The sequence below is a fragment of the Tauraco erythrolophus genome, chromosome Z, assembly GCF_009769465.1.
Source record: "Tauraco erythrolophus isolate bTauEry1 chromosome Z, bTauEry1.pri, whole genome shotgun sequence".
In the NCBI taxonomy this organism is placed as follows: domain Eukaryota; kingdom Metazoa; phylum Chordata; class Aves; order Musophagiformes; family Musophagidae; genus Tauraco; species Tauraco erythrolophus.
In genome coordinates, this window is record NC_141496.1 from 4025980 (window position 1) to 4097542 (window position 71563).

The 71563-nt window shown below is 46.3% G+C and overlaps 1 protein-coding gene across 1 annotated transcript; it reads left to right on the top strand.

Annotated features, from left to right (window-relative positions):
• Positions 1-23283: 23283 nt before the first annotated feature.
• SKOR2 (SKI family transcriptional corepressor 2) lies at positions 23284-50409 on the top strand. Its single transcript, XM_086629686.1, has 7 exons — positions 23284-25506; positions 26168-26228; positions 26563-26637; positions 34988-35053; positions 35437-35535; positions 40646-40713; positions 50347-50409. The coding sequence occupies exons 1-7, from the start codon at positions 23284-23286 to the stop codon at positions 50407-50409; spliced, it is 2655 nt and encodes an 884-aa protein (XP_086485812.1).
• Positions 50410-71563: the final 21154 nt, after the last annotated feature.

The window sequence follows — 71563 nt, forward strand, 5'->3', positions numbered from 1 at the left end:
GCTTTGCCTGTTTATTTTTTTGTGTGTGTGTTTTCCTCAAATCCAGTGTCACTCCCAGTGGGAACTGGAGCAGACATCTGACAGATCAGAGGCATGAATGAAATCACTCATGGAAGGCAAGCAGACAGGCCAACTGGAGCTAAAACAAAATGATCTTTGATTATTAAATGGATACTTATGTAGATGGTTAACCAGATGTGCTTGACAGTGGACGTGAAAAGCATGGGGGCTGTACCTCAGGATTAGAGCAGAAAGTAACACAAGCTTTCTTCTCTGAAACAATTAGTGAAATCACTTTCTGGATGTTAAGAGCCCTGCATGTGCAACGTTATACATTGGGCCTGAACAACCAATTTGGGTCAGTATGATGTTTAAACTCTTAAGTGGTACCACTAATCTCCATTAATCTGACTTCAAAGATGAGACATAATGCTCAGCACAAGAGACTAAGAGTTGTTAATGCATGTTCCTCAGCTGGAGCACTAATACATGACTCCTGCAGAAAGAACAGGATCTTCCAGGCTTGGATGTGAGGGCTAAAAATAAACATCTATTTGGGGATCTTTCCAGAACTGCTCTTTTCTTTGGGTTCTTTCCATCCAGCTGTGCCCTTTGCCACTGCGTGTGCAAGGACGGCTATGAGGATGTCCTCTCATGGACAGTGGGCTTGAGTGCACCCTCAATAAGTCTGCTGATGACACCAAGGTGTGTGGTGTGATGGACACGCTGGAGGGAAGGGATGCCATCCAGAGGGACCTGGACAGGCTGGAGAGGTGTGCCTGTGAGAACCTCATGAAGTTCAACAAGGCCAAGTGCAAGGTCCTGCACACCAATTGGGGCAATTCCAAACACAAGTACAGGCTAGGAGAAGAAAGGATCAAGAGCAGCCCTGAGGAGAAGGACCTGAGGGTGGTGGTTGAGGAGAAGCTCATCATGAGCCAGCAATGTGCACTGACAGCCCAGAAAGCCAACCGTGTCCTGGGCTGCATCAAAGCAGCGTGGGCAGCAGGTCAAGGGAGGGGATTCTGCCCCTCTGCTCTGCTCTCCCGAGACCCCCTGCAGTGCTGTGTTCAGCTCTGGGGTCCCCAACACCAGAAGGATATGGAGCTGTTGGAGCAGGTCCAGAGGAGGCCACGAAGATGATCTGAGGGCTGGAGCTTCCTCTGCTATGGAGACAGGCTGAGAGAGTTGGGGCTGTTCAGCCTGGAGAAGAGAAGGCTCCGGGGTGATCTTATAGCAGCCTTCCAGTACTTAAAGGGGGCCTAAAGGAAAGCTGGAGAGGGACTTTGGACAAGGGCGTGTAGTGATAGGAGCAGAGGCAATGGGTTTAAACTGAAAGAGGGAAGATTTAGATTAGATATGGAAAAGAAATTTTTCACAATGAGAGTGGTGAAGCACTGGACCAGGTTGCCCACAGAAGCTGTGGCTGCCCCATCCCTGGAAGTGTTCAACGTCAGGTTAGATGAGGCTTTGAGCGACCTGGTGTAGTGGAAATCATCCCTGCCCATGGCAGGGGGTTTGGAACTAGATGATCTCTAAGGTCCCTTCCAACTCAAACCATTCTATGATTCTATGATTTTGTAAATACCAAGGATTGTTGCTTCCTTGTGCAACCTACATGATGAACTGCTGATCTCATTTAATAAGGAAGTGTTAGGGCAGTGAGTCATGGATTTGGCCCAAAGCACATGGGATGGGGAAAACAAAGGTTGGCCAACCAATATTTAATCTCAACCGCATGATTATCAATCAGGAACAACCGCTGAAGTTCATGAAAAGATGCTGGTCTAAAAAATCTGAATGATAAGAAAATGTTTGAGGATTGATATCATGCTAAAAACAGAGCTCTGAAATTTCTCCTGTTTTTATTGTTCCAATGCAATATGTATTTTCATGAAAGATCTCAGAAATGAGTGTAAAGAGTGACCACTCTGCCTGAGTGGAATTATTCCTTATGTTCCCGAGGTACCCAGGAAAATGTTTTTCTTGCATTTTTCTAACATTTGTTACTCAAATATTTCCTGAAGCAATTCACTGAAATTTATCAAAATTAGGGATAAAGTCCTTCTGGTTTTATGTTAAGAAAAAATTATTATACCTTTCTCAATTAAAGTCATGTTGATTAAAAACTGATAGTTTCATGTGGTTTACAAAACAGAAGTAGCAGTTATGTTTTTGACCTCAAACTTTCTGCCTGAATAATTTTGAGCAGCTTTACTTGAAGGTATGCCTGGGAGAAAAGGTCCAGTCTAATTGTATTGCCAAATCAAAAGCCTTATTCTGTAAACGCTATGAGTTTTTTTTCAAGAAAGGCATAATGACCTAAGTGCCAATCTGTAAAACTCAAGGGAAAGCTCAATGATATTTAATCTGTGCCTTGATGAAACGAAGTTGTCTAGAAACCAAGAAAAATGTTGAAAAACATCTAACCTATGTTTTCATGTAAAAAATCGCTGATTCCAAACTTCAGCTGGAGTAGTCTTCCCGTGTCATGTATCAGGCATATAACCACAACTAGCTCCCATTCTAAGCCTGGCCACGGTTCTCCTCATATCAGTGACAGCTTTGCCTTTGACTTTTTTCTGGATGGTGTCTCCCATCCTCCTGCCTATTGTGCTCCTCGTCTGAACGTCGGCAGACTGTTAAGTAACATTTCATAAAATTGCTGAAATCCTCCCGTGTCCCCAGGGAGTTCACCACAGGAGACAGTCACGGTGAAAAAGTTCCATGAATAAACAATCTTGTTATTCTCTGCCTTCCTTGGAGATTTCTACGTCTGCTGCCGAAATGGCTTGAGTGCTGCAAACTAATTATAAAATTATTTAGTTAATAAAGGCAGGTAGGAAAGTTTCTAATTATCCCTACAATATAACCCTCCTGCAGCTGTAGGATTTGTCTTACCCTGCAGCAAGGTGGAACCCATCTCATGTCGCTCAGGCTGTGCAGAATCAACCCAGTGGGTGGGATTTGGGTCCAGATGCAGATGTGTGGGGCTCGACTCAGCTGCCTTAATGCAAGTGTCCACTGCATGAGAGGGGACCTTGGCCATCTCGTCTGGCCTTACCTCTTGCTCCCGAATGACACTGCCCCCTCACAATCCTCTCATATGTAATACCCCAGACAGCCCTGGACATCTCATTCTTCCTCATTAGACATCAGGAAGAATTTCTTTACAGAGATGGTTGTGAAGTGTTGGAACAGGCTGCCCAGGGAGGTGGTGGAGTCCCCATCCCTGGAGGTGTTTAAAAACCGTGTAGATTTGGTGTTGAGCAACATGGTTTAGGGACCCTGACAGTGCAGGGTGAATGGTTGGACTCGATGATCTTGAAGGTCTCTTCCAACCAGACGATTCTAGGATTCTAGGATTCTAGGATTCTACGATTTCATGTGGCAGTAGGCACGTATTTTAGCATCCAGATCAATTGCTTGTACTATCTCAATCTTCATCAGCTCTGCTGGGAGTTGGGACCCCAGTGCACATGCAAACGTGTCTCCAGCCACACAAGTAAGACACTTCCCCATCTATGTGCATCATCTAAATTCTGTGTATAGGCAATGAAGATACGTGTCCGTCAACCAGGGCTCGCATGACCTACCTTGGATACACCGCCCCCAAAAAAAGTGCCTCAACACAGATTATCCCAAACTCCTCTGACATGGTTCAGCTGTCAAAAAGGGCTATGTGATGCCAGATAGACACCCCAGGATGGGAAAAGCATCCAGGTGGGGCTGGCAATCTGACAATGGTCAACAGAGTATTTGACAGGCCAAGGAGCACACCCTGAGGGGTGTACCAGACACCTAGCTCCTTGTTGAAGGCAGCTATATGAACTTTAAGTGGTCTAATTAGAGTTGTCCCATCATTAAATCAGCAGCAAAACTTCTATTGGCTTTGGCCCATCCATGACTTCACACTGTAACTAGTTTCTATTCATCATGAAGATAAAGTGGGCACGGGTCTTGCTATTAAGAGTTTCTTCCACTCTTCCCCCTTGTTTACTTTCCCCTTGCTTTTCCTATCAGGAATCTCATTTTTGGATCAACTTTGGGAGAAGACAAAGGTGACATCCCCAGCTGAGGGCAGGCTGCCCGAGCTTGACAAATGCTGTCAAATGACAGTGTGTCAAAGCATTAAAAAAAATATGTTGGATGAAGTTTTATTGGAGTTTTACAAGGTAGTGATGTAGACTGTAAGCTGGTACGTTTAGGCGTCTGGGTGGGGAAACGTATGAAAAATGCATGAGAGGTTTGGGCAACAAATGCAGTTCACTGGTGCTTCATATTCATTATTCTTTTTTCAATGACATTATCCTAAGGAAATTTTTTTTTTTTTTTTTTTTTTTTTTTTTTGAGCTAAAGAGAAAGCACGTGCTCAGTGAGTGCAGCCACAGATTTCAGGATCCTTAAGTACTCATTGACACAAGAGGCGACGACAGCTCTGCAGGAACCTTTATGGGTCTCTCAGGGTTGTTGGTTTTTGAAGCCTGTGTATTATGGATTTCCACAACAGGTGTTAACAGCTCAAGGCATCTTAATGCCTATTGGATTAAATAATGCACATTTTTAAAATTGCATGAAGTTTCTCCCAGTGGGGAAATGCTATCCTTTCCGCCTTCACTTTTTAAACGAAAATAAAGCATGTATTACAAAAATTACCAAAGAAATGGCTAAAATCCACCCCCAAAGCAGCACAGAAGCTGGGCTGGAATTCTGTGTTAACTCACTCTTCCTTTACCCAAGTCCTGAGGCTCCTGAGGCAGAGCAGAGCAGAGAGCAAACGGGTACGATCACGTGCATGGCCAGGAAAGGTCAGGAGGGTTTATAGAGAATGGGATGTTGGGACAAAAGCACGGGTTGAACTGGTTAAAGGGTCTTTCATGCTCTTACACCAATTCAGCCAGCAAACACCAACTGAATCCAGAGCTTTGCTGGAAAGAAAACATGGGCGAATGAGCCCATTATTAGGAGTGGGGAGAAACTGCTATCTCCTGGAGAGTCCATCCAGCCCCGGTGGGGGATAGCCACAGGACACGGTGCATCCCACCTGGGCACAGCTGTCTTCGGGTGATCCTCCTGGGACTATGGAGTTCCCACTCAGATAGATATGTCCACCCTGATGCCCACGTGTGGTTGGGTCAGGCCTAGGGACGCATGACTGGTGCAGCAGAGCAGACGACATGGATCTGGCCATGCTCAATGTGGGCAAGAGCAGAGCCCAGCCCTGAACTGCTCTCCTGGGAGCTAACTCTCTCCTTGGACACCCATTCTGGGGAGCTCTTCTGCAAAAAGCGAGAGGTGCATTGTTAAAAGTTGGGCTGTCATTTGAGCATTAATCATGGGTCTAAAAGCGTTTATTAATGCCCTGATGACAGCTAACAGTGAAGCACTGCTGCACACCCCCCTCCCCTCGCTTCTGCCATATGCAAACAGTGGTGATTAACCACCAGATTAAACATCTTCATGAATATTTAAAAGGCTGTTTTTGAAAGTTTCCTGTCCTTTTACACTAATAGCCCCATTAAAACCTGTTTACAAGCCAGTCATGAGAGTAACTGTGTGCACTTAAAGCAGGAGAGAGATCCCTTTAGAGGAGTGCTTTAACCACGTGAGAATGGCAGCGGATCAATAGGGATCTTAAAGTAAGACTGTCTGCCTAAACCCAATGGAAACAATCCTTACAGTATAGATATAAACAGCTGGCAAATGACCAACTGGTTAATTAGGGAGGCAAAACGGTAATAATAACAACAATGATATTTACTTGAAGGTCCAGCTGTCCTGGTCCTTGGTGTCTGGCTGCCACGAGACTTCTCAGAAGCTGCCTTAAAGATGTTAAGGGCAGCCAGGAAAAGGCCAGGGAAAGTTTTAAATAAACTTAACTGGTGTTTCTTAGATCTTCCCATCTTCTGTGCATCAACCCCTGACTGCACACAGCCAGAGCCTACGACGGAGGTGCAGATACCATACGATTGCTATTAATTGCAGATACCATTGCTATTAATAATTCATGCAATTCACACGTTATGAGGAAGTATGGCAGAATAAACACAACTCTTACATATATAGGGTGTACATCCACAATAGAAGAGGTGGGCATATTCAGCCAGTGCTGTAAGACCAGAATTTAAATCTATGGCACAGAACTCTCTTATGTGGGCATTACTCTTAGCCCACTCTCCATCACTCACCGCACGTTATATAGTGGTCACTTCATTGCCTTGTTCTGAGTTAAGGGTCCATGAAGCAGCGGGGCAGCTTAGTAAAGGTGTTGCTGAGCTCAGTACAGATGGTAGGTGCTTAAATACTGTGAAAAAAAACGGGCCTTTGTGTCTGTTCTGGTGCTACCAAGCACATTGGAAAGAAATCTATCGACATCGGCGGGCTTTGGATTAGGCTCCTGCTGTGTTATTAAGTGAATTATTAATTATTAATAATAACATAACAGAAATCACATGTTGCGTTATTCAACCATTCAATTTTGCCTTATGTGGGGGTATTTGAAAACACGGTCGACGAGTTTAAATACAAGTGTGGATTGATTGTTCAGCCTCCTTACTCATTGCCAAGGAAAGAGTATGCTTACATATGGGTGTCCAGTTTTAAATGAATATTGATTGACTGAAATTCATGCCGTCTGCTTCAGTTTAACTGTTTGGCGAAACTGGAGATGTCAATAAAACTGGATTGAATTTTGAACGGTATTAAAACTTTCTGGAGCCAAGGTAATCATAATGGAAAAAAAGTAATAAACGGCTGGAGACCTTACAAGCGCGGGGCTTTTCCTACTGCTGTGAAGTCCTCTGGGGTTAAGGGTGTTTAGACCCAATGTTAAAAGACCAATAGAGCTGCTAGTGGTCTTTCTGTCCCTTTGGCTGCAGCAAACATAAATAGGCAAAGTAGATGCTGTGACTCATACCTTCCTAAAACTTGGCCAAAACCATGTCCCAATCATGTTTCTTCAGACACTGAGGTTTGGGAAAGCATCACCCCTTCAAGGGAGCAGTGGCTGGCTGCATCTCCAGGAGATCTTCTCTGAGTTTGTCCCCATGGACTGGCACTCGTCTGCCCGGACTCCCCAAGGGGACACATCTGTCTTATCTGCAGAAAAAGTGATGCTTGACAGGGTGGGGAGCAGAGAGCTTGGGGAGAGGGGAGGCAGGTCTTATCATGTAGTATTTTGGGTTTAATTCCTAGGACAGGAGTTTGAAGGGTAAGAGCACAGTGCATTGTCGAGCCATCTGCATCCTCACTGCACCCCAACGCCCCAGCAATTATTATTGCACTTTGCTGGTTATTTATGGTCATTATTATTTACTTACCCATTTGTTAGTGCACTTAGTGTGACTGAAGTGCAGTGGAATTAAGGTACTAATCCATCCAAATCGTTATCTCATTTTTAAATGGTTTCCTTGAGGAATTGTTCTGCGGATGAATCTATATCCCCAAATTTAGCCACGTGAAGGTCAGGTTGCCTAATCCAGACACCAGAGGTGCCTCCTCCTGCCCTACAGTGATGAATTGACAGCACTTAGATTTGCTCTGGGACGAACTTGGGCAAATACAAAGAGAGATAAATCCACTTGCCCAGCTTACACAAGACCATGTGTAACAGCTGGTGGCAAAGCAAGGAGTTGAATCGGATTGCCTTGCAGGTTTGGTGTGTACCCCAACCCTGGCCAAGAGATTCAACCATCCACCTCAGTTTTGAGCTGGAACCATGAAAACAGACAACTCCACAGTAACCCAGCAAGGCCAGGCCCAAAGAACAGTGCCCTGCTGTACAAAAAGCATCAGAGCTGCAGATGGCTTGAAGGCATCTCTTCAAAGACCCCTCTAGCATCTTTTCTGCATCAGCTTTTTCCTGGGAGTTGGACTGTGACTTAATGAAATAACACCAGGAAAGCCAGTCCATACTATCTTTGTGTTTCTACTGCCGCAGAGCTGTCAAAACTAGTGTCCGTGTTTATTACCTAACAATTAATTAACAATCATGAATGAAAGCAGATGGGAAACACTTTAATTTCTGGGCCAAAGTAATCTGTAATGGTACTCCTTTGAAATTAGTTACGTGCTTGCTTGATTTCTAAACATCAGCTCACCAGCGTATGCTAGCATTGCTGTGAAATAGAAGGCCTTGTTTAAGGTACATCATATAGGGACTTACTTGCTTACAAAGATAAGTTAGAGACAAATCCTTGTCATTCTTTTTTTCTGGTACCAAAAGCAGCTGAAGATATTTTTAAGCCCCTTCTCTGCGTTTCTCCATTGTGATGAGGAACGCTTATCTTGTGGAGCTAGAAAATTTTGTTTGCCCTGGAGGATTTCACCATTCGAGGTTGGGAGGTGACCCTGCAGACAGAGAAAAGGGAGGCTAAACTGTGATGGAGGAGCTGGAACAGGAGACAAGAGGTGAGCAAAGGGCAGATGGGAAGTAAAGTGATTCTGCCACTGGTGAAAACTCACTACACTTTGAATTGCTGTAATACCACTGAAGCGGGAACATCAGGCAGAAGAAAGAGCTGTGGGGCTGAGAAAGGTTTGGACCTGGAGGCACATGGGCTATTTCCGGGGTAGTAGTGAGGGACTGAGGGATCGAGGTGGTTCTGAGAAATGGCTGAAGTCCCTGGTTTCCAGGATATGGAATATGAGTTTTTGGAGAAGGAAGATGGGTGCAAGGAGAAAGAGGTTGGATATGACAGGCATCACCACTGTTCATTTGCCCAGGCAATTTTAACCAGGACCATAATTTGGGGGTACTCGAGTTGAGAATCCTTGCAGCGCCTACTCCATCACATACGCTGTTTTGCTTCTTGAAAGACCTCATGTCTAACTGCTGGTTAGAGGGCTATGAGGCAGGGGCTGTCCTGGATCTGTAGCACACGTGTGGGGAGATCTTTGATAATATATCTGAATTGATAGACAGAAGGAGAGGCAACAAAACTTCCTGCTGCCATTTACGTACTTACCTATCAAAAGTCAACCCTGTTGGCTTTTCTCTTTTGGTCTGAAGAGAAGTCATTACTGCTGGTAGGTTGAAAAATGCAGAATCTTTTCATTTGCACTCAGTATTAACACAGGTAAAGTAGATGGTCTCAGCCCTGGGCAGTAGAGAGTGGAGCTTTATTCTCCTTTTTCCCAGCAATCAATATAAAAGGTGGGAACATCACGTTTGAACTATCATGAGCAACTGTCCTTCTCAATTCAGGCTCCTCAAGACTGTCCACTATAAAAAAAAAAAAAAAAATTGAGACTATAGGAAGAGGTAAACATGGGGATCTCACAGTGAAGGGCTCAAAGGTACACACTGGCTCCTGAGAGACCAGAAACAGGATCTGCCTGAGAGTGATATTGGGTGGATGTGGTAGGATAGTACCTCTGCAGGCTGGAGAGTCATGATACTAATAGTAAATGAAACAACAAGAGGAAGTTGGATAGTGAGAGTAATAGCAGTGACACGAAAATGTTGTATGGTAATATCTGGACATGGGAATATCATGACTTCAAATAAATCTTCATTCGTATGAATTTAGTAATTCTGAGCTCTTTGAGAGAACCATTCCCTGTGATACAGAATGCAAATCAGTGGCTGAATGAGCTAAATGAGTGCTGTGTGTCATCCAAAGGGCAGGGCAGATATGTACTTGGGTTACAGTTAATAATGTGGTATTAAAATTATATATGTCAAATTATTCCATATGTAACCAAAACACATTTCATCACTGCCAGGATACTCTGAGCTGTCTGAAGTAAAGGGACAGGCTAGCATAATACAAAATCTCTTTTTAATCAAAAATACAAGACAAGTTGGGTAAATTTTACAACAGGTGTAGGTGCCACAAAATATGCTGCTACCTGCTTTGAAAATCCCCTGTGTCCATCATAAAGATTGATTCCGATGGGTAGATGCTAGGTACCTAAATTTGACAAATTGGTAGCAGAGTTTTGCTTTACACGCTTCCAAATTTATGAAAGGAACGGATCAGAAGGTGGATTGATCTTGCGGCCGCGACCCTGAAATTGGATTGTTCCATGAAGTAAGTGCATAGGATCCACTCCCTTGGCTGAGTTAACGGTAGAGACTGGAGATAGTTATTATTGACTTGCTTTCGGTATCACGGGGGCTTTTGGCTTGGGTTTTAACTAAGCAGATGATTTCATGAAACGGTCTGTGCTCAGCACACTATATGGGTATATGGGACCATGAAGAATCACACTGTTGGACATCGACAGCGTGGACATCTGAAGTGAGGTGAGGCATCCCACTGCAAAGTCAGTTCAGCAAATGCCCTTGCTCCATGACCCAGAAACTCTTGGTTTCCTGCTGGAGACGTGGCCTCCAAACCACCCCCGAAACTACTGCTGAACTGCCCTTGATACTGAGTACAGTGATAATCTCTCCACTGAAGAGAATGGATGGAGGGATGGATGGATGGATGGATGGATGGATGGATGGATGGATGGATGGATGGATGGATGGATGGATGGATGGACGGACAGATGGAATGACTGACACCACTAGGTTCCCGATTCTTTCTTTAATGTAGACTTCTCACAATCATATACATATCTTTAAACCAATCCATAACATTCCCCAGAATTACTTTTAGAACTAAAAAGTCCCATTCATTTCAACAAGTGCTGGACCAAGCTCTGTATTAAGCCAGTAGCTCCCAGTTGGCTCCTGCAGACCACTGGGACCACATCACCATGACAGCCCATGCAAAGCTGTCCAGGGGCTAATAATTAGCACCTCTTTCACAGGATCTTTACAGTGCACACGCAATTAAGTCAGATGACAAGGAGGAAAAACTGGCCGGGGTCCACTGTCCCAGTGAGTCTAGAAATGTCTGAATCAAATCGTGAAGTTACTGCATGGTTTCTAAGTTCTTTGGAATCTTTCATTTTATGTAGCTTTTTAATGTTGCTTTTAGCTACAGCTGATCTTTTTTTGTTTTGATTTCAACTGTACTATGAAGAAATAGGAATGAAAGCTAAGATATAAGAGACCTTTTAACTCAACTACATTTTATAAAATCTCCAAGATGCTGGTAGATGAATGGTACTCCCTAAATACATTCACACACACACATCCTTTCCAGGTGCATAAATTGAGGCTTGAAAAAAAGGTCGTATTTTTCCAACTTAGACATCTCAACTGAGAAATCTCAATCCAGAGTAGATTGATTTTCAGAAATGCCCAGTCTGGACAGATGGGCAGCAAACCAGATTACTCACAGGGCACTCTTATTCGAGAGCTTATCTTTAAAATGTTGGTCTATAAATGCCTCTCTGCAAAGTCACGCACTAATTCGTTGAACTAAAGAGTAAAATTCCGGGATTCTGGGTGTCCTCTGGCATGATCATACCACTGTACCTTACCCCACAAATACGGTTATTTGAGGAGTTATTTCAGTGATTCTGTTATTTCAGATCAAAACGCAGAACTGCAGGCTTGAAAAATCAGCAGATTCCTTCACCAGAACTTGATTCAGTGCTCAAGAGGGTTTCCATTTGCTTGGTCTATTGGCTCCTGGCATGACAGCCTGGGACCCTTAGCACAAACACTTGCTTGGAGCAGACTGATCTGACCTGGGGAATCTGACCTCAGAAGTACCAAAAGCCACTCGTGATATTGATTAAGAAAAGCAATATAGGGATCTTTAACCCTTGAGTCCTATAGCTGCTGATTTCAGAAGGAAAAATAATTTCCTCCGTCGTTAAAACAACTGTTTAAAAAGAGCAAGTGCATCGTGTACTTATCTTGCACGCTGAAATAGAAATTAAACGACTTGAAATGGTTTTTTAAGGAGGAGAGGATTGAAACCTCCCTATGTCTGCTCCAGTCCCTCTCCTTAACTCACTGGTTACCATTAGAAGGAGAGAATCAATATCGCAATAGTATTGCAACACATCTTGAAAATCACACCTCCAACCATTATAAAACCAGTGAAACCTCCTCAGCCAGAAGAAGGGGCTTTGCTCTTTGACAGACAGCCTTGTCTTTGCAAATTTGCCCTAGATTTCTGGGCCCTGAGTGGCCATGAATTTCGGATTTGTCATCCTATTTCAGCTCCGAAGACGCAGTGCTAACCTGCCTCCCAACCAGCTGATCTCGCTGTTTCTTTAGCTCCCCGTTTAACTTCAGTGGGATTCTCGGGTCTACAGAGGAGAGCCTTTAGCAGATTAAAAAAAACAGAGCAAAGACACATGGAGTGTGCATCCATAGCGTGCACATCTGCGAGTGTACATACACACACACACGTGCATTTACACACACAGAGGTACAGAGTGAGATGCAACAGTAAAATATCCAGATAGATGTTTGACAAAGGTTTCCTTTATAAAATTGAGCTTCGTGCAGCAGCACAATGTATGCATCCTTTATTTCTGCGACGTTTCTGTGCCGTGGTCAAAGAGTATTAGAGGATACATTTCTGTTCTAAATTACATCTGGGTAAATCCAGAGGAATTCCCCTGAGCCACGTTTACCTCTAAGATTTTGCCGACGTGGGGACACTCAGGAAAATAACCCAAATTAGCTGAAGGTGAGAATTTAAAAGTGGATTAATTAAACTGCGTGAAACCCCTGTGAAGGTTGTTCTTATTCAGAATTCAGGTGGTCTTCATTCAATTTAATTTAATTCACTTTGGAAATTAATTCAGATTAATTGTCCTAACAGTTTTTTATGTACCTATTCTAGATTAACACTGGAGTAATAAAATGAATTGTAGCCCACTGGCTTCAAGATGATTTTCAGATTTATACCAGGAGGCTCTGGAGAGAGATTGTCCCCTGTGCGTCCAGAAGCCAGTGCTTTGCTAGTCGAGACAAAGGAGTGGGGATTGTTTCTGGAAATAGATAAGCAATAGTCTTTTAGCTTTTGGGGCAATTTTTTAAAGATCTAATAATAAAAAGGAGGTGACAATGACAACACAGCAACAGGTTAAATATCACTGCTTTTGAGCCCTGAGTAGGGATCCCACAGACTTGCCTTCCCTCAGGGCCTGATCCTGCTTTTATGGTAGTCTTTTTTGGGGAGGGGAAAAAAAAAAAAATCCTTTGACATCCAGAGGAACAATATCCAAATCTCCTAATTCCAGACAATCTGATTTTGCAAGCCTGGAGCCAAATGAAAATCAAGACTACAGTGGAGAGGGCCTGCTATTTGAAAAAAAAAAAGAAAAACTGCTTTAAAGAGATAACTGTTCAAAATGTACCCCCCAAAGGAGAATCTTATTAAGGGTTTCTTCTTAAGATGTTTGCCTAAAGGCTTCTCCAGAAGGGATTTAGTCATTTATAACTGGGATCTGGTGTTTGAAGCCCCCTTTTTACTTCATGGTAGCTCGGAGGTCCTGCCTCTCCCTCCTTCCAGCGAGCTGGGGCTAAGCATGGGGCTGTGGGACAGACAGCAGAGGTGACTTGTGCCCCCTTGGCAGCCCTGCCAGGCTGGGGATTCTGCAAGGAACTCAGCTAAACAAGGAGGTAAAAAAAAAATCAGGGCTTCTGAATCTATTTGGGATCAGCCAAACACTACTGTGGTCAAAATAAAAATAAAAATGAAAAATAAATTAAAAAAAAATATTTCTGAAAGGTTTTTGGCAGTTTTGTGTCTTTCTCCAAAGCACCTGGCACTAGCAAAGGGAGATCGGGCTGAAGGGGCTGCTGCCAGCACAATCCTTTTTGCATATTCAGATGTTAAATGCCAAACATACCTTAAAAAAAATAAAAGAAACTTTCAATCGGTGGAGAAGAATAAACGCAACCTCCAGCATGCTGGAGCTGTGATAAAACAGTAGCTACGCTCATAACGTGAATAATAAGAAGTAGCGATGCTAGTAGGACGGAATTTGGGAAAGGGTTGGGGGGTGTCCAGCCCGGACCTCCTCAAATCCATCCCCCAGGAATTGCAGTTTGGGGTGAAAAATCCTTTAACCCTTACCGGGGTAGTCGCTGCAGCGGGAAACCTTAAATCCCTGCTCCGCCACTGTCACCCCGCGGCTCGGGGACAGGTCCGCGGTCGCCACCCGGGACACTGCGGGTGGTCGCTGCTCGGGAGCTCAGGGGCAAAGCGAAGGGAAATTCGCTGCCCCTCACCCCCCCCCCCCCCCCAAACCGTTTTGCCGCGGTGACCCCCGGAGCAGCCGCCAAACGGCAGCGCAAAGGCGCGCAGAGATGCGCACGGTGCAGCGGAGCTGGGCGCGCCCCAGCGCGGCATGGAGAGCTTTGGCACCGGTGTTCTGGGGGGGCATCTCTCGCCGGCACCCCGCACTGCGGGCGCCTCTCATCCCTCCGCTCCCCGGGCACCCCTCCAGCGCCGCGGGGCTGGATCCGGCCCTGCAGACCCCTGGTTTTAAGCGGCCAAACCAAATCTGCTGCTCGGGCAAATTTGACCTCCTTCTTGGCCCAGATATGTTTCGAACGCTTTAGCTGTTAATTTCGTTGTTGTTTGTTTGGGTTTTTTTTTTAAAAAAAAAAAAAGAAGAAGAGACGCGGGGTCTCTGCGGTCCCTAGAGCATCCCTCCCCCTGCCCGTAAATTTATCCGGCTTCACCCTGGAGAAGAGGGTCGGGGCGTCCCGGGTACCCCCAGGACACCTCTTCTCCTCTCCAACTCCTTCGATTTCCCTTCTCCCCATGGAAGCGGGTCTCACAGAGGCCAGGGCAACAGATTAATCCCTTTTGGTGGCCAGGAGCCCCCTTTGAAGAAGAGGGGACTCTCTTCCCGTCCCCAAATACCTTGGGGTATGCGCGCAATGTAACTGCACAGGCTGCGGTTCTCCTCTCCTTGCAGCCAGCTAAAGGCTGTTCTCTTAATGAATTACTAATGAGTTAAAATTGGACAGCCGGCTTAATTAAAGCGTAGAGGCAATGTGTTTACCACATTGTAATTGAACTCATTAGGGCTCCGGCTTTGTGTTTTTTAAGCAGCCGCCTTGTTCCGCACGTCGAGTGATCTGCGGGAACGACTTGCCAGGGACGGGGGGCTCTGCGGGAGAGGGTGGCAGTGCCTCCATCCCCTTCCCTTCCTCAGGCACTTGTGCTGGGTGGGGGGACCCCTCCTGCTGTCCCGCAAAGCTCTCGCACTTGGGGGGGGGGGGGAGGGGGGCGGTGCTCGCCCAGATCCCTTTTTGCGGGGAAAACGAAGCAGTGGCAAAGAAAAAATCGGGGGCGAAGAGGGGAAATTTGGGGTAAGGGGAGTTCGGGGAAGCAGAGCCCGCCCCTGCAACAGGGTCCCTCTCGCCCCCTTCTAGGCAGAGGGGAGGGGTGGGGCACCCCCCCGCTCCCATCCTCCGCAGCCGTCGGGGCGGACCTGCCTCGGGCAAGCGGCGGGGCGGGGGGCGGCCGCCGTTCCCCCTCCGCCGGCGAGAGGAGAGGAGGGGAGGGGAGGGGGCCGAGGAAGGGGGCGGCTTCCCCGCACCGCTTGCAGGGCGCTGCCTGGCTGCTAGAAGGCGTCCGAGTCCCGACCCACCCGCGGCACAGCCGCCGCGGCAGAGGCGGGAGCCAAACTTACGCGCAGCGCAGCGGCCGCGGAGAGCGGCCCGGCACCGGCCGCCCCCCACCCCGCTGCCCCCGCGGGGGGGGCCCATGGAGCTCGGGTGGTCAGGTAAGCCTAGAGGGTCGGGAGGCAAGCTGGGACGGGATGGAGCGGTGTTGAGGGGGAACCTCTTGATTTGGGTGTGTTCCTCCCCCTCCCCGAGTAAATGGCAATGTCGTTCGCTGTCGCGATGGGTCGCAGGATCTCGGTGATCCTCGGGGCTGGGGAGGGGGCGAAGGTGGCTGCCCAGTACCGGGTAGGGCTTGGCTGGGAGAGCCCCCGTGGATGAGAGGAGCCCCCCGTAAGTTTGGGCTGCAGCGGGGGGGGGGAAGGGGCGATGGTTTGTAGCCGCGCTTGGAGGAGCTGCGCGTCTCCTCCTTCCTGTTTCTCTTATGGATACACGTCTTTTTTGTTAATTTTTATTAATTTTCCTTCGAATTAATGAACTTTGGGCCGCATTTGGAGATCGGGCGGGAGGAGCAGGGCTGGCTGGTCCCCGAGGCCAAAGCGAGGACCTCGTAGCCACCCGGGGAACGGGGGTGCGCGGACCTCTCCGCTCAGCACCGCGCCCGCGCAGCGCTCCGCATCCAACCGGCACGGCGCGGGGGACAGCGCTGTCTCCCTCCTCCGGGCAGCTCGGCCTCTCCCATCCGGAGCGACCCAGGCTGATTTTGGGGGAGAAGTGGGATACGAGGCTGTCACCAGCCTGGAGAGAGGTGTCTCCTCCGCTTTGTCCGTGGCTCCGAGGTTTAAAAGCCGGGGAAAACGATAGAATTTCTTTTCAATATGGTTATTATTTCTTCCCGGCTGGACTCCTAGGGCTTTGGGGGTCAGAGAGCTGGAGCCGAAGCGGGGAGCCCTCGGGAAAGCCCTCTCTCCCCAAGCCCTTGCTCGACGGGCTGCCTGCTTGTTGCACAGCTCCTGCCCATCGGCTGCCCCGAGGCAGGAGCTCATCGCGGTCTATATAACCCTTTGGAAATGCCAATATAGAGGTGGCTTTACAGAAAGCGTGCCTATAGCAAATACCCTCCCTGGCCAGTCACTTTTTAACGTAATCCTGAAATCATGGAAAGTGAGGAGGGGGATGTGGTGGTGGAAGAGGAAAGAAGTTGCATTTGGGTGTAGAGAGAGAGAAGGTGACGAGCCAGACCCCTAAGTGGGTAATGCGAACTGTCAAAGAGTGCAGGAGCGTAAAAGCTAAACAATCCCAATCCCCATAGGTTGTTTATTCCTCATAAAATACAACTCTACATAGCAGGAAGTTACTGCAAACATTTATCAATAATGAATGAATCTCCTGTAATAAAATACTCACATAATTAGCTACAGTCAAGTACGTGCATTATGCCAAGGCTTTTGCAACTCTTTGTTGAAAACCCGACTTAGATAAATCCTCTCAAACAGCCTTTTAAGAAGGAAAAAAAAATAATAATAAAAATAAACCCAACCTAGGAGCAAAACCACCATCCAGCATTTCTCCTTTTATGCCGTTTCTGAAACCCAAACCGTAACTACTCCTGAAATATAACGGAAAACTCTTTGGTGAATTCAGAAGAGTCATTAACATTCAGCTTTAAGTGAATGTTAACAGTAAATAAAGAAATCTCTTGATTGTAATAGTTGCAACAAAGCAATAATAAACCAGTGGGTGGTCATCAGTAATGATAAATGTATCGTTATTACTGTGTGTTGGGGAACAGGGTTTGGAAAGTACTTCAGACTTTTTAGTGGCAAGCTTGGTGGCAATTCGTTTCTTAGCCTGGGAGGAAAAAAAAAAAAAAGCCATATAATTTTATACACAATTTAGGTGAAAATAAATTTAAATCTGTATATTATATTTTTAATTTCAAGATAGTAATTAAAGCTGGTTCATTATATCTCCTCTGAAAGTCTCAGTGCTCATCTTAATTGCCTGTTTGTACAATCTGCTTTCTAAGACACCCAAGGTTACTGGGTTCTGAAAGACGCAAAATTGAATTATTTACTGACGTGATGAGTCTTCTCCCGATAGCGTCACGTTTCCCTCGGAAGTTTGAGCTCGCTGGTCCCCATCACAGCCCGGTCAGGGTCTCGCCCCTCTGCCATGGAAGTTTGTTGCTGGTTTAAATACTTCGAAGCAGGCACGTTTCTGATGGAAGGTGTTCGGGACGCTTTAATTCATGCGTTTGAAAGAAAAAAAAATAATAGCTGAGGTGTTTTTCGTTTGGGATTTTTTTTTTGTTTGTTTGTTTTCTTCTACCCCACTCGCCCCATCCCACATTTTCCCCCGGGGGATTAATTCACCTACATCTAAACTTGCAGCTCTTTTCCTCCCTGCCATCCCCAGGCAGGACAGAAATAAACCCACTCGCGGTTTTAAGGGCTAAGGAGCGGGAAATGGAGCACCCAGCTCCTCCTGGGCTGTTTCTCGTACGATAAAAAAGAATGGCAAATAGCAGGTTTTTGGTGCTGTTTCTGTTCGGGAGGATGACGCTGGCGGGGCGGGGGGGGTGGGGTGCGGGTATCCGCATCTCCTGGCTAAGGTCTGCACGTACCTTCCGTGAGGACCACCTCGGTTTTGGGTCGCTCGGAGCGTATTAAATCGAGAAGTTAAGCGGGCTCCCTCAGACAAAAGATGCCGTTCACGGTTCCTACCCTTCAGCCGCCGTGCTGGTTTTCAGCTACCGGAGGGACATCAGACTGTCCAGAAATGCCCCATCCCTAAACTATCCCGGTGCCTTCAGAGAGCTAGGAGAAGATCGCGTTGAATCTTTTCCCCTCTCGTTATTATGATTATAGATGCGTCTCTCCGAGGCGTCCTCTTGCCACTGAAAAACTCCACGCAGATCTCTGCCCTTTTGTTGTGTCTAGCTGGGTTATTCAAGAGCAGAGACAAAAGCCCGAAGTGATGTGATCTAAATGAGCTCCGGGGTTTTCCAGATGGGACCACCTCTATTCCAAATGCCTTCTCTGCTTTCTGCCTAATATAATGAAACGCGATAAATAAATAAATAAATAAATATTTAAATAAATACTTAGAAAGATCAAGCGAAATCTACCCAAAAGTATTTTTAAATCCTCCTTTGCTGCCTAAATTTTGTTAGGAGAAGCGTTTCTATAACGATACCTTGTGTGCCTGCTACTTACACGGCTGCAAGTTTCAATGGGATGTGGAGGGGTGGGAGGAGGGTATGGATTTGTGTTGGGGGTGGTTTTCTTTGTGGTTTTTAAAACGCATCAAGGTTATCTTGCTCCTCGTGGCCTCTCTGCTACAATATTTAAGCGCTGTGGAAGTAAATAAAGGCCGTGAGGGTGGGCTGGGGAGGTTTAAACTTGGCCGCTCTTCTCAGCTGCTCGTTTTAACACGAAGCAACCGGCAGCGAGAGGATCTGCTGCTGTCGCCTCCTGCTCAGCCTCTCCAAGGCAGAATCGCGACAGGGAAGGGAAGAAGGTTGTCCTGGTTTCTGCCTGAAGAGTTTTCCTTTTTAGCAGCTTCAGTAACGCTGTGTTTTGGATTTAGCACGGGATTTGTTATGAGAAGAACGTTGGTAGCACGCTGATGTTCATAGTTGGTGCTGAGACATCGAGGGGTTTTCAGCTTCCCGTGTTCTGCCAGTGTGCAGGTGCACAAACGGCTGGCGGGGTGCAAGGTCAGGACAAAGGGCCCACCACTTCTAATTTAGGATTTGAATTTAGATTTAGGATTGAGGGCCAAATTGGCCAATGGAGAATTCCATATCATGCAACGTCATGCCCAGTATATAGCTGAGGGTTGACTGGGAAGTGGGGTTCTCTCTCTTCTGGGGGGGACTCTCTGGGATTCTTGGACTTCTCTCTCTCGCTCGCTCTTTTCGGGCCTCTCACTCGTCCGGGATTGCAGTGTCGGGACTTACCTGTTTTGGGATTGCTTGCCGGGACGGGACAGGCGTTGGTCACCAGGTGGTGAGCAGTTACATCGTGCATCACTTGTTTGTATGCATTATTATCATTATATATACACACTTATATATTATTATATTATCATTATTACTTTTAAATCATTATCAATTTGTTCTTATCTCCTTCCCTCTTCCCCTTTAATTCTCTTCCTCATTCCGAAGAGGGTGAGGGAGGATAAGTGAGCGGCTGCGTGGCGTTTAGTTGCCGGCCGGGTCAAACCACGGTAAAGGAAAAAGAGCCTGGACTCGTGCTTATCCCTTCCAGGCTTCTGGGAGAAGTTTGTCCACCTTTTCCTCTCCCCTCTTAGGAGGTGACTCTAACCCAGCCGTTGCAAACAGCAACGGCAAATAACGAAAAGAACGGCGGTAACTGGAGGTGTTATCAGGAGAAGAGCTCAGGTCTGCAGCTACCCGGGGCGGAGGGAGTGTAGACACCCCACCTCACGTCGGGGTTCCCCCCCTCTCCGCCCCTTGCCCGGGGTCCCGGCAGGGCTTCAGACGGCCGCGGAGACGGCGATGGCGTCGGCTGCGGCCGGAGCAGCCCCGCGGGCCTCGCCCGCCTGGGGGCCACCTGCGGAAACCGCCTGGCCCCTGGGTGGACCGACCTTTCTCCAGCAAGCTGAGTTCACCCCCTCAATGCCCGTGCTGGGGTCGAGCTACTCCACGAGGTTTCCAACAGGCTTAAGTACGAAAAAAAGCAGAGAACGGTAAATTCTTGCCCCAATTCTCTAAGGTACTGGTGAGGGTCAGTCTCTGTTCCCAGTTGGGAGAGCTCCACCGAGCCAAGGCCCCTCGGTGAAGCTGCGGGCAGTGCCCCTGCGACACGACGAGTCTTGCACCCTCTCCCCTCCATGGGGACCAGTGCACCCGGTCCCCATGGGTTTCGTCTTTTTTTCAGCTTTCCTTATAGAAGAAATTGAGGAAGACGGTCAGTTTTTCCGACGGAATTCAGGGGTCCGTAGCACCGAGGAAGTGAACGAAAAAGTGGAGTTTTGCTTTCCGTTCGGCCACCACAAAACAAAACGCAGGAGTTGAATAGCAACTTCCCCGGACCGAGCCCGCGTTTTCCGCCTCTCTCGGGCGGCAGGGACCGAGCTCGGGGGGCAGCTTCGTTGAAGGCGCTTTGCAAAACCCGCTCATCCCTTTCGTCTCCCGCAACCGCTTTTCCTCCTCTTCCAACGCCCGGAGAGAGGATGTCTCCATCCCCTCCGTGTTCTCCCGGGAACCGGCGGGGAAAAGCCACCGGGTGGCAGGGAAGCAGGAGAGCGGGCTGCCCGGCGGGGATGCAGGCACCGAGCGCCCGCAAAAACAGGCGGCTTCTCCCTAAAAACCGCCCCCCCCCGGCCCCCCGGTGCCGACCAGGGAGCGAAGACAGGAGGGGAGATTTTCTCCGTGGCGTGGTAATAGATCATACAATGTGTGACACGGGTTTAACCAATAAAACAATTTGAATCAATTAGCTGGCGGAGGAGAGTTTTGAAGTGTAAAATTCATGTCAGTCTGGCTAGGAAGCATTGATTAAAATGTCACCAACGTGAGGCTTATAGCTATTGCTCACATGAAAGCAGCAGGCTCCGTGCGAAAGAGGCTCGGGAAAAAGCAGGAGGGAGGGGGGGGGGAAGGGGGGAGCATCCGTGTGAGAGCGGCGGAACGGGGGCGAGCAGGGTTTAATAAGAAGTGACAGAAGTAATAAGGAGAGGTGTGATATATATAATTTTTTCAAAGTTAGCGAGGACCCGAGACATCCGGGAGGCTCCGCCGTTTTGATGCCCGGGGGGAAAAAGGGGAGAGATTCGGTGAGCTTTAGCGTGGACGTCCTGGGAAAGGTCGGCGTCGAGATTTTCGCCTGGATCTGCGATGCCCGGAAGAAGAAGGGGGGAGAACGAAAGAAAAAACATTTAAAAAAGAAAAAAACAAAAAAACAAAAAAACAACAAAACAACCAAACATAACCAAACTCCAAGTTTTCGTAGTGCAGAAAGGTTTGGTAGCGATCATGTGCATGGAGAGGAAAAGAGAGATGAGAGCATTTTTGTTAAAAAAAAATATATATATATAAAAATCAAAGGGGCATTGAGAAACACGCGACGGTGCAGGTGACCTCCTCGTTTTAGCTAGAAAGGAGTTTTTCATTTCTCCGGTTTTTAGCCGGTTCCGCAGTTGTCCTCGCTGGAAAGGACTCGAGTTGAGCAGTTCTGGCCTCCCCGCTCCTTCCTGCCGGGGGAGGGTGGCGGCGGGACCGCCCCGTCCTCACCCCACGCTGCACGGAGCGCCGGTGGTGACCCACGAGGCTCCCCGTGCTTTTGGGGGGTAGATAGTGAAAAATCTACATTTTTGCTGCACTGTATTCACCTGCTTTCGAAGAAAAGGGAGGCAGACGCGGCCACTGTGCTGCAGATTATTGGCCTTTCCCGCCACCCCCATCCCCTCACCCCTCCCTTTATTTTGGGGCATAAAGCAATCAGAAAAAAAAAAAGATCATATTTGCGCCGTGTTGCTTTTTCTGTGAGCTTAAACGGGAACCTGGGTCCGGGTCCTTCTGAAAGTGGTTTTGGTGTTATCACTCCAGTGTAGATATTTGGGAAGGGAAGCGAGAGTCGCAGCAGCTACTCTACTCGTGCCCTTGAGGACACGGTTGTGGCGAGAAATCGACTTTTTTTTTTTTTTTTTTCCTCCCTCCCGCCCCGTTACTTCGGACAGATCAGTTAGAAAATACTGTTTCCGAAAAGACGAGGCTTTTGTAACGAGCGTATTCAGTTTCTTGGAAGTGATCGGGTTCAGACCGCGAAGGAAGGGAGAAAAAAAAAAAAGGGGGGGGGAAAAAAGGCAGTAAAAGCCAAAGCGCATCCCACCTTCAACCGTTCCGAACCCGAGCTCGGTGTCTCCTGGCCGGCAAACCGTGCGCGGAGCCGGGTCGGACCGGGGGAGCGCTCCGGGGAGCGGCGGAGGGAGGCCGGGCCTCGACGGGGCCCCCGCATCCCCTCCCGGTGCGAGGAGAGAGGGAGGGAAGGGGGAGCCGAACCCCCACCCCCACCCCCCTTCACCGCCCCCCCGGCCGCTGACGTCACCGTGCCCACGGGGGGCCGCCGCCCGCCCAGCGAGGCGCGGAGCTTCCGCGCTTGCAGCCGCCGCCGTGCGCGCCGCACCGAGGGCAGGGCTCCGGCTGGCCGCGCTCCTCCGCGGCGGCGGACGCGGGGATGCGCATCGCTCCCTGCGACCGCTGGAGGAGAAGCCGGCGGCGGCAGGGCTAGAGCGCGGCCGCGCAGGTAAAGGGAGCCGGGGCAGGGAGGATGCGCGGGTCCCCGCGTAAACCATCGAAAGTTTTTATTTTTTTCACTCCTTTTCTGCGCTTCCCCGTGGAACGCGGGTGGCGGCTGCTCCGTCTCTCGGGGCGCGGAGGGATGAACCCGTCGGGCTGACCTGGTAGGCGCGGAGCGCGGAGGCGGACGCGGGTCTCCGCTGCGTGTTTTGGGATGAACCGCCCGTGGGTTGGGGCATCTTCCTTAACGGGGGCGGTCTGCTCATTTCCTATCAGCTCAGCACCCGCGGTGGGGTGCTTACGTCGGAGAGCCGGGGTGCGCGGAGGTGGGCGGCCCGCAGCCCCGAGCGCACCCGTCGGCGAGGCCAGGGTGGGCTTGCGGGGGCCGGGGTCGCTGAGCAAACGGCTCCTCGGGTAGCGCGTCCCCACGCCGGGGCACTCGGGGAGGGCCGTGTGTGTGTGTTTGCGGAGGGGACCCCCCCACCCCCGGTGGGTCCCCGTCTGACGGCGCTGTCTCTCTCTCCCCCTTCCCCGCCCGCAGGTGCAGCAGAGCAGCCCCACCGGAGCTAAGGCGATGGCGACCAGCCCGCTGCCCGGCCCCACCGACATTTTGCTGCCCTCGCCGTCCAGCGCGTACCCGCCGGACCCCATGAACCAGCCGAGGGCCGGCCACGCCGCCATGAAGCCCAACCAGGTGGGGCAGGTGATCCTCTACGGCATCCCCATCGTCTCCCTGGTCATCGACGGGCAGGAGCGGCTGTGCCTGGCGCAGATCTCCAACACCCTCCTTAAAAACTTCAGCTACAACGAGATCCACAACCGGCGGGTGGCCCTGGGCATCACCTGCGTGCAGTGCACGCCGGTGCAGCTGGAGATCCTCCGGCGGGCCGGGGCCATGCCCATCTCGTCCCGCCGCTGCGGTATGATCACCAAGCGCGAAGCGGAGCGGCTCTGCAAGTCCTTCTTGGGGGAGAACCGTCCCCCGAAACTGCCGGATAACTTCGCCTTCGACGTGTCCCACGAGTGCGCCTGGGGCTGCCGCGGTAGCTTCATCCCTGCCCGCTACAACAGCTCCCGGGCCAAGTGCATCAAGTGCAGCTACTGCAGCATGTATTTCTCCCCCAACAAGTTCATCTTCCACTCCCACCGCACCCCCGACGCCAAGTACACCCAGCCCGACGCCGCCAACTTCAACTCCTGGCGCCGTCACCTGAAGCTGACCGACAAAAGCCCCCAGGACGAGCTGGTCTTCGCCTGGGAGGACGTCAAGGCCATGTTCAACGGAGGCAGCCGCAAGCGGGCCCTGCCGCCCGCCCCTCCCGCCCCCGCCGCCGCCGCCCCCGCCGCCTGCCACCCGCTGGGCTCGGTGAAGGCGGCGGCCGCCGTGGTGGGCGGCGGGTTGCTGAGCCCGCACCTCCTGGCCGCCCCGCCCGAGCTGCACCAGAAGCGCCCGCGCTTCGAGGAGGACGAGGAGCTGCAAGAGGCCGTCGCGGCGGCGGCGGTGCACGGCGGCAAGAGCCCGCGGAGCTACCCGGTCATCCCGGTGCCCAGCAAGGGCTCCTTCGGCGGCATGCTCCAGAAGTTCCCTGGCTGCGGGGGGCTCTTCCCGCACCCCTACGGCTTCCCCGCCGCCGCCTTCGGCCTCTGCCACAAGAAGGAGGAGGGAGGCGGCAGCGCGGCCGATGCCCTCGGCGGGGCGGCTGCACACAAGGCCGGCGGGGGGGCGGCTGGCGGCGGCCTCTCGGGGCTCTTCTGGCCGGGCAGGAAGGATGCCACCTTTTACCCGCCCTTCTGCATGTTCTGGCCGCCCCGCACACCGGGCGGGCTGCCGGTGCCCACCTACCTGCAGCCGCCGCCGCAGCCCCCCGGGGCCCTGGGCTGCTCGCTGGGTGACGGAGCGGGCCTGCTCCGCCAGGCCTTCCTGGACCTCTCGGAGCCCGGCGGCGAGGCGGGGGCTGCGGGGCTGGGCACGCCGCCCGCCGCCGCCGCCGCCCCCCCGCCCGCTCCCGCCGCCGCCGCCGCCGCCGCCGCCGCAAGGGACCCGCTCTTCGAGTCGCCCCCTGGCGGCGGCGGCGGTGGTGCGGAGCCCACCTCGCCCGCCGCTTCGGAGGGCGGCGGCGGCGGCGGGCGCGTCCCCGCGCACCACCCGCACCTGCTGGAGGCGGCGGCCGGGCGCAAGGCGGGCGGCGGGTACCACCACTCCAGCGCCTTCCGGCCGGTGGGCGGCAAGGAGGACTCGGAGAGCCTGGCCAAGCTGCACGGCGGCGGCCCGCCCCGCTCCGCCTCGCCGCCGCCGCCGCTGCAGCTGCTGCTGCCGCCGCCGCCGCCGCCGCCGCCCGAGGAGGCGGGCTGCGAGCGGCACCCGCTCCCCCCGCCGCCGCACGGCCCCCACCGCCTGCTCTCGCCCGGCGGCACCAGCTGCAGCTTCGCCAGCGAGGAGGACAGCAGCGAGGAGGAGGACGAGGAGGAGGAGGAAGACGAGCCCGAGGTGGACGTCGAGGGGCACAAGCCCCTCGAGGAAGAGGAGGAGGACGAGGAGGAGGATGATGGCGAGGAAGAGTCCCGCGGCGGAGATCCTTTGGCGGCCGGTGGCCGCTTCCAGACCGCCCGGGGCCTCGCGGAGAAGGGCGGCCGGGAGCGCCCCGCGTCCGGCGCCTTCCCGCGGCCGTCGGCTGAGGAGAAACCGGGGGAGGGCCAGGCCCCGCCGCAGCCGCTTGCCGGGCCCCCCCGGGCGGGCAGCGGCGGCAGCAGCCCGGCGCACCACCCGTCCCTGGAGGACCAGCCCTCCTACAAAGATGTAAATGTCCCCGTTAGGCCCCTTCCCGCTGACCGCGGCCGCCGACGGCCACCCCAGGGCGGGGGGAGATGGACCACCGGGTACCCCTTGCTGCCACGCCAGGCACTGTGCTCCCATCCAGCCTGGCTGGCCAAGACCGTGGCTGGGCCACGGTCAGACACGTTCCACCCCACATTCCCACCTCCCAAATCAGGCTGGACCAAACCCCACTGCCCAAGGGGCGAGGGGCTGCTCCCTGGGCACACCTGTCCCTGCCGTGGGCCACTTCCAGGGTTGCGCCACTTTACAGTGCACCAGCCCCGGAGGCTAACGGAAAGAAAATACAGATTTATTCCGAGGGTGCCTTGCCCAGCCGGGCGGAGGTGCGGGGCTGCGGGCAGTGTCGATGGGTATTCCTCGATGGCCTGGTCTCCTCATCCCAGATTGGCACGTGGGAGAGAATAATCCAGGCCACATCTCGGGCCAGGAGCCTTCGCCCCACGCGTTGCCGGCGAGTTCCCAACAGGACCTGTGCGCCTTCATAAAGGAAGGTGCCACCACGGTGGGATTCCCCACCGTGTTGTCCGTGTGGGCGCGCTCCTCGTGCGCCCGAGACCGCCTGCCCGCTCCTGGTCGTGTTCCGTGCTGATCCCGTGCGTTTCGCTCTCTTCTGTTTTTCCAGAATCAGAAGAGCAAGGAGAGCACTCAAGTCATCTTGCCCGCGAAGGAGGACACCTTCTCAGGTGAGTACCGACGCGGATGTTCCCGCTCACCGCGAGGTGTGGAAGTTCACAGTTCTGCCAGCCGTGTGGGTTTGTTCTCTTACCGCTTGGTTTAAACAAAAATAAATCACTTCCGTGATTTCAATTAAAAAAATCCATTAAACATTCTAATAGTCTCTCCATGGTGGTAATTTAGCATTATATTCATTCGCATCCGAAATGCGTCTCTGTGCATGCTGAATATATAAATATATATCTACTTTTTTTTTTTTTCCTGGATTCTCATATTCGTTTTAGTCTGTGGTTTCTTGCTGGTAAAAGTGTTTTAAGCACAGCATTTTTGTTTGGATTTCAGATAAGAACAAGGAGCATAATTTTTTCATCGCAGATTCAGAGCCTTCGGGAGGAGACTTCTGGAGAGATATAGCAGGTACGCTCAGAAGAAGGTAGAGGATAAAGAGCCAGAGACTTAAATTCATAATCAAATGTCTGAATAGTTAGTACAAGGGTAAAGATAAAAACAATTCCAAGCAAATATAACTGAGAAAAATGCAAATAGGTGGAAAACAGTGACATTAATAGGAATAAGATTATTAATTGCTGGGCATATTTCAGCAGAAATTTCAGAAATGTATCAGGTTACACAATGAAACAGGCTGGAAAAGCATAAAATGACAATAATTGAAATGTTCTCTTTGAAACCTTCCATTAAAAAGGATCACAGCTTATTGCTTTTAATATCTGTCAGAAAGACATTAAAGGTGTTTTATGACATCTATGCCAACATTTATATTATCTCCATGATAATGATCTCTACACAAAATGTATAATACATTTACAAAAATTACATTATACAAATTAAATGAAACCACCTTTTACTGATTGCTAAATGTCTCCAAGGGGTTTGGGAAAGACGTGATTAGAAGTTTTGATACTAAGTTGTCTATTGCAGTGTCTTAAGGAGAGGGTTTTGTTTCTTGGGAAAAAGGAATCTAATTTTCCATTTATGTAATGCAAACTGCCTTGGCTTTGACTATTCACGGTTAATTGACTGTCAAACGAGGTTGTTATCCTCAGGCAATGTCTGCAAATTTGCCTGTCAAATGAGACAGAGAGAGCAAGCGGGGAGAGAGAGAGTTGTACAAGGAGTGGAAATGAAGAAATGGGATCTTACAGAAATCTTATATAATAGCAGAGAACAATTGAAATATGGCAAACATTTGCAAATGTATCCCATTTTCGAAAGGTATTTTTTAGAAATACTTAATAATAAGACCTGCTTTAGCAATGGTATATGAGGAAGAAACGTACCGGTGTTTCAGATTTTTGTCAATTTTGTGGCTGAGGGATCAAGGTTGTGGGCCAATGGCTAGCACCTAATTATCTTACATACTTTCAAATAATTTCCACCGAGAGCACAGCAGTGATACTAACAGAAGGAAACCTTAAGAACCTAAGAATTTTTAGGAATACAGTATACCGTGCATAGTCAGCATCCTGCACTGTGGCCAGTCTATTTTGGAATAAATACATAAATTTTTGTCTCTTAGAAAATTATTCTATCCGTGCTCATTTTAAACACTAAATTATGGCGATACTTTGTTTTTCACTCACGTGTTGTAGCTCCCCTCACTCTCTAAAACTCCAAATGTTTTGTATCGCTTTGCACTGTGAGTCTACTGTAGCTATATGTTTATCTTCATGGTAAATTTAAATGTAAATTTTAGTTCTCAGAGATGTGTACTACCCTGGATGTTTGGGCTCTGTGCAGAGTCTTAAATAGACTCAGTAAACCGAGAGGAGCGCCTGGGTGTTTGAAGGTCTGAGGACTGGATCTGAGGTGAACTGACTGTAAAAAAATGCAAAAAGGCTCTTTCCCGAAGATGATTTCTTCATCTTCATCTTCATTTCTTTTCAAGCAAGAGCAGTCCCGTTGCCTTCAGTGGGACTCGTATCAGTATGTCTGTGTAGGATTGGGCCTCCTTAATCTTGGCCAGAATTAGTGGGTGACGTTCGCAGTGCTTCTCTGCTTGCTTGTCAAACCGTTTTGCAGAATATTCTGGCTCTCTAATTTCTTTAATGTACTTAATGCCTTTGTGAGTTACTTAAACTTATGCCTTCCTAATAAGATTAAGAAAGATTAAATGATCCTGGAAATTCCTCTCCACGTGAGACGGACTTGTATTTATTAACTAAACCTAGTAAAGGCAGTCTTAAAACAAAAGCGGTATTTTCTGTGCCAGAGACGATTGTTTTTAAGTGTGTATGTTTACTTCTTACTCTCGATGTGTCAATGAACTTAAAAATTCATAATCAACAGAGCTCTTTCCAAGGCTGCATTAGAGAAGGGTGTGAAGATCCCGTAGCCGTTCGTCCTGCACAGCCAGTAAACTGTCGATTAAAATCTCCCTTCCTTTTCTGTCAGGCTGTGCTCGGAAAAGGCTCAAAATTATTCAAATTTCCACAGCAGTTTTGAAAGACTCACGTAGCTGGTCCGTTTTTTTGGGAAAGCTGCTGTTTGCCATCCCGACCGTCCTTCCGCAGCTGGAGTTGAAGGGTAGAAGAGCTGTTTGTGTCTGGCTGCCTTGCAAATGCTGCATATCTATCTCTTAAAGAAGAGAAGTTAAGTTCTGTAGTCTGTTACCCAAACAATCTATTTTTTCATCTGTTTTTGATGATGAAAGAAGAGCTCTGAAATCAGGTGTTAACAGCAGCTAGAAGTCAGCTTCTCAAATCTTGTTACGATTTCCCTATTTTTGTTTTGTTTTGATTTGTAAAAGACAGCTTGGCAGGCATTTCAGGAAAATTCACGCTAGAAATGGTGAGCCAGATTCTTCTTTCATTTACTCTTAAATATATATCCAGAATAACTCTGCAAATATTGGTGCAATTGCTGTAGATTTACAGTCGCTCGTAGAGGGTTGAGAACAGCCCGGCGTTTATTACATGTAGCGGACTGGACGGTTGTGTAGTGTTTACTGGGAGAAGTGATAAAGCGTTGGAGCCACAAGTTAAAAGACATAAAATTTTATTATGGGAGGTGTTTGCAAAAAAGCAAAGAAGTTAAAAGTTGAAATGGGGGAAGGCAAGGCGAAATTTCAGATGTGAGACCCAGCACTGCATATTAGTCGATGAAATTGTGTATAAATACGTGAATCTGCGCGACAAACAAAAACTGCAAATGAACTGCAGGACTGGGTCCTTATTTACTGTTCTCGCCTCATCATTTCTGTTATTCCTAAGGAGCTCAGGTGCTCTCTTTGAATTATTAAAACAAGGAGAAACATTGTCGAATTTCTTTTTTTTTTTTAAGTCTCGTATTATTAGGCATGTTGTTTTTCTTTAAAGCCCTGTCTTCTGGAATCTGGTGAGAATCTCACCTTCCATTTAAAACAAATCAAGAAATTTTCCAGCCCTCGTGCTTCTAGAATAAAGTTATGAAATACTTCCCAGGTGTATGCATAAGGTTCAGACCAAAAGCCAACTGGTTTGTTGTGTCTCTAAATTTCGTATTTTGAAGTTGGTCGCAGTTTTTGAACGTTCGGTTAGAAATCCTGAAACGGTTTTCTCCTCTATCTGTTACTGCTTCAGCATGGATTTTTTTTTTTTTAATTGGATGTCCGTGTTTTAAACTTTAAACGGAGGTTATAAATCAGACTTTACCTGGGCAAAAATTAGAAATAGTTTGTTTTAGAGATAAACTGCTTTCAGGGCAAATTAACATTTGAAACTCCAGATTTTTTAAAACATGTATATCAGCGCCAGTGCAGAAAAGCACTTAAAAGATGCTTGTTGAGTTTCCTAAAATACACATACTTTCCCAAGCCATGATTATCCTATTGATTATTCCCCTCAAAAAAGTGGCATGAATATGCACGATGCATTAATATTTTCTGTAAGGGTTGGGTTTCTTCAGGACATACACAAGAACTGTGTGTGTCTTACAGCGAGTAATTAATTGCGAATACAGATGGAGCCTTTGGAGCTCTGAAAGTTTGCTGTTTCACATCTGCCTATATTTTTCAAATATATATATATTTATACTCAGAAAGTGCCCACATCCTCACAGGTGCAGTCTTTGTGTCTGCAGACAGCGCTCTCTCCAGCTAAAATTACTGGTGGATGTTTAAGTTATGGTAGACCATCGATGCGGCGGGCTTCACAACGGTAAAGCCCACCTGGTAGGAGTGAGCTGCAGAGATACTTTGCGTGGTGATACTTAAGTACCATCTCGGAATAATAGGGCTGATGCTGGGACACAGGTGGGTGGACGACTTTGGTTTGTGGGGTCCAGCACTGCAGATGTCATGAGAATTGTGGAGAACACGAGTTGAGGACAAGGCACAGGGCTGAGAGTCAGGAGAGCTGAGTTGTGTTCCTTGTCCATTGGAGCTCTGCTCTGGTCAAATCAGTTGCCCCTTGATGTAGCTGAGTTGTCTGGGCCAGCATGGCAATTTTTAGCTGCTGTTTGAAGAGCACTTTGAAGGCTTCCAAAGGAAGGATTGCAGGAGATTGCTTTAGGTGGCACAGCATGAAGGGGTAACCTGGCTATGCCTGGTTGGGTTTTGTACAACAAAAGCAATGTGCGTTTATTTTGAGGAGAATGGATTTAAAAATGTTTATGTTTGTTTCTTTTATTAAAAATCCAATTCTTAACTACTCCAGTCGGCGCAGAGCTACTAAAATGGTGGCATCACAAGAGCCGAGGTCGTGTCAACGTTCAAATCAGAACCTCAGGTTTCCAGAGTATGGATAAAGTTATTTGAGGTGTGTCTACTGACAGACACCATTTCTGCTTTCCTCCATGGGTGGATGTTCACGTTCCAGCTAAGAAGGCTGTTTGTGTCATCCAAAAATACAACCCGTGCACCTTTATTCCAGAATAACAACGCCTGTGCACCTGAGCTGATGGGGAAGAACAGAGGTACCAAAAGCTTTAGCTGAGGCAGTGCAAGCCAGCTATGAATATTTCATCCCCTTTTCCCCCTGGCCAATAGGCAGCTGAGGCATAGTTTTATTTTCCTGAAAAAACTGAGACAGGCCTGTCTTAAACAAAACCCAGGTGTCCGTGCCGGGATGCTGCACAGCTTTCAGTGCTGCTGTTGTAAATGCTGCTACAAGTTTGTGTGTAGACAAGGCCCAAGAGAGTTATGGTGGAGTTATTAGAAGGGGAAGTGATTTTTTCTTAGACTGATTAAAATTCTTTGGGCTTTCTGTTTGTTTGTTTTTAAACACCTATTTAGCTTTTAATTAACGTTTAAGAGAAAGGAAGCTGGTTAAATATTCAATACCTCCTCCCTTTCAATTAAGGTAGAACAGTACACAACACATGATGAGGCCTCTGGGAAGTATGGAAAAACGGAGAAGAGCAGGCTTCTGATTATCATTTTCAGGGGGACTGGAAAGGTGAAACCCATCTGATCATTATTACCGTTAACAACAATAATGCTGAGGCTTTTTTTTGAACATGAGAAAGCAGTTAAAAAATGCAGTTGTTCTTTAAAACTGTATGTGCTGGGGTTTGCCTTTAAATACGTTCACTTTTCCCACCCTGTTCTTTACTTATTTTGGGGCAAGGATGGGGGATTTTCTAATAAGCCTTTTCAGTAGCTTAGCAGAGAGACTGCAGATGCTGGAGGAGTTACTCTTCATGCTACATGCCCTTATTTTCATTTCGATGCAGCCCTTTTAGTCCCAGCGAGTCGGCAGCCTCAAACCATACAGCCCTGAAAGCTCAATGGATGGAGCATTATTGCCATACCCTGTGCTTGGATCTAGTCTCTTCCCCTTTTTCTTCCTCCTCTTCGAAAAATCTAATTGCCTTCTGTCTGTCCGTCTGTTATCCCTCAAAATTGCACATAAGACATTCAGAAAATAATACCTCAATGAAAGAATTTTGACTGGAAAAATACACTAGTATTTGTAATTCAGGAAATACCCTTCCTGAACTTAAGCATCTTATTTTTTAGGGTTTTTTTGTACCCTGATTTATCTATCAAAGCACTTATTTTGTTAGCAATCCTGTTTAAAACAGAATTATGTTAACTAAAAAAAAAAGACCATTTTACATTATGGAAACATCTTGAACTACTGCCCAAAAGGTGATGTATTTTTAAGCTAGCTATTTCTTTTAGTGTAGTGAGACAACTTACCTGTGGAAAATACTTTGTTTATACCAAATATCCTACAAAAAATGATTTTTTTAATCATTGTGTTACGTAAACAGATTTTTTTAAATGGAATTGCTGGCACCAGATATCAGTTGTGTAAATGTATATGCCTGAATGAGCGGTTGTTGTTTTTTTTTTTTTAAGGAACAAAGAGATAGCAGCTGCTAAAATGCATAGCTATTGGATATGTTTCATGTATTATGACTTCAAGGTTTACTGGATATAAGAATGCATTGATTTTTAAAAACAAGTAAATATTTTGCAGGAAGATTTCTGACTGCATATAAAACAAGACTTTCCAATTCAACTTTGTGAATTAATTCAAAATTAGCTTATTGTGATGACCTACCATCAAATGCATGGTGACAGTATGAGTTTTTTAAGTAGCTGCTCTCTTATCTGTTGTGTGGTGACCTATTCAGTTCTATGGCTTCTTATTTAAAAAAAAAAAAACCCAAGGTATTTCCTTCATGACTCTTTCTTCCAAATACACAAATACATGAGTAGCTTTATATGTATGTCTTTCTTGTGATTACTCATCAGTAGAGTTAATGATGTGTGTTTACTGGCTGGACTAAACAAAAAAATCAGTCCGATTAGTTCAATAATTTTTTTTTACCAAGTCTTTTCTTAATTATTGAGAGTCCATTTCTGCTGCAGCTGTAAGTAACAGAAAACCTCCCATTAATTTCAACTAAAGTGAGATATTTTTTTTCTTTTAAAAACATTTTTTTCGTGGCTGTTTGTTTCAAAAACCTGTTCATAGAGATTAGACAAAAATTTCACACTTCCAGAGGATAATGAAAATAACACCTTCCATCAGGAGGTTCATATTTAAGTCAAACTATCGTCCAGATAAACTTAATGCCTTGTGAAGATTTATTTGTAAAGGAAAAAGGCTGAAATAAGTAGCATGCATATATCTGGAAATAGTCAAATTCTTTATCTAGAAAATTCTTTACTACTGTCCTGGTTTTGATCAGGACAGAATTAGTTTTCCTTTTTAGCAGCTAGAAGAGCTCCATGTAAATAATACAACTCCAAAACCAACTCAAGAGCACAAAAAGCAGCATTCTGGCCAGTGGCATCCAAGGAAACATAATAAATGCTTATAGCAAATTTGTTTTAACACACTCCAGTCAAATCTGTCATTATCTCAACCCTTCGAGCCCCACGTTGGGTGCCAAAAAAGGTTGTTGTGGTTTAACCTGGTCAGCAACTTAAATGCCACACAGCCACTCGCTCACCCTCTTGCACCCCTGGGGAATGAGGAAGAGAGTTAAAGAGGAAAAGGGAAGAAGGCTCGTGGGTTGAGATAAGAACAATTTAATAATAACAATAATTATAATAACAATAAAAATAGTAATAATGAATTATTATTAATAATGGTGAAAAAAATAATAATATATGAAAAATACAAAATTATATTAATACATACAAACAAGTGATACGCAGTGTAATTGCTCACCACCTGGTGACCAACACCTGTCCTGTCCCAACAAGTGATCCCAAAACAGGTAGGTCCTGAGTCTGCAATCCTGGACTGAAAAGAGCGTGGGAGAGTGAGAGAACTGAGAGAGTCCGAGAAAGCCCTCGGAAGAGCCTTCCAAACTTTCAGGTCCACCTTCATTTATATACTGGGCATGATGTGGCATGATGTGGAATTTTCCATTGGCCAGTTTGGCCCTCAATCCTAAATCTAAGTTCAAATCATAAGGGGAGTTGTGGACCCTTTGTCCCAGCCTCCCTCCCCCCAAGCCTGTTGTGCTCCTGCAGACTGGATAAACCACGGGAAGCTGGAACGTCCTCGATGTCTCAGCACCAACTCTAAACATCAGTGTGTTACCAACATTCTTCTCATAACGAATCCGATACTAAATCCAAAACAGAGAGCTCTTCCAGCTGCTAAAGACCTGACTCTGTCCCAGTAAAAACAAGGACAATTACTATATGATTAAAGGTTACGTGAGCAACCATTGGTTGACGTCAGAGGTGTATCGTTTAGATGTGAATACCACTAATGTCAATTTTATCTCATCTGAATATAAATTATATCCAGTTATAACAAGCCTGTGCCTTAAAGCTCTAGAAGATGATAAAGAGCTGATGAAAGCGAAGAGGCTGGTGCAAAAAGGATTTTGCCTGTGGATTTGGAAACAGGGTCCTACTCTAGCAGATAGCATGGACTTCTCATTGTGAAGAGAGGAGATGAGACTGTAGGGAAAGCTCTGCCCCTTCCTCAGCTTGTTCCTAGTCGTTCTCCGATAAGAGCATCGTCAAGAGGAGTCAGAGGGAAAGCAGGGATCCGTTCTGCAGATGACACGTAACGAGCTCTCCTAGGTGTCGAGGAGACATCAGGTCTTGTCTGCAGGAGGCTGTGGTGGAGATAGGTACTTCACTAAACTAGAAGCAAACACAAGCCTGGCAAACATTTGTGCTACACATGCAGAGGTGTATAGATAAACCTCAATCTTACTCTTTCTGTGTTTTTTTTTTTTTTTCCTTTTTACTCCAGATTCTCTGAAGCAGTTGCACGGTAAGGACAATAATGATGAAATACAATATTGGTAAATCAATTACTTTTTTCTTTTTCTTTTTTCTTTTTTTAAGGTGAACACACACAAGAAACCAATTCACCTCATTCGCTGAAGAAGGATGTGGAAAACATGGGGAAAGGTAAAATAAATAAGGGCCTCTTACATTATAAAACTGCTCTTTGTTTTAATAGAATATGAGGATAATAGGGGGCACTTTTGTTCTGCACCATATTTTAAGCTTGTCAAGTAACATATGAATAATATATGGACCTTTGGGTGGATATAATTGAGATTAATGCATATATATCAATCAATACATGACACTGTAATATAATACTTTAAAATAATATATTACATTGATTTATATTCATGGCTTTCTGCACAAAATCTATTGTAGGTCTATGCAACACTTTTTTTTTTATAACTGGTAAAATATTTTGTCTTATAGTAATGAATTGCTTTGCAACTGTTCTTTCAAGAATTATTTATACAGATTAGCAAAACCACTTTTCTCTTTGTTAGAGGAACTTCAGAAGGTTTTGTTTGAACAGATCGACTTACGGAGGAGGCTGGAACAGGAATTCCAGGTGTTGAAAGGAAATGCGTCTTTCCCAGTCTTCAGTAAGACACATTTCTGTGGTTTTGTGTTATTTGTGGGTGGGGGGTTGTTGTCAGATTGTTAAAATGGGAGAGGTGTGTTCTCAGCTGTATTGCCAGGATCTTTGGCTTAGTTCTGCTGAGGTTGATGGCACTTCTGCTGTGGCTTTTCAGGCTGCCCAAGCAGGTCTTTTGTAGCGAAAATATGAAGCTGGACGTCTGTTTTGGTATATGTTCTACTGGTTTTGATAACATTGAATACAGCAAGTAGTCAGAAACGTGTCTGGGTCCTCTTGGGGTACAGCGATATTGGTGGTCTTGACCATCTTCTTGGAGGCTTTTGAAGACAGGGTACATCGTAGTGATCTTTAGATGGTTCTTGCTGATGCTGGAGAATTGGTTTGGCCTGTGTTCAAGGAGCAGAAAGACCTGTTTGGATTTTTCCTCTTGAGATGGGCTATTTGATATGACACTTTTGCCATGGCTGATGAGCAGGATGCTACCCAGGGATGAGGGAATGTGCTTGGGTGTGTGTTAATGACAAGCAAGCAAAATGGACATTTAGTAGGGTTTTCCTGAAGCTGCTGGAAAGTTGAACTGGATGCACAAGGATAGGGAAAAAGACGTATTGATTGGGGCCTTTTGAATTACACTGGCAGCAACAGGGGAAAGCATGCTTCCAGGAGAAGTCCCACGTAGACCAGAACAAGGTAGAAGACACGATAAGGGCTCTCTAACATGCAATGAAAATAGTGTTGCAGTGGTCAGGGCACCTCCATTGCTCTCTGCCTGCCCATAACACAGCACCACACAGAGACCCGTACCGTCGTGCCGCCTTCCCCGTGCCTGGCTGTCACAGTTCTGCAGCTGCCTGCCCAGGCAGTCGCCCCAGTTCAGTATTAAATGCAACCTAAAGGAAAAAGCATGTTTGCACCCACCTTTTTCTTCTTCGTGAAGTCCAAAGGAGGTCTGACAGCATCTCCACTGAATATTTTCCTAATGTTGGTGATGTGAAGGTTTCTTTTAAACTCTGCATTTTAAAACTCTTAATTTTTGTCCTTGTTTTCCTGTGGATGTGGATGTGGATGGAGCACAGCAGTTACTTGACTCACAGTAAGCCAAGATAGATACATAAAAACCTTCCCAGACTAATTGTCAGGCTCTTCTGCCATTTGCTAACTTCTCTTAACCCCTGTGTGACTGAAACGTTTGACCAGCACTCAATGCAAAACGCTCTTGTGCTGGTGATGGCACGCTGACAAAAAACGGGAAGCTGCACAGTGGCAGCACCAACTCTAAACATCAGTGTATTACCAATGTTCTTCTCATAACAAATCTCATAACTAAATCCGAAACGCAGAGCTATTCTGTCAATTAAAGAGAAAAACTGTCACTGTCCCAGCTGAAACCAGGACAATGGTACTTTCTTGAAGAGTTCAGAAGCTCTCTGTTTTGTTAGTCCTCCGAGTTCCTTCATAAAAACCCCAGGGACAAAACCCAGTATTGCCAGTGCCTGTGAGTAAGTCAGGCAACCAGAACCCACTGCTGCAGGCTGAGGAATGTTGCACCTCCCTGGACTGTGGGACAAGGTGGGAACACAGACAGCATTTCCTTATTATTTGAAGAAAATATTTTTTTTCCCCTTTCTGTACCATCAGATAGGGTAACTTCAGGGAAGCCAGGAAGTGTGAGGACTCTGGGAATGGCTCCATCTTTAGCCCAAATATTGAAAGATCTAGACAGCTTCATAAATAAAGGAGAAGAGCCGCCTGAGGTGATACAGATATTAATGAAGGGAGGATAACCTCATCCTTCAGTATAAATTCAGTCATTACTTGGGTTTGAGAGTGAGGTAATTTTCAAATAATTTGTGTAGATCAAAACACTGATGTGTGGTATTGGTGAAATGGCATCTTGGAGTTTTGCCATTCAGGTCACTCATTTATCCTTTTGTTCTTCTACAGTAAAATTAATGCTCTGTCATTGCCATGTAAATAAACACTGCAATTAAACCACATGAAATACAATTCAAATAAAAGAAAAGAACAAGTACGGCCAACCAAGGAAGTGGCGACTGTGTACGCCGGCTTGAAAAATACGTGGTTTCAGTGTACCGCAAAGTAGTGGTCAATTTTCTTCAGGATTAAAATAGAAAACAGATAATGTGCTATAAACAATATAAACAAGTGACCGTAAAACCTATTTACAGATTTAGATTTACCAAAAAAATAAAAACCAAACCTCCTCCGCGTATAATAAAACAAGAAAAAGGGTCTTTTTATAGTGTAAAGAAGTGTAAAATCCGAGATAAGTGCAGTTTGTCCTCTAGAGCAGTATATGTTCCAGCAAAGGAGATGAGATCTGTTCCAGGCTCTTGCTGCCGGACAGGGACTCTGCTGCTTTAGGTCAGGTATTAGAAACTATTTGTTTTGCCAGGTTTCCCAAGTTACTGCCTGCCTGTGGTGGTATTAGATAGGGAGGAGCTAGGGAGAGATCCAACTAAGGGTAAGTGGAGGTAAAATGAAAATTGTGTTGATGGATATATCATGGCTTGGAGACACCTGAGGCTGCAGGAGGGAGCGAAGAGCGGGCAGGGAACAGAGAACAGACTTTATATCCCAGTCTGGTCCACAGCAGTGCTGAGCTGAGTGGCCGTGGGGACTGAATCTCTGTCCCATCCTTAAAGCTGCTGCCAGGGTAATTCTCACTCCCATGGGTGGGGGTGGTTCTCCCTGTGCTTTGCACTGTCTGTGGGTAAGTGAGGAGCCTTTGGCTTTTAGGTATTCTCAGCCTTTTTCAGAAAGGAGAAAAGTTGTCCTGTGTCAGCAGGGAGCCAGTGTGTGAGATGTGGAAGGTAATGCTGTATCTCTCTAGAAGATGCTCCTGTCAGGATACCTGAAGTTAATTTGAAAGTCACCTTTTTTTGTGTCTTGTGTTTGGAACTGAGCACATTTGGGGCGTTACACATGAATAGCATCAAACCACCACTCTCAGCAGTACTGTGCAGTGTCATAATGGTGTTTAGTTTCCATGTTCTTCTCATGGACATCAGCATGAAATGACAACTGATCTTATTTGCAAGCCTATTTAACAGTACTACATCGCATGCTTCTCTGTGGCTTCTTGTACCTTCTTGAAGTGTGGCCTGTGATGATTTATAAAACAGAAGACCTTGTCTGCTGCTGTTTGCACCTTTATCTTTTGTATTGCTACTGTACTTGAAAGCTGCAGGTGAGGTTTTCCTTTGCCTGTAAGATCTCCCAACATAGAGATCACCTGAAGAAAATTAAAAAAACCCACATCAGATCACTTGAAGAAAATAAAAGAATTTGCTGTCCTCACAGAAATACGAGCACCTCTGCACAGCTGACAGCATGTTCTCCCAGAACCCTCCACTAGCTTATACCTTTGGTGTCGGCCGGCACACGTTTTATCTGGCTGGATTTAACAACGTGGTAATAAAGTGGCAGAGATGTAGTCTGGATAGTTAAAGTATTTAATTTTGTGTTAAGAAAACTATTTAAATATTCATATCTTTTCTCTTGGGTATTGCTCACGGCTTTGTCTGTAAGCGTTCAGGCTCAGATAAATTCTGCTGGAAAAAAACACTATCCTTGCCATTAAAACTCCATTTCCACTGTGAGCTTGGACATTTGCAGTGCAGGACTGAGCAAGATTTCTGAGCTGTTTGTTCTGAGAGGTGATGAGCCTGTGAAGAGGCAGTCGAGAGGAAAGTGTTGAGGAAGGAAGGAAGATTTCTCCATGTAGCCTATGCAGAGTGAAACCGAAGGGCTTCAGCAGTAGGTCGTGCAGATCTGTCAGCCTTTAGTGACCAGGGCAGGAGTGGTCATGTTTTTGTGTTGCACGGCTTTTTTGGAAAAGAGGAATTGCAAACTTGCTTTATTTCTATCTGCCTCTTTTTCTGGTCACTTGGAGTAGAGGGAATAGGCTGAAAAATTCTGTGGGCATTTACTTGAAATGTGGAGAAATTTATTAAGATATGTCATCATGTCTTTTTCTTTGTGGCCGTGCCGGATCCTGATAGTTTCAGCCTGACAAATTTTCTTACTCTTTTTTTGCTGCATGGCGGGTGGGTTGGAACTAGATGATCTTTGAGGTCCCTTCCAACCCAAACCATTCTATGATTCTACGATTCTACAATACAATGCTATTTTCTTGTTGTCCTAAAGTGCCTCCTTGCCTTTTAAATGACTACTTGCTCATGAGTAAGGTGCTCCGTGCTGTCTTCTGTTAGCATTCGCTTTGCTGCTCCTGTGGTCCAGGAGAGGCTTCAGTCTCCCGAATCAAAATGGTGTGGGTTGGAATGGCTTTTCTTTCTGCTTCCATTTAATAGCCCATCATTGCACCCAAGCCTCCGTCATGCAACTTTCCAAATTAACTTGCTTCTTGTCAATATTTTTTGTATTTCTTCTGTCTTTTTCCCAACCCCCACCTGCAATGTTATGGGACATGGACCAGCAGTTAATCTTCCACTAAATGAAGCTTTGTCTTAAATGGTTACTGAGGAGGAAATAAGGGAAGGAGGAGCTACTGGAGCAGGAAGGCTGGCCAGTGCTGTAACCTGGCTGTCTAGATTCTCTCTTTCAAAGACTTTTCCCCTTCTGAGTTCCATGTCACTGTTTGTGGAGCTTTAGTCTGAGTTTTGTTCAAAGCTGTCAGCACTGTGTTACAAACTACAAATCAAACCCTGCATCCTTGAACACTTTCTGTTCTCACATATTGGACATCCCTACTGATGTCAACAGATTTATGCCAAAGGAAAGAAGAGCAGTTTTTGCTTTTCTCTTCTGTGTTGGTAGAAGTTTGACTAATGATTGCAGAGTCTGGCCCATTGAGAAAATCACTCTGAGAACGAATGCTAGCAACAGAAACTTAGCAGCCTGCGATTGCTAATTGAGGAAGTAACTGAATCTGAGTCTTCCACAGTTTTTCTGTTGTCTACAGTGTCTCCTACTAGGGAAGAAGTTTTTGGGTTTTAATGGGTAAAGGGCTTTGTAGTGCTTCACAATTCCTCAGTAGTGATTGGGTTTGATTTTGTTTGATTTATATGAATTCTGCTGCGTGGTCTTTGTTTTAATTACTGCATATACTTTTTTTTTTTCCCCTCTTATAGATAATTTTCAAGATCAAATGAAGCGGGAACTTGCATACAGAGAAGAAATGGTACAGCAGCTACAAATTGTAAGTTTGCCTTCTCCGCTAAAAATGTCACGAACTGTCACTTTGTGTTTCTTAAACACACTCCTCAAACTTTTCCTGTGTGAGCCATGCAGATGTACTATTACCGAGCTCGTATTATCTTACTCTTAAGCAAGACGTAAGCGTGCAATTCTCAGGTGGTTTAAAGTCTAATTACCTGGAGATTTACTTACATGCAGTAACCAGATGGGTCTTCGTGTTTCAACTGAACGAAATGTGCTGACTCAGCACCGAGAAGTGCTTCTTCGGAGAGGAACGGGAAGGCTGAATCAGTAAACCTTAAACAGTTAATATTTCTAGCTTGTACGAATTGCCAAGGGGTGCATTTCAGCCCTCAGCAGGGAATCGTGTGCGAGGCCAGCGTCTCACTGGCAAATAAACCCTAGGATGTGTCTTTTTTGAAATTTCAGCCACTAGAAGAAGTGCTTAACTCAGCAGTAAAGGATCGACTTGCCAAAACGCAGTTCAGTGCAGGCACATGTTGCTGTTTGGTCTCTTGCTTCTTCTTTTAAAATCAAGAGGGATTTTGTGTGAGCGTGTGTTAGTGCAACTCTAGATCATGGCACACAACCGTGCTGTTTTGAAAACTTGACATGCTTAATCCAGTATAAGCAAGGGGTGGAGTTGTGTGAAGCTCTTTCTTACTCAGATGCTGCTCGATGTGGTTTTAAGAGCAGGGCATCGTAACAAACTGGAGGCTATCAGCTAATGGTTGTTTTGCGAGTGCTTTTTCTGTGATCAGTCTGGCATTATCCAACAGGTTTTTTTTGAGGCAGGCTTGCCAAATATCCCCACTTCCCTGAATCAGCCCTGTGCTCAGGCATCTAAATTTTCCTTGTGCTTGTCACAGACTCTGGTGCAGAGAAGGCGTTGTCCAGCCTTCTAATACTGTCATTTTCTAATTGATGGGTTAGGACATAAAAATAGAGCTGAAGGCCAGGGTTGTCAAACTTGTGCACCTATGTTTAGAGGCATTTAGGAGTGGCCTTATTTTTAGAGCCGCCGAACATTCCTGCTCCCTGTTCCTGCTGACTTCAGAGATTTCAATGAGAGATGGAGGGTACTTGAAGGTGGTTGTTTATGGAGGAGATTGAAGTCCAGAACATCTTTGGGGATTTTTTTGCTGCTGGTCTCCACAATTTTCCTTTTAATGCCTCCAGTTGTTACTGTGTTCCCCTTTGCCTCCCCATGCCAGGCCAAGGAGCTTGGCTTCATCTGTGAATCGCTTTGTCACAGAAGACGGTAATTAGGATGCCATCCTGAAAAGTACTTCCCTTGCTGCTTTGGACTTGAGGCAGGTGACCTGTCTGAGTCCTGCTGTGAAGCACGTTTACGCACAAAGTTTGTGGATGCTCTTCAGCCTTTATCTCTTGTGTCAGCTGAACTTGGAGCTAACTAACTCTGGCTCCCAGGGAGAGAATGGATCATTTCTGCCATTCGCTTTGTGGCCCAGTTGTGAAGTTGTTTCTGAAACTGGGTATCCCAGGCCTCCAGTGAGCCAGCTGTGGTGGTTTTTCTGATTTACAAGAAGTGGAGGAATCACAAGGTTCAGGGTAGTGCTTTTCCTCAGACAGGAAAAGAAATATGATCGTGTAATTCACACCCTTTTCACTTACTGATGCACGCTACAGAAGGACTGATAGTCATTTAATCATTAAACAGAGCTGCCTGAATGTACTTACAGAGAATAGTTTCAACATTTGTTGTACTGCAGCAACAGTTCAGGACCTCTTCACTCACTGTGGCTGCCTGAGTTTAATTATCATTAATAGAAATGTTGTCTAATCATCATCAGTAAGTCTTTGTGCTCATATTTGAGTATCCCCCACGGTATCAGCAAGGCAGGTTTTATGTCAGTGAGACCAGTGGAAGGATGTTTGCGTAGGAAGAACTGAGAAACTGCTGCAAATAACCAATGTGTTTGTTTAAACTGGGTGCAGAAGTCTTCAGTGATGTTTTGGTCGATGACTGGAACGGAGTCAGCACTTTTGATGTCATAATCCCTGCCGTTACTTTAATTCGTTCATGTGAATATATTTTATATGATTATATCAAGAATTAAGATTAATGAGCTGAATGTGCTAACAATAGAACTCCTTTGGCCTTCTTGGGTTATGGCATGGATGAATTAAAGCTTTTGGTGCAGAATACACAAAAAGCATGATAACATTTGATTATTTTTTTTATGTTTTTTTAGTTTTGTTTTTAACAGGGGTAGGTTGTTTTGTTTATGTACCTGGGATGCTACACTGTTACTTTAACAGAGCTGTTAAAGGTCTTCGTTAAATTTTCTTGTTAACACAGAAGTGCGAAGAGAAAAGCAGAAGTGTTTAATGCATACTTGCATCTTAATTTTACTTACAGTTTCATAAGTGAACACCTTTGTAGCATTAAACTCAAAATTTCGTAGAATCATGGACTGGTTTGAGTTGGAAGGGATCTCAAAGATCATCCAGTTCCAACCCCCCTGCCATGGGCAGGGAAACCCTCCAATACACCAGGTTGCCCAAAGCCTCATCCAACCTGACCTTGAACATTCCCAGGGATGGGGCAGCCACAGCTTCTCTGGGCAACCTGTGCCAGTGCCTCACCACCCTCTGAGTGAAAAATTTCTTCCTTAGATCTAATCTATATCTCCCCTGTTTCAGTTTAAAGCCATTGCCCCGTGTCCTATCACTACACACCCTCGTAAAAAGTCCCTCCCCAGCTTTCCTGTAGGCCCCTTTAAGTACTGGAAGGCTGCTAGAAGATCACCCCGGAGCCTTCTCTTCTCCAGGCTGAACAGCCCCAACTCTCTCAGCCTGTCTCCATAGCAGAGGTGTTCCAGCCCTCGGATCATCTTCATGGCGTCCTGTGGACCTGCTCCAGCAGCTCCATGTCCTTCTTTTGTTGGGGACAGAAGATGTTAAATAGCACTGGTCCCAGTACTGAGCCCTGAGGAACACCACTTGTCACTGGCCTCCACTTGAACATTGAACCGTTGACCACAACTCTTTGAGTGCGATCATCCAGCCAATTCCTTATCCACCGAGTGGTCCATCCATCAAAACCACATCTTTCCAGTTTAGAGACAAGGATGTCATGTGGGACAGTATCAAATGCTTTGGACAAGTCCAGGTAGATGATGTCAGTTGCTCTTCCCCTATCCATCAGTGCTGTAACCTCATCATAGAAGACCACCACATTAGTCAGGCAGGATTTGCCCCTAGTGAAGCCATGTTGGCTGTCACCAATCACCTCCTTATTTTCTATGTGTCTTAGCACAGTCACCAGGAGGATCTGCTCCATGACCTTGCTGGGCACAGAAGTGAGACTGACTGGCCTGTAGTTCCCTGGGTCTTCTTTTTTTCCTTTTTTAAAGATGGGGGCTTCCAACCCCCCTACCATGGGCAGGGACACCCTCCACTACACCAGATTACTCAAAGCCCCATCCAACCTGGCCCTGAACACTTCCAGGGATGGAGCAGCCACAGCTTCTCTGGGCAACCTGTTCCAGTGCCTCACCACCCTCAATGTAAAAAATTTCTTCCTTGTATATTTACTAGTGTAATAGCCACAGAACTTGGCTCAATTGTTTGTTTGTTTTTTTTTTTCCACTTTGCAAACAATATAAATGCACAGCATCAGTTTCTTTTGGCTTTTCTCGACACTGAATCATAGAATCATAGAATGGTTAGGGCTGGAAGGGACCTTCAAAGGTCATCTACTCCAACCCCCCTGCAAGGAACAGGGATATCTCCAACTAGATCAGGTTGCTCAGGGCCTCGTCCAACCTGGCCTTGAATGTCTCCAGGGATGGAGATCCACCACCTCTCTGGGCAAAGGATTGTGAAGGATTCCAGAACTTAAATTAGTCCCTCCCGAAGGCCTGTGCGTGATCGTGAAGGCATCCCTTGTAACAGGCAGGTTTTGCCATACCAACGGATTCACTCGCCCTGAACTGGAACGCTTCCAGCTGCACAACTCAGACTTTGGAAACAAACCGCCCCGGAGTGCGTGATGTGTCGGAGATGTCCGGGATACAGCGAGCTGAAGCTCAGCACGAAATAATTAACCAAACGCCGTTGTGTTTGAAAACTTCCCAGTGCCAACGGCCGCTGGAAGGTGGTGCCTGGAAGGCGCCGAGCACCGAACGCAGCGCTTTTCCCGCGCCGTTCTGGGGTGACGGTGCCAAAGCGTAGTGCGGGAGGTGATGATCAATCCCCACGCGTGGCGGAGGCGGGTGGGCATCGGCGGGGGTCGCTGGCGCGGACCCCCGGTGCCCTCTGCCGCTCCCCGGCCGTCACTGCACCGCAGCGGCGGCGGGGGATGCGGGTTCCGTCCGCCTCGGCAAAAGGCTCCGGTTAAAGCGGCGTTGTGTCCGTGGGGTTTTGGTTTAATGCTCTGTCCGCTCCGGACTTTAAAAAAAAAAAAAAAAAATAAAATTATGGCTTCATGAAAGCCGAGAGCAAGGCGCAGATCGTTGGGAAAATGGAGAGTGGGTCCTGCCCTGCTACATCCTCCGCAATGCATGTTGACCTCTTTGGATGTAACGTGGCTGGGTAGGTAGCTGGAGCGGTGGGATGTTGTGCGGCCACCAGGAATTTCTGTTGAGAAGGGAGTTGGTCAGTGTCCGGAGTCACTGCTGGGAAGTATCATGATCTGTTTGTGCCAAGCTCTTGGCCAAGTGCCAGGAAGCAACCAATTGCCGTATTTAACAAGAAAATGGGTCTTAAATCACTGAGTGTATTTTTCTCTTCTTCCTCCTTCAAAGTGCTGTCTCCCAAATCGGCCAAGTACAGTGCGTGTACTTGGAGGTCGTATGTAAAACAGGGTCCCTTTCAGGAGACCCTGAACAAGTAGTTTGTAGGTTCCCAGGATTTTACATACGGATTCAGGCATAGATCATCCGGCTTTAGTTATGAAGCTGTACAGAAAGGGCCACTGAGAAGAAATCACTGCCCAGCAGGTTGGGGTAAATTCTATCGTGGCACACACGGTACGGCCTCAGAAAAGCTCATCTGGCTTGAGAGTTGTCAGTTTCTGTTCAGTTTGAGCAGAATTCATCTGTCAGGACAGCCCAGCCAGCCTCATGGAATACTGAGCCAGCTCCTGCTTGAGACTCTGTATCTGCCTGATACTGTCTTCTGAGCAACTGTGTTAGTGGATCAAATTTAAAAAGCATGATTGTTCTTGCTAGCTACTTGGTGTCAGAAAAAGATCAGAAGCAGCATTCCCAGCGTGGTGACTTCTATCCTTTTGCATTTTTGTGAACCCCTCTCAAACGTTGCACAGAGAAATAGGGCACCAAGCAGCAAATTTAAGCTCCTGCAAATGGGGTAGCTTTTCTTTTTGGGGATCCCTTTCAGGGGACCCTTAACAAGTAGTTTGTAGGTTCCCAGGAAGTGCTGACCACCCTTGTAACCTGTCCATCAGAACAGGTTGTGTTTTGTCACCCTGCCACTGTGGTTTTAGATAACTAAGCTCAGATAGTGATCAATCCCACTAATTTTACGTAGGGGTAAAAGGCAGCAGGTCTTCAAGACATGTTAGAAATGTCAATTACTCAGGCAGTTCCATATCTTTCCAGCTCAAGCAGGAAGTGTTGGTTTGGTTTCGTTTGGGTGTTTTTAGTGTATTTATACTAGCATGAACTGAATTCCTCCTCGCTAGCCTAATTTTGGGCTGATAAGAATGTTCAGAGCACAGAACGGGATCCAGCTGGAACTCCTCTGATGTTCAGTGGCCTTCTACTCTTGGTGCTGCTTTGAATCAACTCTGTTCTTCGGAGGCAGACAATAAAATAAATCAGGAGCTATCTAACTGAAAAATTGATTTCTATCTCTGCATTGTCTTCCATCCTGATCTTTAAACATTCACAAGGAATGTTTAAAAGAAGAAAAACTTTACCGTGTGGTAATGTTGGTAGATCTTCAGAGGTGTTAGATCGTGTTCCTCTGGGTCCTACCAGAATTAAGAAAAGCACCAGTAGGTTTAATTCCTATTTTAGGTTGTACACAGAAAGTAGGTGCTTTGTACAACTAGTGTATTCATTGTACAAACAAGGAACATCCTCATTTTTGTGCGCGGAGGCCTTGGTCAATGCATGCCTGTCACTCCGTATTCAAAAAATGGAAATAGGACATAGCAGTGCTTTATTGGGATTTCTGTTTCGGTCCTCTGCTTAAAGTGGTCCAGCTAGATTGATTGACCTTGACAAGAATGTTAGAGGCAAACATTGGTTCAGCAGAATGGCTCTTGGATTTCTAGAGCTGCATCTTGTGCTGAAGTGCCTGTCCACCGGCACCCAGATAATAACAGGTAGAAGATGATTTCTGGAACTCTGCTGTGTCTTGCAGACTCCAAGGCAGCTTTCATTACCTTGCCCCCCCCAAAAAACAGAGAGATGTTTATTTTTTGTCTCATTAATTTCTTCTTCTGTGCCTTAGCAGTCGGGATAATACTGCAGGTCTGTTTCTGTATGTTCTGTTACATTCATTTGATTTTTGGTGGAGTTCCTCTACAGATTTAGTAGTGCTAATTGGGAATATGTCCTTTTCATGCCAAAGGTAGCCTACACACACACCTGACCATGTACAGAAAAGTGAGCTAGCAACTACTATTTTCAGCAGTTTTGTTCGCCACTGTGTGCTTTTTTAAGACAGGTGAGCGAAACGTGCGTGTTGACAATGCATCTGGGTATGCCTTGGGTTAATAGGATGGAGCAGTGCCTCTTTCTTCAGTAAATTCAAATGTTGAAGAAAAGGAATGCCTTGTAGAACTAATGGTTATTAAAAACAGAACTAAAATCTTCCTTTCCTCTAGAATCTGCAGAAATTCTGATAAAAAATGGATGTGTATGTGCCAGAGAGCCACGAGCCAGCCTCTGCTGTTGCCTCTGTGCAAAATCCTTTTTCTACAGCGTTAGTGTGCACCAGTATTTAAAAATACGTAGGGGAGAGACTGCATACTCCAGCCACAACTCTCTGTGCCCTTGCATCCTGCGCAGACCGCTCCGCTGCCCTGAGCACGTGCCGCTACCCACCTGGGTGGGAAGGGTCTCTGAACTCAGCCCACTCAGCTATAAGTACTTTCAGAGGGCAGCAGTGGAGACTCATGCACTAGGCCATGCCCTTGGCTCTTAGATTCCTCCTCCAGCTGTCAGAGGCTCAGTGCATGCCTCTCCTTGTGCCTAATGCCACACATCATTCTACCCAGGAGCACTATGTGTGCAGAGACTGTCGCTGTCGAGTGGCAGTTCAGCTGCACATCTGTCCCCTTTCCTGTGTAAATATGCCTTGCGTTTGGAAGGGCTGTCTTGGCCGGACAATGTTCTGACTGAGGTCTCAAGTGCACTCTCTGGAAATGAGAATTGTTTGACTAAATGCCTGTAGGTACACATCAGATAACAGTGCTTTGGGATACTGAACATTCTCTCTCCAAGCAACAGAAGTCAGGGTGATGTATCATTGTGTAACCCCACCTACAGATGGGATGCAAAGGTGAGGTCTCCAAAAGAGGATGGTGTACAGAAGCTTCTAAGTGTTGCAGGGGTTAGGCATGAGCTTTAGAAATTAATCCGCAATCCTATCCACTTATCTGAGCTTTGGTTCATGTTGTGGAGCAGACTTAGAGCTTGCAAACTGGATTCCTCCTGGATGAATCCAATGAGGATGTTTTCCAGGAATACACGTAGGAGAGTGCTCTATCTCTTAATGGGTGATCCGTACCCAGGACCAGACTAGAGCTAACCTGAACAAAAAAAACCCCAAAAACCAAGAGAAATGCAGTATGAACACGGGGTCTTTCTCCTGCACTCTGCAGATCTGCCCACGTTGCAATATATTTCATGTCAATGTGGACTGAGTCATAAGAAACAGATTGCTTGCTGCTTAAAACTTTACTGCCTGCACTTTTGTTATTGCTGGCAGGGGCGTACCCCCTTCGTTAAGGGCCACACACTAGATCTTCGTACCTATTTGAGTGCCGATCCTATCCTGCGTGGTGGCAGTCACTATGAATGTGCAAAAAGTGACTGTATTGTCACAAAGAGCCCTAAATACTATTCCACCGCAGCACTGGAGTTACCAAATGCTCTTCCAATGACAAAAGTAGAAAATGACATTGTCGGTGATTTAACTCATGAAGAAAGTAGTCATTTCCCTGTTGGACACCCACCTCTCCCAGTTGCATTTATTACCAGGAGGATGGATAAACCAACACACGTTGGAAAGACGCTGATGTGCCAAATATAGCAGGGAAGTGGATTAAGAACAGTTAATTTCTGACAGAATGTACCCCGTTGTATTATCTAGGTCAGTATAGCTTGGGAGATGTCCTACATAATGGGCGGCCATGCAAAACGGTGTTGCCTGTTGGCTGTTGTGAGTGGGAGAGAGGAAGAACGCAGCTGGTGAAGCATCACGGGCCTCAGCTGAAACATACTTATTCAGGCAGTTTGTCTGTGGCTCCTTTTTGAGTCTAAGCAAAATGCAAGTTTAAAAAAAAAAGTGCCAACAGGTGACCAGGTAAACAGTTTCTTTGCATACTCCGGTCTGCTGCAGTTTGGAGAGGAGTTTTCCAGCCTTTGCAAACACCGTGCCCTGGAAGGCAGCTCTGTTTGAGGACTCTGTTGAGGGGAGAGCTGTGGGTTTTGGGGGTATCTGTCAGCAAGCTTCCTGATTGCTTTCAGCTTCTGTGAAGGGTAGGGGTTACAAGACAAAACACCTGCAGTAACATGTTTGACGTTATTTGTGAATCTGTTCTGGAACGCCCGGCAGCAGAAGTGGGTCACCTCAGTGTGCAGCAGCACCTGGGACTGAAGGGACGCAGATTTTCTGATCCCCACCTGAATTCCTCCAATGGTCCTTCCAAAAGGCAGCATTGAAGAATAGTGAATTTCTAGTCACTTGGATTCCCAGCTATGGAGAAATCTCAGAGCAATTTAGTTTTGTCGCGTTCTAAAGGCCCCGCATTGAAAAAGAGCAGCCCTGCACTGTATTCCCAGTGGCCAGTGAGCACATCATCCCACTTTGTTTCTAAATATAACCATGTTCCCTAATATGCCTGTGTTCTCTGTTTTTCTTTAATTATTTGTTCCACTTCAGTGGCTTCCCTCAGATTGGTGCACGTCAGAGACAACTATTATGAACTTCCTAATTATGGTGATAGAAGTCTCCTACTTCCAACCTGCTGTATTTCGGCTGGGCAGAGATGAGTGTTTGTTGCCTGCTCTGTGACAGATAGCTGATTTTTGTCATCTCACGGGTAGCAGGACAGTTGGTGGCTTTATTTTTGCCAGCAACTGATATAAACAAAACATCAGAAGACATCTGTTACATTGGATTTTAAGATCTATCTGTTGTGGTTTTTTTTGGTTTTTTTTGTTTACATTGGATTTTAAGATCTATCTGTTGTTTTTGTTTTGTTTTTTTTTTATTTGGGCCATTTTTATTTTATTTCTGCTTCAGCATTCTTGCAGTTTTGTAAAGAGTTCAATCCTTTAATTTAAGGCACTGTTTCCTAAAATGATGTAGGGAGGCAAACAAAACCTTTCGTTTGGAGAGATTCCAGCTTGGATCTTTTGTTAGCAAAACCTTGGCTTAACGTGGTGGCTTTGTCTCCGTGTCGTTGCAGATTCCGTATGCAGCAAGCTTGATCAGGAAAGAAAAGCTGGGTGCGCACCTCAGCAAAAGCTAAAGGTGAGCTTGTGGAAGAAGAGATCTTATTCTGCCTGGCCTGGCCGTCGTGTTTTTCTTTGCAGGCACGGCAAGAATTAGGTGATTCATTCTGTTGCATGATGTTACTGATTCTCGTCTGAAAACTCTGTCTGTGGAGGTGTCTTGCTACAGTCTAAAGCTGATAACTGACATGTCACATGGATTTCGAGGCTTCACTAGGGTAGGACATACCGTTGAGAGTTGACCACTGGATGAATCCAGGGCTAATTGCCTGAGCATGTGCTTCTACTCTCTGGCACTGGAAGGTGGCATCAAGGTTGTGTAACGTCAGTGGAAGGAGGGAAATACCTTTGTGTTCACCACGTGGTAAAAGTTCACACACAGTTAGGTAGGGCTTGGGGTTTTCTACCCGTAATGGAGCTTCTGCAGCTAAACCTTCCTAAAACCAACGCTGCATTTTTCAGGAGTGTTTTTTAGAAGTGTTCAGTTAGAAGAAACACCATATCCCTCATCAGTGGTCTGGGAGATTGCAGTTTCAGGAGCTAAAGCCTTAACATTTAAATGACATTCTTTTTTTTTTTTTTTCTGGTAAAACAAGAAGATTAGGGGCTGGGAGCAGAGAGGCAAAAAGCTGGTGGCCCTACTACTGTGTTATGCCACAAAATCTGGCTTGTGGATTCACTGAAAAAATCCCTGAGATAGAATAGGCAGATTAGAAAAAAAAAAGAGCTATTCATACATAGAGACCTCAGTAATACACAAAGTAGAGGTATTGAAGAGAACGTCCGAGGCATCTGAGAAGGGTTTGATAATACAGATGATGAAGGTTTGCCTGAGCTATGGAAGAAGCAGATACTTAAAAAAAAATTAGGAGTAAGCATAGAGTACCCAGATAACCAGTATCTGTGGCCTTGAGCTCTGCCTACTGAGATAAGGAGATTAATATAAGCAACAAGTTGGTCTGTTTTGCCCTCATGTGCATACTCTTTTACTGACTGCCAGCATTTTCCAGTTGAGCCTACATTAATCTGAGCACTGATTTAAAATAAATTCAGTGGTATTAATATCCTGAATAAAACAGTACGCCTCCCCAGATGAGAAGCAGCAGGTCCTGCCCCGAGCGCCTTGTCCAAAGCACTGATCCACAATAAAAGCCTGCCTGAGGATGGCAGCATCAGAGGAACGGCACCGTTTGTTCCCAGCATCAGGTTTCCATCAGCTGACAAGCCCTGCGAGGAAGGTGGTAGCATCACAGCCATGAGCATTTCCTGCTTATTTGCCGAGAGTGTGAAGGATGGATGCTTTCCTCACATGCTGTTTTCGTTTCCAGTGGCACACCATCCCTGCAGACAACAGGGATTTCTCTAAGTAGGCCCTGGTGCTTTGAAAGATTAGTTGTTACTTAACTGCTAAGCTAAATCAGTCAAGCAGAGAATCGCAACTGTATTGTCCAGAAGCCATTTCAGATTCTCGACGTGCGAAGCAGACAAGAGTTGCCTCCAGAAGAAACGTGTACGCACACACGTGCCCACACAATGCAGCAAGGGGGAGAAGACCCCGTGCACTGCAGAGCGACCACTCAGTTAATGCTCTGTGTTTCTCGGCGGTCCTTTGCTACCCTTGTTGGGCTTCGTGTTCCTTTCCACAGCAGATCTTGTTGTGTTTAGTCATACTAAGGTCGGTTGCCATTTGCACTTCATCGTTAACGTGAGTGTTTCCACGTTACCCTGAAGATATTAACTAGCAAAGTCTCAGAGGATGCTTCTGGAGCAAGTGATTTGTGTATCCCTTTCTTGAGGATTGTAAATGAATGTTGTAATTCTGTAAGTAAAGACATCTCAAACTTGGGCTTAGCGTTGGTAATGTTTTCTCTTTCTCTTTCTTTTTTTATTTCCAGAAGCACAGGATCTTCTGCAGCTGTTACTTTGTGAGTTATAACCCTCCACTCAGAAACTTGACTTGTATGACAAGACTGAGAAAATGGATGGGCATGGGGATTTAAAACAAAATAGGTTCCTCGGAACCTAAGGACAAGTGACCTCAAAGCATCATGGACAACCATGTAAAATAGAATGTAGCAGCCATTTATTAGTAAAAACAAATCATAAAAAAAAAAATATTAAAAAAATTGCTCGTCCTGGATCTTTTTTGGTGGTACCAAAGTTTAAGTCTTTGTGTTTTTAGAAGGATTACTGAACTTGATAGAGAAAATGCTTTTGATGAATCATACAGATAAGCTGTGAAAGGAACTGCCGATGCTTTTAACACCACAAACACTGACAACATCTGCCAGTTCATCTGTTGCTTTTGAATAGTGATTGTTTTATGGAAAGAAATGCGTGTCTTACCGATGGGCCAGAACCACATTTGGGTGGGTGGATGGATGGATGGATGGATAGAGCAGTGTTAGCCATACACAGTGCTTTTTAAAAGCAGACTGGAAATTCTCACACCCCTCTCCCTCGGCCCCTTCCTCCTCTGGTATTTTGCCTGCTGTATGAATTAAGATTGTACTCCTCTGGAAATATTTTACAATTTAATATTGAGTGTAATTAAGAATATAATCACTGTTATCAAAAAAGGTATTTAACTCTGTTGTAGTTTCTTTATCATTCATGTGGATAAAAAGTCTATAATAAAAAAAAGAAAACTATGAGATAATAGTTGAGCTTCCCTGTAATTTAATGGTATACTTACTCCACTAAAGAATAGAACCAGGAAATTTATCCCCAAGAACATCTTTTTAGAAGTATTTTAATTCACAAATAATGTGTTGAAGTATTTCACAGCAGAAATCCTCTGCCTCTGGTTATTTAGAAAACGTTCAGAAGTAAATTTCAGAAGTAAATGACACGCAAATTCGTGAAGCGTTCCATATTTTTTGGGGTCGAGAGCCCAACTTACGTGTTTCTATACGAACGCACGCAGTATGGGCAATAAACAGGAGGAACTGGAAGCCCTTGTTATCCGGGGAAACTATGACATAGTTGCCATCACTGAAACATGGTGGGATGACTCGAATAATTGGAGCGCTACCATGGATGGCTACAAGCTCTTCAGGAGGGATAGGAGAGGTAGGAGGGGTGGCGGGGTTGCCCTTTATGTAACTACTGCTTAGAGTTAAATGTTGGGGACGACTTGGTGGAGTGTCTGTGGGTGAAAATCAAAGGGGAGCCTATGAAGGCGGATATTCTGGTGGCAATCTGCTACAGGCCACCCTATCAGGACGGTGAGGCTGATGAACTATTCTTTAAACAACTGGGGGAAGTCTCGCACTCACTAGCCCTTGTCCTTGTGGGTGACTTTAACCTACCTGATGTCTGTTGGAAGTATAACACGGCAGTTATGTTCTTTTCCAACCTAGAAATCTATGAAATCTATGAAATTTGGTGGAATTTCAGGAAGCGTCCTTGCAGATTTCATTTAACTCTGCTTCCACAGAAATAAAGGCAGACTTACGTCAAAGTCAGTCGACTTTCGAAGTCTGCTGCCCTAGTCTTCTGGGTCTTTCCCTAATGATGTGCAACACCACGATTGCTAGGGCTTTCCTGGGGGGAATTCGTCTTCATGCAGAAGGTCTCAGTCCCAAGCACGACATTATCCCTGAGCATATGACTGTGTAGGAGATTGTCCACACCAGTACAGCACCACCAGCATCTGGAAGCGGTGTCACCCACCACCGGCATTTGGATAGGTCGCAGAGTTTTGGTATTCCCCTCATTCCCAGCGAACCCCTGGGAGATTAAATCAGCTGGCTTTATGGTTCCGTGGTGCATCCCAACGGATCTGGAAGGCGGAGGAGGAAGGGCACAGTATGTTTACCCACCCTCCCCTGAGTAGTTTGCTCCTGTCGTAGGTAAGCTGGCAAGACTCAAATACAAGACTCGCTGAACTGGCAGCATTATGGCTTTTGTAGCGTGGAAAAAAAGCGACAAAAGCACCAGAAAAGCTGGACCAGGGCAGACCAAAAGCACGCCCGTGCCCGCACCCTGTTCCCAATAGTAGGTGAAATCAGACACCCTGTGACAGCACGCAAGCAGCTAAGAGAGACGTTCCCAGAATATTGTTTTAGCATCTAATGATTTACGGCTCATGGGTTTTCTGATCTAGACATGATGTCTTGTCTTTAATAACCCTCAATGGATTTTTTCTTCCATGAACTCATCCAGTGACTCTTTAAAACCTAAGCACACTTCTAGCAGCTTACAGCATCCCACAGCAGGAAGCACCACAGCTTAAATACAGGTTGTGAGGAGAAAAAAAAAACAAACCAGCTTCTGATGTTTGGAGCTGCCACCTGTTAGCCTCATTTTACACCCTGGGCTTCTTGTACTGAATCAGACCAGTTGCCAGTTTACTACTGGCAATCCCTATCCACCTTCTCCATGCCAGTCGTGATTTCACAGGCATCTATCAAGCTTTTTCGGTTGTCTTTTTTCCAGGTTGAAGACTCATAGTCATCCCTCCAACAGATGCAGTCCCATAGCTTCGTAGCCTTCATGTACCTTTTCCTGATCACCTATATTCTTTTTGAGATGGAGAATTAGCTGCACAGAGTATTCAGGATACAGGATACTATATAGATTATAGTACAGAGCGACGTGATGGTATTTTCTGTGATGAATGAACCCAACTGCAGTGTGGTGGTATAATGTCTTACCACTATAGATCAAAAATTTTGCCCAGACATAAAGTAATCCTGTTGTTCAATAAGAAATTATTGCTCTAATGGCTTCTGAGTGCTAGAGCTCCTGGATGTGGTCAGGCATGCAGAGTAACCTGTTGTCCCTCACCATTTGAGAACCAGCCTGTTCAGGCCCAGGAGCTGACACAAAGGATCTACAGATTTATTTGTTTTCTACTCCCTGCTCAGCAGCGCTCAGACCATCATGTTCCCCAGTGACTTTCCACAGCAAGTAAGTAGTGTATCCATATGTTGGTGAAGTTGTCAAACTCTGTATAAAATGTATAGTTCACACGAACGACAGAATGGATATGCCAGCAAATACGTTTCAAACTGAGCATTCCAACTTGAAAGGTCTGATTTGCACTTGGTTAGTTACGCTAAACTCCCCAGTCAGGAAATGGAAATGCAACTTGTCTGGTTTGTAACTGATCTACAGACCACAACTGTGTTCTGAATTAAAAATATCCCTCGCTTGAGCTGGGATAAAGCTCAACAAGGTGATCCTAGAAAACAAACACAGAGCAGCCACCGCCTAAACAAATCCACTTCGGTAAACACAGAATCATAGAATCACAGACTGGTTAGGGTTGGAAGGGACCTCAAAGACCATCCAGTTCCAACCCCCCTGCCATGGGCAGGGACACCTTCCACCACACCAGGTTGCCCAAAGCCTCATCCAATCTGACCTTGAACATTCCCAGGGATGGGGCAGCCACAGCTTCTCTGGGCAACCTGTGCCAGTGCCTCACCACCCTCTGAGTGAAGAATTTCTTCCTTATATCTAATCTAAATCTCCCCTGTTTCAATTTAAAGCCATTGCCTCTTGTCCTATCACTACACGCCCTTGGAAAAAGTCCCTCTCCAGCTTTCCTGTAGCTCCTTTAGGTACTGGAAGGCTGCTAGAAGATCACCCCGGAGCCTTCTCTTCTCCAGGGTGAACAGCCTCAACTCTCCCAGCCTGTCTCCATAGCAGAGATCACCTCGGAGCCTTCTCTTCTCCAGGCTCAACAACCCCAACTCTCTCAGCCTGTCTCCATAGCAGAGGTGCTCCAGCCCTCAGATCATCTTCGTGGCCTCCTCTGGACTTGCTCCAGCAGCTCCATGTCCTTCTTTTGTTGGGGACTCCAGAGCTGAATGTAGTATTCCAGATGTGAACATCCAAAGAAGCTTCTTATCACCAGTTGTTTTTTTATTTGCTTTTCCCCTGTGCTGAAGTTTGCACACATTAAAGTGATGAGGATCCCATTAAACACTTGTGTTTCACAGATTTGACCCTCAACATTTCCACCAGCTGGCTTCATAAAGAAAAGAAAATAAAAAGGATACTGGAAGATTTACCCAGTAGTTCATATGGTTGTATATGTAGTATAGATATCCTAAGGCTGTGTCTATGCTAACATTCCCCTGTACTGGAACTCACCTATATAGTTAAATCCTTGCAGTGGCCGTGGGAGGGTTATGTTTGAGCCCACCATTGTCCCGGGGTTGTCCTCCATTGTCACGGATGGCAAGTCAACCCAGACACCCAGTCTCCCGATGGCAGTTCGGATGTGGCCACCCTGACCTTAAAGGTTTCTTGGTGTGGGTGCAGCTCTTCAGTGCCACGTGGGAACGGTCCCAACCACGGTTAATTTATTGGTACAGGATGGCCCGTGGTGTTGCTGTCCTTAATATAAAACAAATGTCATGTTCGTGTAGAAAATAAACATTCAGCTTTTCTTAGAGGTGATGTGCAGCTTGTTGACACCTTTAAGAAGTGAGCATGGTTGACCAAATATTACTTCTACAGCTGTTACCACAAGGGAGGTAGAAAGTAATAGCTGTATTAGAGATCTCAGCTTTAGCCTTTCTTTCATCAAAATCCCTTGAGAATGGCAAAACCCACAGCACAGGCTGTGATTTTAATTTTCCTGGGTGCTTGAACGAACAATGAATAGATACAGAAAGCTTTTTTTTCTAGAGTTGGGTTTCCCTGTATTGCCCAGAACATCTCCAAACCTCTTTGAGCTCTGTCCTTTAGATGTAATGGTGCTTCTCCAGGATTTAGAACTTACCTCATTTGTTTCTGAGATACTTCAGTGCGTTTATTTATGTCGGTGAAGAAGTGCACCAAGTAAGAGCATGAAGGTATGTGCTTTCCTTTACTTGAGAGCTTGGGAACAGACCTTCTCTCAGGACTGTACCTCCAGGTGCCTGAAGCCATCTTCCTCAAAGACCTTTTTTACTTTTTGTTGGCCTTGTTCTGAAACGGCAGGTGAAATTCAGTGAATCATGAACAAGTAATTTGAAGCAGAGGGCATATCTGAGCACTTAGTGCTCTTGAGATTGATCATACTGACAAATAAATACCTTGATTATTATAAAAAGTTATCTTTGCATGAATAGGGCAAACTAACAAAGGTGTTACAGTGAAGATTTGGAAGTTTCATCTCAACTGGGTATGCCAAGCAGGACAAGGCCCTGCTAATGAATAGTAAACAAAATCTCTGCATGTTTTTTGTGCTTGTGATCAACTCTTGCCTGTTCCTTTGACTTTTGTCTTCTGTAAGGGATTAAAGTCCAGGTTTCCTCAAAATTCATTCTTCCTTTTTCATAATTTTTATGTAAAACTTCAAGGCAGCTGTGCCAAAAGTTTTGTATAAATTTTGTAGTGCACAAAAAACTGCACCTTCTCAACAAACTTGTAGTTTTTAGGCTATATCAACAAGGAAGTAACAAAAACAAAGCCTAGCATTTGCTCTGACCCTCTTGGATAACCACTTTTATCCTCTGGATTTTCAGAGCAGAACCACTCTGCTAAGTGGAAGAGCTTTTGTAATATGTCTCTGTATTTTCCTGTCATCTCTTGTAGCTTTTCTTTCCTCTAAGCGGTTTGTCCATGGAGTTTATGCTCAGATGATCACGGAAGGGAGTGGGAACTAGATGATTTTTAAGGTCCCTTTCAACCCAAACCATTCTATCATTCTGAATGTATTTTCACAGAATTTTACTCAGGTGGCTTGGATTATTCAGAACATTTTTGAGAGGACTGGGGTTTTTTTCACTATAGTAAGAACATCCTTGATATTTATATTGATATTTTCATCTCCAAACTACTTCTCAAGTATTCACTAATAAGTCCCAGAGCAGGTGAACGACCAACAGCTGTGCTAAGAAGCTTCCAGCCCTGTATACGGCTCCTGTCCTTGTGCCCTGTGGTGTGCGTTTCTCTGGCCACGTTCACACTTGGCTGGTTGCCCCTGGTCTCACTGGGTTTGTTCTATCTGTGCTGGCAGTTTGCAGTGGCAGACTGCACCCAATCTGCACGAGATAAGACGTTCCTGCAGGAAAGAGCTGCCTCCTCCACCGCAGCGCCGCACTCTGTGACTGCAAGATTCTCCACAAAACTGAGTTTGGAGTCAGGCCGGTACAGAGATAAAAAAAGAAAAAAAAATACTAAGACATTATAGATCACCTTCAGGAATATTCAAAGCATCCCATTGCTTTTTCCTGAATGTCTCTGAAAGTTCAATGAAAGTGAATTTCCATTCACGAGAGAAGTTTGCGGAGAAGAACGTGTACCAGACACTTCCACCAAGTCTTCACACTGGGCACGATGGAGGGCTTTAGATACCATTCAGGAGACATTCAGGGGCTTGCGAGAATCATAGAATCATAGAATCATAGAATGGTTAGGGTTGGAAGGGACCTTAAAGATCATCCAGTTCCAACCCCCCTGCCATGGGCAGGGACATCCTCCACTACACCAGGTTGCCCAAAGCCTCATCCAGCCTGGCCTTGAACACTTCCAGGGATGGGGCAGCCACAACTTCTCTGGGCAACCTGGTCCACTGCCTCACCACCCTCAATGTAAAAAATTTCTTCCTTATATCTAATCGAAATCTGCCCTCTTTCAGTTTAAAGCCATTGCCCCTTGTCCTGTCACTACACGCCTTTGGAAAAAGCCCCTCTCCAGCTTTCCTGTAGGCCCCCTTTAGGTACTGGAAGGCTGCAATAAGATCACCCCAGAGCCTTCTCTTCTCCAGGCTGAACAGCCCCAACTCTCTCAGCCTGTCTCCATAGCAGAGGTGCTCCAGCCCTCTGATCATCTTTGTGGCCTCCTCTGGACCCGCTCCAGTAGCTCCATGTCCTTCTTATGTTGGGGACTCCAAAGCTGAACACAGTATTCTTTATTCTTATTTCTTCCAGTACCTCAAGGGGGCCTACAAGAAAGATGGGGAGAGGCTGTTCAGGAGGGCCAGTTGTGATAGGACAAGGGGTAATGGTTTTAAAATAGAGGGAGGTAGATTCAGGTTGGATATTAGGAAAAAATTTTTTACCATGAGAGTTGTAGAACACTGGAACAGGTTGCCCAGAGACGTGGTGGATGCTCCATCCCTGGAGATGTTCAAGACCAGGTTGGACGAGGCCCTGAGCAACCTGATCTAGTTGGAGATATCCCTGTTCCTTGCAGGGGGGCTGGACTACATGACCTTTGAAGGTCCCTTCCAGCCCTAACCATTCTATGATTCTATGATTCTATTCCAGGTGGGGTCTCACAAGAGCTGAGCAGAGGGGCAGAATCACTTCCCTCGACGTGCTGGCCACGCTCCTTTTGATACAGCCCAGGACACGGTTGGCTTCCTGGGCTGCCAGTGCACATTGCCGGCTCATGTTGAGCTTCTCATCCACCAGCACTCCCAAGTCCTTTTCCTCAGGGCTGCTCTCAATCCATTCTCTGCCCAGTCTGTACTTGCGCATGGGACTGCCCCGACCTATGTGCCAGACCTTGCACTTGGCCTTGTTGAACTTCATGAGGTTCTCACAGGCCCATCTCTCCAGCCTGTCAAGGTCCCTCTGGATGGCAGCCCTTCCCTCCAGCGTGTCCACAACACCACACTGGCCCCAGTCCCGACTCCTGAGGAATACCACTCGTCACAGGCCTCCACTTGGACATTGAACTGTTGATCACAACTCTTTGAGTGCGATCATCCAGCCAATTCCTTATCCACCGAGTGGTCCATCCATCAAAACCATGTCTCTCCAGTTTAGAGACAAGGATGTGGTGTGGCACAGTATCAAATGCTTTGGACAAGTCCAGGTAGACGATGTCAGTTGCTCTTCCCCTATCCATCAATGCTGTAACCTCATCATAGAAGGCCACCAAATTAGTCAGGCAGGATCTGCCCTCAGTGAAGCCATGTTGGCTGTCACCAATCACCTTGTTTTCCATGTGCCTTAGCATAGTCGCCAGGAGGATCTGCTCCATGACCTTGCTGGGCACAGAGGTGAGACTGACTGGCCTGTAGTTCCCCGGGTCTTCTTTTTTCCCTTTTTAAAGATGGGGGCTGTGTTTCCCCTTTTCCAGTCATTGGGAACTTCACCAGACTGCCACGACTTCTGAAATACGATGGATAGTGGCTTAGCAACTTCATCTGCCAGTTCCCTCAGGACCCGCAGATGCACCTCGTCTGGTCCCATGGACTTGTGCACCTTCAGGTTCTTTAGATGGTCTTAAACCTGATCTTCTCCTACAGTGGGCAGTTCTTCATTCTCCCAGTCCCTGCCTTTGCCTGCCATGACTTGGGCTGTGCCGCTAGAGCTCTTGCCAGTGAAGACTGAGGCAAAGAAGTCCTTGAGAACCTCAGCCTTCTCCATATCTTGTGTAGCCAGGTCCCCCGTTTCCTTCCGGAGAGGGCCTACATTTTCCCTAGATCTCTTTTTGCCACTGACGTATCTATAGAAGATTTTCTTGTTGCCCTTGATGTCCCTGGCCAGATTTAACTCTATCAGGGCTTTGGCTTTCCTAACCTGATCTCTGGTTGCTCGGACAATCGCTCTGTATTCTTCCCAGGCTACCTGTCCTTGCTTCCACCCCCTACAGGCCTTCTTTTTGTGCCCGAGTTGGTCCAGGAGCTCCTTGTTCATCCAATGTCTACCATGAGGTCTACCATGTATTCAGCATCTTTTCCCCTCAGGGCAAGGTCTGAGTGCCAGAGAAGTCTGTAAAGACACTCCCATTGACTTTGGTGAGCTTTGGATCAGACTCATAATCACAAGTGGATTACAAAGCCGTTTAGGTTTTGGGTTGAGCTTTCTGTTTGTTTGATAAAGAAGGAAAGTACTGGCATCTGCCTGAATACCTAGCCGTCCCTTCTCAGAAAGTCTATTGTGGCAGATACAACATGGAAACATGTTTCTTAACATCAGGCTTGCTCTGGTTCAGAGACAAATAAAAGGCCAATGATGCTCTGGAGAAGGGAGGGAAGGTACTTACATACCAATTGTCCTCCTCTATGGATGGTACAGAATGGATAATTGGTGTGTGCCTTACCCAAAACCATATCTGCATATATCTGCAGGCCTGCTCTCCACTGTTCACCTCTCCGTAAGATCTATTTAATGTAGTTCACTCATGGGTTTCTTATGCCACAGAGAAAAACTCACAACCGTGGTCATTATCTAAACATGATTGGTGATTTGAACTGTGGACATCTGAAACCCTGCCAAACAATCTCCAGGGGATTCGGAGAGGTGCTTTGGTCCTGTTTGATACTAGCAGTGAGGCAGGAGTAGCTTAAATTGTTTTTGCAGCTATTTATCTAGGCACAGGAGAAAAATGTGTCAATTTCTATTGTTAGTTTTGAAATACCTGCCAGTCTGGAGTGTATTAATGTATTTTCTGTGAATGCATTAACGAGAAAGGAGTCTCCACCCTAGAGCACCACTCCTTTTGTGATCACAAAGCACAGGTAATCGCATTTTTTCACAAGATAACTCAGTGCAATTGCCAGCTCAGCTCCAGCCTGGCAGTAAGGACATGGGGCTTTTGTAGAACAAAACAAGGTCCAGATCTGCAGAGACATGACTTCCCTAACAGAGGGATGGGAAGTGCTGCAGAACAGATTGATGATACCCTCCTGCCCATGGTGCAGTCAAGAACAGCTAAGCCAGGCTGCAAGAAACACCAAAATGAAGCATGTTTGAAACTCAACCCTAAAGTGTCCATCACCAATTAACAGCTCAACAACAGATCCTTAAAATCCTGCCTCTTTCCTTTCGGTGTGAAGAGCCAGGTCGGTCTGCGTAACACCAAAAAGCAAGTACTGGGCTCAGACTTACCATGGTCCCATAGTCACCCCTTGGCCAGAAGCCATCTCAGCTGATGGGGTTCCTTTTCCTGGAGAACACCCAAACCACGGTGCTGCCCGGCCTTTACAGCCAGCCTGCTGCAGGAGACCCGAAGGCACCACTCCTGGGACACAGCACGTTTCTGCAGTGACTCCAGAGTGCAACCTACAGAGGCAGTTTTGCTGGAGGACTTCGTGCAATCGTAGCACACCAGAAAGGGTCCCAGTGCCCAACGGAAGCCCTGGCAGGCTTCTAGGTGGAGTCCAACTGTGCCTCCTGCGCCACCAGAACGATCATGAAAAGAATTGCTTAACCAAAGGATGGTGAGTAAAGCCTCTCCTTGATCCACTCCCACATTTCATTGATTGGCTATAGAAAGATTATTCTGTCCTAATATAAACCACGGAGAGAAGAAAGCAATCAAAGGAGGCAATTGAAGTGAGCATTTACTCTGAAACTCTTCGGACCAGCTTTACTTTCATGCAAGGTCTTAGCAGCGTGATGCTGATGGAAGGATCTCCAGCAGTCACAAGGTAATCCAGAAATTTGTAATCTTCTCCTGTTCTAGATCTAAATTATCGTGGTTTATTTTCTTTTTCAAGATGAAAAGTGAGACTGAGGTGCTCCTCAGGACATCTTACTGATGTGAGAAAAAGAGATTGAATCATGGGGCCTGGACCACTCTGTAGTAAGCAAGTGATCTTCCATTTTCAGTTTATTCACAATAAATATTCCAGTTTATTCACAGACATGCAGTAATGGATAAAAGGCAAAGCCTGGACAGTCTGCTTAGCTACAAAGTTATGCTGCCTGGTTTTGGTGTCCAAGCTTTATAACCGTAGGATTTGTTTCAGATCCCTCTGATTCGTGACAATAGGAGGGGTAATGGCTGCAGTGAAAGGACAAGGGCTAATGATTTCACACTAAAAGAAGGTAAATTCGACTAGATATAAGGAGGAAATTTTTTACAATGAGAGTGGTGAAACACTGGGACAGTTTGCCCAGAGAGGTGGTAGATGCCTCATCCCTGGAAACATCCCAGGTCAGGTTGGACGGGGCTCTGAGCAACCTGATCTAGTGGAAGATGTCCCTGCTCATTGCTGGGGGTCAGACTAGGTGACCTTTAAAGGTCCTTTCCAACACAAACAATTCAATGATTCTATGCCATATGCAGTATTTCAGAATAAGCAGCATTTTGGACCTGGCATCTGTCCTTGCATAACAGGAACAGTGCTCTGCAAGGGGAACTGGATAACAGTGAGGATGACAGGCCAGGTCTGTTAGAAAGGCATGGTAATAGCCTGACCCACAGAGAGAGAAGAGTTTTGGGAAGGGAATTGGCAGGGCTCATAGACAGAGCTTTAAACTAGGTATGAAAGGGGGTGGGGGTGAAATCAGGATCACTGGAAGGGAGCCGGAATGCAGCATGCCAGTGCTGGTGGGGCAGGAATGCACTAGCACGATCGCGCAGTCTTGTGAATTAGCAAGGGATCAAGGTGTCATGCTGGGTTGCAGACAGAGCACAGGGGTTGTTGAGGGGTTGGTTACTGTGGAAACATCTGAGCATCATCAGGGGGCTCCAGGTACCTCATCAGGGACCCAACTCAAATGCCTCTATATGAATGCCCACAGCTTGGGCAATAAACGAGAGGAGCTGGAGATGCTTGTGAGCCTGCAGCGCTATGACCTGATCGGCATCACAGAGACATGGTGGAACGACTCCTGCGATTGGTGTGTTGGACTAGAGGGATATAAACTGTTCAGGAAGGAAAGACAGGGGAGACAAGGAGGGGGTGTTGCCCTCCATGTCAACGAACAGCTAGAATGCATGGAGCTCCACCTGGCAAGTGATGATGAAAGAACCAAGTGTCTGTGGGACAGGGTGAAAGGAAGGGTAGGAGACTTTACAGTGGGACTGTGCTACAGACCACCCAATCAAGAGGACCAAGTGGATGAGGCCCTACATAGGCAGATAGGAGTTGCTGCTCGTTCACAAGCCCTGGTCCTCATGGAGGATTTTAACCACCCTGATATCAGTTGGAAAAACAACGCGGCGGGGAACAAGCAATCCAGGGGATTCCTGGAACGCATTAACGATAACTTCCTTATCCAAGTGATAGAGGAACCAACGAGGAGAGGTGCCATGTTAGACCTCGTTCTCGTCAATAGGGAAGGGCTGGTACGTAATGTTGAACTTGTGGGTAGCCTTGGCTGCAGTGACCATGAGATGGTGGAGTTTGAGATCCTAAGGGCAGCTAAGAGGGGGAAGCTCAGCAACCTTGAAACCCTCGATTTCAGAAGAGCTGACTTTCGCCTCTTCAGGAACCTCCTTGGTAGTGTGCCATGGGATAAAGCCCTGGAAGGACTGGGAGCCCAAGATTGCTGGTTGACTTTCAAGGATCATCTCCTCCACGTTCAAAGGCATTGCATCCCTAAAAGGAAGAAATCAGGCAAAAACACCAGGAGACCTATATGGATAAACAAAGAACTCCTGGCTAAAATCAAACACAAAAGGGGATTACACAAAGCATGGAAGCAGGGACTGGTAACCTGGGATGATTACAAGGAAGTTGCTCGTGTACTCAGAGACCAGGTTAGAAAAGCTAAGGACCTGACAGAGTCAAATCTGGCCAGCAATATTAGAAATAACAGAAAAGGATTTTATAGGTACATGAGAGAAAAAAGAAAAATGAGAGAGAGTGTGGAAAGATACGGGTGACCTGGTTGCTGAGGGCATGGAGAAGGCTGAAATTTTCAACAACTTTTTTGTCTCAGTCTTCACTGGCAACCACTTGAACCACACCACCCAAATCACAGAGGATGCTGGCTGGGTCTGGGAGAGTGAAGAACCACCCAGGGTAGAAGTAGATCAGGTCCGGGAACACCTAGAGAACCTGAAGGTGCACAAGTCCATGGGACCTGATGAGACACATCCACGGGTCCTGAAGGAACTGGCGGCTGAAGTTGCTAGGTCACTAGCCATCATATCTGAGAGTTCCTGGCAGTCTGGTGAGGTTCCTACAGATTGGAAAAGGGCAAACATAACCCCCATCTTTAAAAAAGGGACCAAGGACAACCAGGGAAACTACAGACCAGTCAGCCTTACCTCTCTGCCAGGTAAAATCATGGAACAGATTCTCCTGGCAGCTGTACTAAGGCACATAAAAAATAACCAAATGGTTGGTGACAGCCAACATGGCTTCACTACAGGCAAGTCGTGCCTGACTAATTTAGTGGCCTTCTATGACAAAGCCACAGCGCTGGTTGACGTGGGTAAAGCAACAGATGTCGTTTTCCTGGACTTGTGCAAGGTGTTTGACACTGTCCCACACGACATCCCTGTCTCTAAAATGGAGAGACACAGATTTGACAGATGGACCACTCGGTGGATAAAGAACTGGCTGGATGGTCGCACTCAAAGAGTTGTGGTCAATGGTGCAATGTCTACATGGAGGCCAGTGTCAAGTGGTGTCCCTCAGGGGTCTGTTCTGGGTCCAGTGCTGTTCAACATCTTTGTCAGCGACATGGATGACGGCATTGAGTGCACCCTCAGGAAGTTTGCCAATGACACCAAGTTGTGTGGTGCCATGGACTCACTTGAGGGAAGAGATGCCATTCAGAGGGACCTTGATAGACTTGAGAATTGGGCCAGTGCAAACTGCATGAGCTTCAACAAATCAAAATGCAAGGTCCTTCACCTGGGTTGGGCCAATCCTGGGCACAAATACAAACTGGGCACAGAGTGGGTTGAGAGTAGGCCTGAAGAGAAGGATTTGGGGGTGTTTATAGATGAGAAGCTCAACATGAGCCGGCAGTGCGCTCACGTGGCCCAGAAGGCCGACCGCATCCTGGGATGTATCAAGAGAAGCGTGGTCAGCAGGTCAAGAGAGGTGATTCTCCCCCTCTACTCTGCTCTTGTGAGACCCCACCTCGAATACTGCGTCCAGTTCTGGTGTCCCCACCATAAGAGAGACATAGATCTGTTGGAGCGTGTTCAGAGGAGGGCCACAAAGATGATCCAGGGGCTGGAGCACCTCTGCTACGAGGACAGGTTGCGGGAGCTGGGATTGTTCAGCCTTGAAAAGAGAAGACTTCGGGGAGACCTAATAGCTGCCTTCCAATACCTGAAGGGAACCTACAGGAAGGCTGGGGAGGGACTTTTTACAAGAGCGTCCACTGATAGGACAAGGGGAAATGGATTTAAGTTGAAGGAGAACAGATTTAGATTAGATTTTAGGAAGAAATTCTTCAGTACGAGGGTGGTGAGACTTTGGAATAGATTGCCCAGAGAAGTTGTGGATGCCCCCTCCCTGGAGGTGCTCAAGGCCAGGTTGGATGGAGCCTTGAGTAGCCTGATCTAGTTGAGAGGCGTCGCTGCCCATGACAGGGAGGTTGGATTAAATGATCTCTGAGGTCCCTTCCAGCCTATGCCGTTCTATGATTCTATGATTCGTATAAATGTGAGTATGGGTTTGGCCTGGCTTTTTTCCTATAGAGTTGTATTTTCTTCAGTCACTCACTTCTTTCTTATGCAACCTGTAGTTACACAGATTTTTTCACAATAATTCCATTTTAAGTTAAGCTTATTGATCCAAAGAGAGTAGAATTTGAAATGCAACTTCTAGACTTCAGATGCAAGCTCTTTTTGATACCTGAGAACATACTGGCAGACAGTTTTTCTTCTGTTTATTAACTGGATGCCATCAAGATACATACCGTGATTCCACATTTCATTTATAGTCCAGAAGAGGAGACAGAATAGAATAAAATAATGATCAGAAATCTGTGTGTCACGCATAGAAGCTGGAAATACGTGTGTGCATGTGTATGTGTCTGTGTGGCAGCATTAGTACAAGGTGACACCTGAATCTGTCTCAAGCAAGATTTCCCTTAGCACTTGCTTTTTATCCACTCCACTTTCCACTAATAAGGTGTGTCACAGCTTTGAGCTTCTACAAGAGGAATATTATCATGATGAAGGGATAAAACCAAGAGACAGGAGATCTGCTCGAAGTTCCGAGACGTGCCATAGACTCTCTGACTGATGTAAGACAAATTGTGAAGCCTCGGTTTCCCTGCCTCGGCATCAGGTTAACGATCCATCCCTGCCTCATATGCTTGCTGTGAAGAAAGCTTCACCCACCATTTTGAGCAACTCGGTGCTTGGATGAGGGTTTCAGCAACAAACAGTATTGCTGTGGTAAAGTAATGTTGTTATTTGCCACAAAGACAGAAATTGTATTTTGGGTCCCCATCATTTTTCCATCTAGTTGTTGATCATTCACAGTTACTTTCTTAGGTGATGGCTGACGTTTTTTACAGGAGTTAAGCACTCCACTTTTGGAGGTAGTGAAAGAAAAGGTATAACCTGGGCTTGAGAAACTTGGGCTCAGGTACCTTTTCTTCTAAAGTCTTCCTCTGTGTCCCAAGGCAAATTGGCTGGGACCAGATAAAAGTGTGTGCTAGACGTGCTAGAGTGTGACACCAACATGCTTGTCCAGGCCAAGATCAGGTGCCATAGACAAACATAAAGTCAAACTCAAGGCACCTGGGTAAGAAAGACCACTGCCTCAAGAGAAACATTCAGGTTTTTGATTTAAGATTAAATTCTGCTTTTTGGATCTGTTCCATCTTGCTTTGATTCCCAGTCTTCAAAATGGCAATAACAGAATCTATCTCACAAGGAAGTTGTAAAGATAATTTACATTATAGATGCTGAAATGCTCAGATATCATCAATGGATCTAAAATCAATGTACTGGTTTTGATTAAACTGCAATCTGAATGTCTGTTGGCTTTCTTCTTCAGGATGGTCCATGCTGGTGAAGAAGGTTTCCACAACACGGTGGTTTCCAAGGAAGAAGGTGCTTTACTTTCCTGTTTGTTAACATTTAAAATCTGGTTTGCAGTGTTTATTTGTGTGGCGACACTACTGACAGGTGTCAGACAATAGCAGTGTTATCAAGTACATAAGGTTAGCAGATAAACTGTTGAATGGGCTTAAAAGGTATTCATGAATTAGCCATGTTAGACCTATTTCTGTTTGGGTTTTGGAGAGGTCAGAACGGTGGAAATAAAAGGAGCTGTTGCAGCAGAAGAGAGGAGCGGGAAACTTGGAGGCAGGGGTAGATAGGGGACATCTTAAACTGAAAGAGGGGAGATTTAAATTAGATATAAGGAAGAAATTTTTTACAATGAGGGTGATGAGGCACTGGACCAGGCTGCCCAGAGAAGGTGTGGCTGCCCCATCCCTGGAAGTGTTCAAGGCCAGGTTGGATGAGGCTTTGGGCAACCTGGTGTAGTGGAGGGTGTCCCTGCCCATGGCAGGGGGGTTGGAACTGGATGATCTTTAAGGTCCCTTCCAACCCAAACCGTTCTATGATTCTATGACATAAGCCAAATTTCATTCTGTTAAGTCTGGAATTAAACGCAAAAGGCAAAAAGGATGGAAACTGAAATTGGTAAGGGTAGAAGTGGATGGAAAGTGCTAGCTAGAGAGGCAGTAAGATTTGGGATCCTGCCATGGCTTTACTGTGAACAGGTGGATAATATATGGAATAAATTCATGGTCTAACAGTGCAGGGCAGACTTCTCACCTCAAGATCCGTAGCGCAGGGTTTCAGCCCTGCAAAGCAGTTTTGCTTTATACTCTGGTAGATAAAGACACACGAGTTAATTAACCGAGCTGTGAGATTTCTGAAGAAAAAGTAGTTTCCCAGGACACTTCCATCCATGGTTTGTAGCACAACAATTGCTATTTGCATCCTGTAACAATCTGCAGTCATTTCACAAAAGGTTGCGTTTCTTAAAGCTATTTGTTGGCAAAACTCACCTGTGATTTCCATACTTTCTTTAAGGTTCATCATCATCTACTTATGGGATTGTCATGGTGTCTCTCAGTGGAACCCTCTTACTGTTGGTCACCATCAGCATAGCAATAAGTGTTCTCTGGAGGTGAGTGTTAGGGGAGAAGGAGGGGGTCCAGGGTCGCCAAGGAAATGTATGCAGAAGTGAATTCCTCCAGGAGCCAAGTGCGATCAGAGAACCCATGGGAAAAGCCTGACAAACCATAGCGCTTCCTGGGGTCCTCCTTTTTGTAGGCTCCTTCTCCATCAGCCCACTGCAGGGTTCTTTAATGGTGGCTGGAGAATTGCTAGAGTGGGTGCTTGGGTAATACCAGTTTAGACTTGTAGAATCACAGAATCATTTAGGTTGGAAAAGACCTTTAAGATCATCAAGTCCAACCATTAACCCACCACTGCCAAGTCTACCACTAAACTATGTCCCTAAGCATCACGTCTACACGTCTTTTCAATACCTCCAGGGATGGTGACTCCACCACTTCCCTGGGCAGCCTGTTCCAATACTTGACAACCCTTTTGGTGAAGAAATTTTTCCTAATACCCAATCTAAACCTCCCCTGGCACAAGGTGTGGCCGTTTCCTCACATCCTATCACTTGTTACTTGGGAGAAGAGACCAACACGCACCTTGCTACAACCTCCTTTCAGGTAGTTGTAGACAGTGATGAGGTCTCCCCTCAGCCTCCTTTTCTCCGGGCTAAACAACACCAGTTCCCTCAGCTGCTCCTTGTAGGACTTGTTTTCTAGACCCTTCATCAGCTTCCTTGCTCTTTAGGGCAATGACATTTGGTTTTGTTTTATATCTGGACCAAATTTTTCTCCCCCTCCCCAGATTTTACTGAAACACATATTATATATTGTATATTATATATTGTATATTATATATTGTATATTATATATTATACGTATTGAGATTTTATTGAAGAAAATTAAGAGACCCAAGCCCCTAATTTGTCACTACTGTCAACATTTTCATTTTTTTCCAAGAAGAATCTGTACTCACAAGAAGAGGGACATTCCTTGAGATGTTTATTTCTAGAACAAGAAAGTAAACAATATGTTTTGAGAAATCTCTTTGGACAAAAATTGTGTTCAGCTTTAGTTTGAATGCAGCTTGCCAAATGGAGGAGGGTGATGGGATGCTAAGACATGTTTTAGAGAATCATGGAATGGTTAGGGTTGGAAGGGACCTCAAAGATCATCCAGTTCCAACCCCCCTGCCATGGGCAGGGACACCTGCCACTACACCAGGTTGCTCAAAGCCTCATCCAACCTGGCTTTGAACATTTCCAGGGATGGGGCAGCCACAGCTTCTCTGGGAAACCTGTTCCAGTGCCTCACCAACCTCAGTGTAAAAAATTTCTCCCCCAGATCTAATCTAAATCTCCCCTGTTTCAATTTAAAGCCATTGCCCCTTGTCCTATCACTACACACCCTTGTCAAAAGTCCCTCTCCAGCTTTCTTTATGCTAAAGGGCAGAATATTAGAGGGGAGAGGAAAAGGTCACCTACATAAGTAATTAAATCAGCCTCTATCTCAGCTATCAGTTCTCTACTGCCAGTAGTTATATCCTGTTATTGACTGGATTAGGTTCAAAACACAAACAGCTCTCCATGCTTATCCAACACCTCATGATTTGGTTTGCTCCATTTCTGTTGTGCCAGGCGCTGCACATCAAATTATTCCTCCAGAGATCTCAGTACGTGTGTGGTGGTGGAGAATATTACAGTGAGGAACAATAGCTCTGATAAGATTTCAACGGTGGATTTGACTGGTCCGGTGTGTGTAAGCTACGTTTCTGACAGGCAAACTGTATCCCCAGAGTTGGCCATCTCTGAGGAGACAATTTCCATTTCTGAGTTACCATTCTTCTCCTTTGCTGTCTCGATGACACCCCTTGATTCAGCGCTAGAGTAGTGATGGCCCACAGCTTCTTCCACCAGCAGCTTTCTTCCGGAGAGAAAAGTGGAAGGAGGACTCGGGTGGTATGGTGGAGAGCTGATGGACTGGCATTCCCCTCTTTGCTTTCTCCACCATAGCTTTGGACTGCGAACTTGTTCCACATCAGTGGTATAAAATGCAGGAAAATGGAATTTTTTCTGGAAGTGTGGAAAGAGCATAGAAATGGGTACCTTATCTCTGTGATGTGTTGTGTTAAGAATTTACCATAGACACATATGTCTTCTCATACTATCTCTTTCTGCGGGATGAGTCAAGGGGAAAAAAATGCAGGGGAGGACTTTTGGTAATTTTTACAAAGATTTCCCAGTCCCTCTTACTCACACATGAACCCCACACGTTATGCCGAGACCTAACCTTCTGCACGTGCGTTCCTACTAGCTGTACAGCTCTGTGGCTACGCTGATGTTATTGGACAGACTGCAATTTCTTAGGTCACCAGGTTTTTGATTTTTTTTTAATCTGCCCACTTTTTTAATCTTAGGTCAGGTTTTCGATTTTTTTTTTTAATCTGCCCACTTTTTTAATCTTAGGTCAGGTTTTCGATTTTTTTTTT

Coding starts and splice junctions, on each gene's coding strand:
- SKOR2 (XM_086629686.1), top strand. CDS start 23,284: ATGGCGACCAGCCCGCTGCCCGGCCCCACCGACATTTTGCTGCCCTCG. Junction 26,229..26,562: donor GAAGGAGGACACCTTCTCAG/GTGAGTACCGAC, acceptor TTTGGATTTCAG/ATAAGAACAAGGAGCATAAT. Junction 35,536..40,645: donor TGCGTCTTTCCCAGTCTTCA/GTAAGACACATT, acceptor CCCCTCTTATAG/ATAATTTTCAAGATCAAATG.